This window comes from Salvia hispanica, chromosome 6 (genome assembly GCF_023119035.1).
Source record: "Salvia hispanica cultivar TCC Black 2014 chromosome 6, UniMelb_Shisp_WGS_1.0, whole genome shotgun sequence".
In the NCBI taxonomy this organism is placed as follows: domain Eukaryota; kingdom Viridiplantae; phylum Streptophyta; class Magnoliopsida; order Lamiales; family Lamiaceae; genus Salvia; species Salvia hispanica.
The window spans coordinates 4,368,303-4,434,802 of record NC_062970.1 but is presented as its reverse complement, the minus strand read 5'-3'; the positions used below and the strand labels follow the sequence as shown (position 1 = coordinate 4,434,802).

The following is a 66,500-nucleotide window of genomic DNA, read 5'->3' as shown; positions in this document are numbered from 1 at the left end:
CGATATAGTGGCCGTCCTCTAAAATCCTCGTTTGAGAACATATAACTAACTCTAAAAATAACCTAAAATCCTCGTATTACTAATAAACTTTATAAATTATGAGCAACACATTTGCCGATCTACTTAAAAGCCAATTAAGTCTATCTTAATTTTACTAAAATTTAATGTTGAACATTGAAGTAGACCAGGTATTTTGGTAAAAATTGTGACGATGAAAGAGAATGAAGGCCATTATAAATAAATATGCATAATATTATAATTATATAGTCAAAATATGCGGATATAAGGTTATTAAGATATTGTCTTAGTGTTGAAAGAAAAATTATAATTATTTGGCAATCATCTAGAATACTTAATAAAATAATGAAATATCGTAATCGGATTCTTTTTATTCAAAGCGATCGAATTAAAACAACTAGTTTTTGTTACGTACGCTTAATTATTTTATTCAAAGCCTGTATATAGTATTAATCTATATATAGTTGATGTCTCTATTTTGCTCACTTATACCTCTATAGACTATAGTTCATTATTATGTCGCAAATAAAGTTTTTAATCGAGTGAATTGAGGTGCCTTATATAGGAGAGAGTGGGAATTGAATTTTTATAGGAGAATGAAAAATATAGATAAACACTACAATTATATTGACACACGCATTAATATATAAAAAAAAGAACTGAACATATAAATTTAAAAATAAAATTTTTAGTAATCGAATAATGCAAGCATTTGACTAATAGTAATAAACATGCTTTAAATACTTTTTGGATATTAAATTAGATAGCGGTCTACTTATATTATCTTAATTCTTATTTAGATATCTGTTTTTAGTGATAAAAAATGCAACATTAGTTGACAATTTTAACCTTATCTTCACTATAAATAGGAACATAGTTTCTCATATTGAACACACAGCTCAATTAGCTTTCTTCTCATTTTATCTTTTTATCACCATTTAATTTCTTCGAAAGAAAAAAAAAATCATGGGTGTGATTGTTGATGAGCAAGCACTCACATGTTCAATTCCACATGCTAGGATTTTCAAAGCATTCATTGTTGATTCAAACAATCTAATTCCCAAGATTTTGCCAACGGTTTTTAAGAGCATTGAGTATACAAGTGGAAATGGTGAACCTGGATCGATTAAGGTCCTTTCTTATTACGAAGGTACATAATAACTATATTATTATATAATATATTTGTCGAAGTTACTCTCATGACCATATAATATAATATACATATAACAGGAGGTGAAGTGAAAACCATGACGCATAGAGTAGACGAATTGGACGAGGAAAATCTTGTGTACAAGTTCAGTATACTCGAAGGTGGTAATATGGGTATAGATTTTGAGTCTGTCTCGGTCGTGAACAAGGTTGAAGCTGGTCCTGATGGAGGTTCCATTTTTAAATCTGTCAACACATATACCACAAAAGGGGATAACGAGAGTGCGATTCAAGAGAGTATAAAGAAAGGTAAAGAGAGTGTTGCTGGATTCTTCCAAGCTATTGTGGGACACCTACAATCGAACTCCGATGCATACAAGTAAAAACGAAATTTTAAAAATTATGATGGCCTTTTGGTGTATTAAATAAAAGGATCAAGTGTGTGCAATTGTTGCATTTGTGTGTAATTTTCAAATAAATTTGGTGGCCATCTTATTCCTTTTCATGTTCGTGTGATCAATTGTTCATGATTTGCTATGTTGTACTTTTGGATTTGACATTATCAATAAAATGTTTTGCTTGTAGAATTCTCTAATTCATAGATATGACACGATACACACGTAAATAGCATATTTGACAACCATATTAATGTAGAAAAAAAATAAGAAATGTTATCGCAATATTTTGCCTCGAATAAAATACTACCATCTCAACTTTAGCTTGAATTATACTTTCAAGTCTATGGGATATGTGACTAAAATACTACCATCTCAACTCTAGCTTCAATTAAAGTGGTTACTATTAAGTGTTAAATAAATAGATAGTGAAGCAACACGATATAGTCAGACAGGATACATGGCTGAATGTTGGTTCCTTTGTTTGCGATTAGATGTCCATTTTTTTTTATCCATATGCGATTAAGAGTCTGTTTCATTATTAATACCATAAATAATAAAAAGACCCATATTCCATTTACTCATTTATTCACATACTCTTTCCGTCCCATAAATTTTGTTACAGTTTGACGGGACACAGGTTTTATGAAATGTAATGGAAAGTGGATTGAAAAAGTTGGTAGGACGTGGGTCCTACTTTTAAAGTACGGAGTATTAGTTTTATATTAAAATCTGAAGTGAGAATAAGTTAGTGGAACGTGAGATTCACTAACAAAAATAGTAAAATGTGAAATGTGAAAAATTTTATGGGACATACGAAAATGGAAAAATATGATAAAATTTCAGTGATGAAGGGAGTATCATTTAATTAAAACTAACTTTGACCCACATATTATTACTCCACGGGTTGCGTTAGTGTGCTAACTATTTTACAGTAATAACTAATAACTTTCACTATTGTGTTTTAAAATTATCAACATAAAGACATAATTATATCAATACAACATGTAAATTTAAAATGCCAACACAAAGACATAAGTTTATCAACACAAAAAGATTGATAAATTTATGTCTTTGTGTTGATGTTTTTAACATACAAAATTGATATTAGTTATTAGTTATTACCGTAACTTAGTTAGTATTTGATCACACACCATTACTCCTATATATAAATAGTAAAGAGACCAACATTTCACTAGCATTTTTCTATCCACCTTTTTTAAAGTATTTTTTAAACCCACACCGAAAAGAGATAAAGACTCATAAGTCCTAATATTGATGAATCGAGGGAGTATTAAGTCACTTCGTTTCCCGCTCCCATTTTAGCTCCAACTCTTCAAAAGTCATTTAGTTTCGGATATTCCCAATTAATCAAGAGATAATATAAAATATGAAAATCCACAGCTTCTTGAAATATTCTACTGATTGCAACAATAATACTTATGTGGAATAGTCGATGATTTAACAGCTGAACATGATGTACTCTGATGGCTCTGGTTCCTCCTCGAATTTGCACCTGTCAAATTAAAAAACCAATGAAATTAATTAGTTTGAAGAATTTTGGAGAATTTTGGTGAATCGGACCAAACCGTCAATTTTGGCCTAATTAGAAGCGAAATTAATATTTTTATATAAACAAGTAACTTTTACAGGCAAACTTCAAACTAATAAATCAAATTAATTTTGGTTTGCATAGCAATATAGTCTTTAAATTTAATACTAGTATAATATAAAAACCGTGCAATTAATTTTAGTATATAATATACCAGTAATCTAAATATGCGGCCGTGAACGAGATCGTTAGGCACTACTATTAATGACTAACATATTATTTTATGGTCAAAATATGCGGATTTTACTAAGTTTATTATAATATGCGGAAATGGAAAATACTGAGTATTGATCGGATAATTATAAACAAATCTATCGCCTAGCTAAATGATTTATAACCAAAACAATAGAATATTAATATCGTCATCATTAGTAGTACTAGTTTTTGCTCCAAGCGACTGAATTAATTGAAAATATGTTTACAAAATGATTATTTTTTGATTAATATGTAATACTCACAATCCATGAGATCACATCAGTCCAAAATATAAAGCTTGAAACTTCGAAAACCGATATATGATAAAATTAGACCCGTAACAAAATTTCTTGAAAGAAAATTCTTCGATATTCGATTAAAAAACGGTATTTTCCCTTCATCTTGATTAGCCATCTAGAAATTAAGATATCGAATTAAATATGTTAAAGTCCTAGGAAATTTTAATAAAGAATGCCAACCAAAATTGACAGATTTTATCCACATCTTCACTATAAATAGGTTGATTGGTTCTCATATTGAACACACACTACCCGATAATTTCCTACTCTTCATTGATCTTATAAAAAGAAAAAAAGAGAATCATGGGTGTGATTGTTGAGGAGCAAGTACTCACATGTTCAATTCCACCAGCTAGGTTTTTCAAAGCTTTCTTCGTTGACTCCCACAACCTAATGCCCAAGATTTTGCCAACAGTTTTCAAGAGCATCGACTACACAGAAGGCACTGGTGGATCTGGATCCATCAGGGTGCTTTCGTTCCACGAAGGTATATATGTGATTTTATTTTATATTACTCCATATGTTAACTTAGATCAAAGATTCATTTTTGGCTTATGGTGAAATAGGAAATGAGGTGAAGACCATGAAGCATAAGATCGAGGAAGTTGACGAGGCAAACCTTGTGTACAAGTTCAGTATCATCGAAGGTGCTAACATGGGTGTTGATTTTGAGTCCGTCAAATGTGTGAACAAGGTTGAAGCTGGTCCAGATGGAGGTTGCGTTCTTAAATCAACTGTCACATACAACACAAAAGGAGATAACGAGAATGTGATTCAAGAGAGTATCAAGAAAGCCAAAGAGAGTCTTGTTGGATTCTTCCAAGCTGTTGTGGGACATCTACACTCCAACCCTGATGCATACAACTAAAAAACAAGATTTCAAGAATAAAGATGGCCTTTTGGTATATTAAGTGTGTGGAATAAGGAATTTCGTATGTTGTGTGTTTCTAAATTAATTGTGTGATTTTCAAATAAAATGGCCATCTTATTTCCTTTTAGTGTTTGTGTGAACACTTGAGGAGATGTAATATTGTACTTGTACTTTTTCGAAAATGATCAATAAATCATTTTGAGTATCTTATATCAGTATATGACTAACATATATTTCCGGTCAATGTTATGTTGGTTTCTTGTATTTGGCCATTGAATCACCGCGGGATCCAGAACTTGAAAATGAAGGGAGGGGTATATTATAAAAATTTTAAAATTTTAATATTATTTTGATGGGGCGTGTTATATTATTAATTCATCATATAATTAAATGATAGATATTGAATCATTAAATCAAGATATAAGATTGTTTTAGCCATGAGTATCAATACAATGCAAAAAAAATATCAATTAGGGTATTAATACAAATTAAAAATAAATTAGTTCTTTACTAACTTTTAAAAATATCTCAAAACTTTAAAGTCATATAACTATCTCAATTTAAACTATTTTTTTCACATAACATATATCATATTAAAGGTTTTTTCGTAAAGATTCCAACGAGATTCCAATTGCATATGTTCCGATGCCAAAATTTGAAAAAAACTTATGAATTTTTGAATTTTCCGAGTAACAGTTAATATCAACATAACTGTCATAACATGTCAACATACAACGTGTATAATGTCAAGGGGTAACTGCTTTTAAAGTCACCAACTTTCCATGAATTCCAGTTTTTCCCACAAACTTTAAAAAGTTCGTGTAATGTCACGAACTTTATTGTCGGTTGCCATTTTCCCATGTCAGGTTTTTCCAGTCTGATTCAAACTGTTCGTTTCCTATTAAAACAATATCCAAATTCTTTTTTCTTACTATCATTATCTTCCTCTTTGATATAGCTTCGCGTGGGTACCTTGTGCGCCTCAATCGGAACTCGGATGAAGAAGTTATGGCCATTATGATGGTACAAGGTCGCACAAAGGTCGCAGCCTTCATCAAATGGCCATAACTTCTTCATCCGATTTCCGATTGAGGTGTTCAAGGTACCCACGCGAAGCTATTTCAAAGACGAAGATAACGATAGTAAGAAAAAAGAATTTGGACATCGTCTTAATAGGAAACGAACAGTTTGAATCAGACCGGAAAACCTGACATGGGAAAATGGCAACCGACAATAAAGTTCGTGACATTACACGAACTTTTTAAAGTTTGTGGGAAAAACCGGAATTCATGGAAAGTTGGTGACTTTAAAAGCAGTTACCCCTAATGTCAATATTAAAGTGTATTGACATTCTAAAGGCATTGTGTTGATATATTTAATATAGTACTATATTAGAGCATTCGCAGCGGGCTCTTGTCCGTCCGTGCCAGCGGCACGGACCGCCGCTGCGAGCCGTCCGTCCTTGCCAGCGGCAGGGCGGTGCTCTTAAATAAGAGTACGTCCGTGCCGCTGAGCAGGCTGATGTGGCGCACATGATTGACCAACGACAATTTCGTTTTTTTTGTAATTTATTTTAAAATTCGAATTTAATTTAAAAAATCATTTTTAAATAAAAAAAATATTTTCCCACTTCTCAATAAATTATATCCGTTTTCTACACACTTTTAATTTATTTTTCAATTTTTTCCCCAAAATTTACATTTTAATTATGTATTTTTATTTTTTATGATTTTAATTATGTAATTTTTATTTTTTAGGATTTAATTATGTAATTTTTATATTTTAATGTATGTTTATATTGTAGAAATGTTTTTAGTAATTGAAGTATTTAAATTGAATAATAGAATAGTGGGATCTTTGAGCTTGTCCTTGCGGAAGAGCACGGATGTGGGTGTTGTGCTCTTGCCTAAGGACAAGGAGGAAAAGTGGGTCCGAGCCCACCTTCGTGCTCATGCTCTTAACATCCGATCTAAAACATTAAATTTGGTAGTTATTCCTATTTTTTAATATTATAAAATGAAAATAAAAATAAAATTAATAGACCATTAGATCTCTAAAATTATATGATCCTAATTTAGTTATAGTTAGCAACTAAGAGCATCCACAATAGCGGACGAAAGCACGGACTAACGGTTAGGGCGTGGGGACGTCCACTATTGCGTTAGGCTAACGCAATGGATGTCCCGAAGTAGGACGAGCCCTCATCCGGGACCTAACAGTTTAGTCGATCGCTATTCCGCTATTGCACGGACACCGATCGGCTAGCTGATTTTTTTTAAAATTTTTTAAAATTTTTTTTATTTATATTCTATATTTACAACTCATTGTACTTCATTTTTTTAATATTTAATAAACACCAACAATTAAAATGAATTAATCGTATTTGTCAATTTATTTTATTGGCTAGGGCATCGACTAGTCCTAATGCAGCCTATTATTGTGTTGTAGTTAGTCCTGATGATGTGACAGACTGTGGTTAGTCCTAAGTGATGTGACAGAAGGGGTTTATTGTTAGTCCTAGTGCTAGGGTATTGGTAATCCATCCTATTGTGAATGCTATAAGGAGTGAGTTAACAATTGATCACACTCCTTAATTTGATAATATAATAATATATAGGAGTAACAGTACTACTATATCACTCCCTTCGATCCATAGTAGTGAAAATATTTTTTTTCGGCACGAAGATTAAGAAAAATTATGTTAACTGAGTTAAGTAAAGGAAGAATAAAATAGAAAAGGAAAATGGTAGAAAGATGAAGAGAGAATAAAGTATGTTGTTATTTACTAAAAGGATAAATGACTTACTATAAGAGGAGGGAGTAATATCTATGAAGTGTTTTGCTACGAAGACAAGACGTGAAATAATTAAGATCAATTTCAAAAATATGTGGCGCTGAATGAGATTGTTGGGTCAATTGACTTACATATGATCAAAATATGCGGAAACATACAAGAACCGTTAGAGTTATTTTGATCGGATAATGAAAAAAATATTTTGTCTACTGTCTAAACTCTAAAGTATTTAATAATTAACAATATACTAATAAAATTAACAATATACTACTATACATTGAAAATATATTTACAAATTGATTATTTTTTGTACTAATATGTAAAATCCATGAGATAACGTCAGTCCAAAAGATAAATCTTGAAACTTCGAAAACCGATATTTTATAAAATTAGACCCGTAACAAAATTCTTGAAAGAAAATTCTTCGATATTCTATTAGAAAACGGTATTTTTCCTTCATTTTGATTAGCCATCTAGAAATTAAAATACCGAATTAAATATGGTAAGACTTAAAAGTCCTAGGAAATTTCAATAAAGAATGCCAACCAAAATTGACAGATTTTATTCACATCTTCACTATAAATAGAGTGATTGTTTCTCCTATTGAACACACACAACTCGATAATTTCTTACTCTTCATTGATCTTATAACGAGAAAAAAGAGAATCATGGGTGTGATTGTTGATGAGCAAGTACTCACATGTTCAATTCCACCAACTAGGTTTTTCAAAGCTTTCTTTGTTGATTCCCACAACCTAATGCCCAAGATTTTGCCAACAGTTTTCAAGAGTATCGAATACACAGAAGGCACTGGTGGATCTGGATCCATCAGGGTGCTTTCGTTCCACGAAGGTACGTATGCGATTTTATTATTATATATGTTAGCTTAGATATATGTGTGATATAAGATCAAAGCATTCATTTTTGGCTTATGGCGAAATAGGAAATGAGGTGAAGACCATGAAACATAAGATCGAGGAAGTTGACGAGGCAAACCTTGTGTACAAGTTCAGTATCATCGAAGGTGCTAACATGGGTGTTGATTTTGAGTCCGTCAAATGTGTGAACAAGGTTGAAGCTGGTCCGGATGGAGGTTGCGTTCTTAAATCAACCGTCACATACAACACAAAAGGAGATAACGAGAATGTGATTCAAGAGAGTATCAAGAAAGCCAAAGAGGGTCTTGTTGGATTCTTCCAAGCTGTTGTGGGACATCTACACTCCAACCCTGATGCATACAACTAAAAAACAAGATTTCAAGAATAAAGATGGCCTTTTGGTATATTAAGTGTGTGCAATTTCGTATGTTGTGTGTTTCTAAATTAATTGTGTGATTTTCAAATAAAATGGCCATCTTATTTCCTTTTAGTGTTTGTGTGAACTCTTGAGGAGATTTAATATTGTACTTGTACTTTTTTTGGAAAATGATCAATAAATCATTTTGAGTACCTCTTTATATTAGTATATGACTATTATGTACTCCCATTGTCTCATTAAAAATGCAACGTTTTCCTTTTTTGGTTGTCCCATTAAAAATGAAACGTTTCCTTAAATGGAAACAACTCTATCTCTACTATTTTATCTCTTACTTTACTCTCTCTTCATTAACTCACAAAACAACACTACATAAAATCCCGTGCCGATTCTCAAATATTGCATTTTAAGTGGGACGGAGGGAGTATATATTTCCGGTCAATGTTCTCTTGGTTTCTTGTATTGGGCCATTGAATCACTTGGGGGATACAGAACTTGAAAATAAAGAGGGGCATATTTAATAAATTTTTTAAAAATTTAACATAATGCTTTAATATTATTTTGATAATATAATAATAGGAGTAGTAGTACTATTATATTAGGGTGTCTCCGGTGGCGCCCCTCCCACTAGGACCTCCACTAGCCCTTCCCACAAAAACTGCATGTCACGTCAGCACTAGCCCTTCCCACTCCACTGCCACATCACTAGCCCTTCCCACTGCATTAGGACTTCCCACTAGCCCTTCGGGGAACTCGTGCGAACCAGCACTGCTGCTGTACTCACCGGAAGAGTTGATCTTCGTCCGCTTCCAGCCCGATTCGTCACCAGTCGCAAACTTTTGCGAATCCTTCACCATGAGAAAGGCCTCCCACTGGTCAAACTCTTTGATCCTCAACTCTTTGCTGGGGTACTGGGCCAAGGTTTGTCTCCTCACATCATCCTCAGACATGCCGCTGCTTACCATGCGCATGTTGTTTTGGTAGAGGGCGGCAAAACGACTGAGCTTAGGCCTCAACCGAAGTCACTGTTTCCGGCATTGCTCGGGTGTGCGAGGCTTCGCCCCAGCCGGTTTGATGCTGCGGTAGGCGGCACTAATGCGATGCCACATTCGGTCAACATACTGGTTCGCTCCGGTGTAGGGATCATCTACAACACCGATCCATGCCTTCGCAAGCGCGGCATTTTCCCACACGGACCAGATCGTCCTCCTCTTAGTCTCATCCTCACCCTCATCCTCCTCCTCCTCCTCTGTCCCCATGTGCGAGGAAGAGCTCGGGACTTTGCCCTTGCCCCTACCCCCGCTCCTGGTCTTGGCCTTGCCTTTGCTCCTGCCCCTTGCAGCAGGCCCCGCCTCATCGGGAGTCTCACGGATCGGCGATAGCCCCAGATCCTCAAAAGAGAAAGTCTCGATGCCGGCGTACTGAGTCTCCGGAATAGAAGTAGGAGAATCATCGGCCAACAAATCTATATATGACCGATAGACAGATTCCCTGGGCGTCCTCGGGCTCCTGTGCTGCATCGACCCACCCACCGACATATTTGGCGGCGTACCGCCCATCCCCACTGCCCTGGGCATCATCCCTCCCACCCCCACCATATTTGGCGGCATACCGCCCATCCCCACTGCCCGGGCATCATCCCTCCCACCCCCGCCATATTTGGCGGCATACCGCCCATCCCCGCTGCCTCTGGCATAGTCCCATCCATTCTCGACATATTTGTCGGCATACCCGCGGCCCCTGGCATCATCTGACCCATCTGACTCATCCAAGTGTACACATTGTAGAACATTTGGGGAGTCATCGCCGGCATTCCGCCCATCCCCGCCATCTGGGGATTCATCCCCGCAAAATTTCCCTCCGATCCGATGGAATCGAGGGTGTGTTCCCTCCGCTCGTGGTGGGGGAGTTTCTATTGTACTCCATTGTGGTAGAAATGAAATTTGTAGATTTAAGAGAGAGAAACTTGTCAACACAAGTGGTGTGAATGAAATGAAGTTGGGGGAGCCCTATTTATAGAGTTTATTAAAAAAAAGTTATTAGATTTATTTTAGTTACATGAGGTTAACCATGATTAATTATCACGTGATTATCCATCTAAGATTGAGTTTAAAGCCATCCGCAGCGGCAGCTCGATGCTGTCTCGGTCTCGTCTCGGCTAGACGAGACAACATCGACCCAGCGATGTGGCCACTCCGTCTCGTCCCGTATCCCTCTGCCGAGAGCATGTTGGCGAGCTGGCTCGCCATGCGCGTCGGCCACGTGGCGAGCAGCAGTTAGGTTGTGACGCCCACTCGCCGGCTCTGCGAGTGGGCGTCGATTTTCAGCGATTTTTAGTTACTTTTTTTTCCACATTCATCTATAAATAACTCAATTTCCGTGGTTTTTAATGAATTTATGAAATTATTAGTATTAATTTAATATTTCAGTGAAATATTAATTGAATTTGTTGAAAATTAAAATAAAAATGAAATGAGATGAATAGTTAAGGGATGAAATGGTTAAGAGATGGAGGGTTGGAGGTGCTGTCTCTTTGTTAAGATGGGGTAAAAAATTCAGTGGAGCTCATGAATAATTAAGGAATGAGATGATATTGAGACATGAATGTGGATGGCCTAATGATTGAATCTCATGAACCAAACAAACTACATATTATATAATCTTGCAAATCGAACACCCCTTAAGTGTTTAGATACGAAGACAAGAAGTGAAATAATGAGATCAATTTCAAAATATGTGGCGTTGAATGAGATTGTTGGGTCTATTGACTTGTATATATAATGTAGTATGATTAAAAAATGCGGAAATAATAAAACCGTCAGAGTTATTTTGATCGGATAATGAAAAATATACTTGTCGACTATCTAAAGTATTTAATAATTAACAATAAAATAATATAAATCGCGTCATCCAACGACCCGTTTTCACGGTGTAGTTGTTGTTTTTATGTCATGTATTTTTCTTCTTATTTTTGCTAGTATTCAATCATTCGTGTTTTTCTGTTGTTTATGTTTGTGTATTTTACTTTTGTGTATCCAATCAAAACATACACTTTTGAGCATTATTCCAAAATTGCCGACCGGCAGAGTTTGATATATATATATTGGTTTAAATGGTGTTTACCTTTGTGTACTAATAGTTATTCGAGTGTTTTTATTTTATTTATTTATTTATATGTTCTAAATCTCTTGTTTTGATAAATTGACGAGTGCCAATTTTTGCATTTCACCGTTATAAATTAATTATGCGCTTTGTACTTCATTATGAGGGGAGTGATCAATTGTTAACTCAATTATTTAATTGCTAACTACAATTAATTTAAGGTCATAGGATTTTAGAAAACGTGTGGTCTATAATTTGCCACATGTAATTTTCGTTTCTATTAATAAAATAAAAAACGATAAAAAATTCTAAATTAGTGTTTTGGATGAAAATGTCAATATAGTATTTCGAAAATATCAACACAATGCTTTGAGAATGTCAACACAATGCGTTGAGAATGTTAATCCATTGCTTATATTGACATTCTACATGTATTATATTGACATATTTTATATAGTATGTTGACATTTCTGCTGTACGAAAAAATTAAAAAATTTTGATTTTTTTTTCAAATTTTGACGTCGGAACATATGCATGCAGGATATCGTTGGAATCCTTGTAAAATTATCTTTAATTTGATATATGTTATATGAATTTAAAGTTTTAGGATTTCTTTTTAAAGTTAGTTATAACTAAACATGTAGTTAATTGACATTAATACCCCTATTGATATTTTTTGGAATTAATCATATAGCCTTATTGACGTTTTTTGTTTTTTGTTGATCGTATTGACATTTCAGGATTGATGATCTAAGCCATTAATTTGAATATCTAATAGCTATTATTTAGTTGTAATAAACAATTAAGTATTGAGTTAATAATATAACACTCCCTACGTATATAATTCATAGAATAATTAATGAATCAAAGCAATAAGATGTTCTATGCGAATATAACGCCACCAATTTTAAAATTCAATATTATAATTATAAGAGGACTGCAATTAATTTTATTATACTACTATAATATTGATACAGACCATGTAACTAATATTAACATTTGGCGCAGAACGAGATTGTTTCGCACTATTGACTTACATTAGTATTATATTATGATCAAAATATGAAAAATTAGTAGTAGAACAATAAAATATGTAAAAGTCGTAGGAAATTTTGATAAAGAATGCCAACCAAATATGACAAATTCTATCCACATTTCACTACAAATAGGGTCATTGGTTCTCACACTGAATACACACAACTCAATTAGTTCTTACTCTTCATTGATCTTATAGTACTACTTGATTATTTCATTTGAAAGAGAAAAAAAGTAAATCATGGGTGTAATTGTTGATGAGCAAGTACTCACATGCTCAATCTCACCAACTAGGTTTTTCAAAGCTTTCTTTGTTGATGCCAAGAATCTATTGCCCAATATTTTACCTACAGTTTTCAAGAGTGCAGAATACATAGAGGGCAATGGTGGATCCATCTTACTGCTTTCTTTCTATGAAGGTACATATATGTATGTGATTTTGTTATTTTATGTTAGCTTTGCTATATATGTGATATAAAACCAAATCATTCATTTTTGGCTAATATATGGTGAATAGGAAATGAAGTGAAGACCATGAAACATAAGGTCGAGGAAATTGACGAGGCAAATCTTGTGTACAAGTTCAGTATAATCGAAGGTGCTAACATGGGCGTTGATTTTGAGTCTGTCAAGAGTGTTAACAAGGTTGAAGCTGGTCCGGATGGAGGTTGCATTCTTAAATCAGTTGTGACATATAACACAAAAGGAGATAACGAGAATGCGATTCAAGAGAGTATCAAGAAAGCCAAAGAAAGTCTTGTTGGATTCTTCCAAGCTGTTGTGGGACATCTACATTCCAACCCTGATGTATACAACTGAAAACAAGACTTCAAAAGATAGAGATGGGCTATGCGTGCAATTTCGTGTGTTGTGTGTTTTCAAATCAAATGTGTGATTTTCAAATAAGTTTTTGATGGCCATTTTATTCCCATTTAATGTTTGTGTGAACATATAATGTTGAAAAGATGTACCAGTGTACTTGTACCTTTGAAAATTGATCAATAAATCATTTTGCTTTTGTATCTCTTTCTAGTCGTTCTTTTGGTTCTTGCATTGGGTTGCTAGAAGATCCATAACTTGAAAATGAAGGAGCATGATCAAATGTTTAAAAATTAAATACAATACTTCAATATTTTGTTGATAATGTGATAAAACAATCTATTAATATTTAATTATTAGCCTTAGTGCCTGTCAACACGACAACTGATTAATAAATTTCATTATTAGTTAATAGTAATCCTAGTATTCGAATGGGTGAATCATAATAATTTATCCAAATGAATGGAGTTTTCAATATAAAGTTATAGTAAAATGATTGATTGTTGACTTAAAATTCTATTAATGGCTAATAATCATTAGAAAATAAAGAAACCAAAAATTATACTGAATGATCAAATTCTATTTAGAAAAGTCGTCATGTAATATTTCATTCGTCCCACAAGAATATACACTCTTTAATTTTTAGTATGTCCCATAAAAATATGCACTTTTCTATTTTTAAAAATATTTAAAAACTAATTACCCATACTTATCATTTTATTTAAAACTTATATCGCTATAATTCAACCAAACATGTGGATCCTACCCTCTACTAATACTATTTCTACTACCTTTTCTCCTTCCCTTTCAATTTTGCATTAAAATTCATGTTAAACTCAACATTTATATTCTTTTGGGACGGAGTATAACCAACTACTTATTTCCTTTCTCTTAAAATATACTACTACTAATTCACAACTTTGAATTTATATAACTATTTCGATTTAAATTAATTTTTTCACAAAATATTAAATTAAAAATAATTTTATAAATTTTAACGAGATCCTAGTTGCATATGTTTGGAAGAATAATAATTTGATAATTTTTATGTGAATTTTTAATATTTTCGATAATCATGTGAATGTCAACCTACTATATTAACATCATGAAAATTATGAAAATAATCATGTATAAGGAATGGCATTGATACACTTTTATATTAAATTATTATTTACAAATTAACACATGGCTTCATTTGAAACCATTAGATCTTTAAAATCATATGGCCTAAATTTGGCTATATTAGTGCATTTAGGGAAGAATTATCATTTACAACATCCATATGTTATGTTTAGTATAATTGAGTTGGAGGTGTAATTTAATAGTGGGTAAATGTTTAACGATAAAAATAGTGGAAATAATATTTGAGATCTTAAATTGTATATATAGTCATAAATCGGGTAGCCACGGGAAATATTCCATCTTTTGCAGAAATTTCCAGGACTTAGACAGTCATTTTAATTAGAACGCTAGTCAAAATTTAACTAAATCTATAGCTTTTTTCCTATTGTTTCTGAAAAGTATGTAGCATGAATTTACTTTTGTTGCATAGAGTCAATAATTGGAAAATATGTATATGTATCCTCTAGAATAGTAATATTAATACTAAGCCAACAATTTTGACCAATATATAGTATATTGAACGTACACTTTTTTTCAAATGTCATTTTAGCCTTCAAATATTTCGGTTCTCAGTAACTTTTCTAAAGGGGTACTGTTGAATATTATGTTCTTTGAAAAACTAAATTTGTAATATTTTATATTTTCTTGCCATAAAAGCTGATGTTAAACCTTATATGAAACTGTTCATACCCATTCTATAATTTTAAAAATTTACATAAAAAATGAAATAGTCAATGTGGATGAAGAGCTCTAGGGATAAAATTAGAGTCTAACTTTATTTTGCTTTAATTTATTTAACTCTTTTCTGTTTGAAACAAGCTGATTAATTCACCAATCACGATATATGTAATTTTTTCGATTAGATAAAAAATCTCAAACCGCAAGAGTGTGGTAAGATATAATTAATTGCCTTGACCTCTTAATTTCCTTGTGGTCTTTGCATTCAGTTAAGTTAAATGGTTTTCTAATATTGATATTTATATTTTTATACGTGAAGTGTTATATTGCTAACTCATAACTTAATTGCTAATTACAATTAAATAATAGTCATTAGATATTCAAATTAAGGGCTTAGATCATTAGTCCATAAATGTCAATACGATCAACAAAAAACGTCAATAAGGTCATAGGATTAATTTCAAAAAATATCAATAGGGTTATTAATGTCAATTAACTACATGTTTAGTTATAACTAACTTTTAAAAGAAATCCCAAAAGTTTAAATTCATATAACATATATCAAATTAAAGATAATTTCATAAGGATTCCAACGATATCCTACGTGCATATGTTCCGGCGTCAAAATTTGAAAAAAATTTCGAAATTTTTTAATTTTTTCGTATAAAGCAGAAATGTCAACATACTATATAAAATATGTCAATATAATACATGTAGAATGTCAATATAAGCAATGGGTTAACGTTCTTAAAGCATTGTGTTGATATTCTCAAAGCATTGTGTTGATATTTTCGAAACACTATATTGACATTTTCATCCAAAACCTTAATTTGGAGTTTTTTTTATATCTTTTTTTATTTTATTAATAAAAATGAAAATTACATATTGCAAATTGTAGACCACACATTTTCTAAAATCCTATAGCCTTAAATTAGTTGTAGTTAACAATTAAATAATTAATTAGCAATTGATCCCTCCCCTTTCTATACATATATTAAAAAGAGAGTTTTCCATTTGCAATCAATTGAAAATGATTGAGTGGCAATTTCTTTAGAGAAATTGTTGGCCACCGTTTAAGTCAATTTTCCTTACTATTCTGGGTCGGAGAGAGAATTTTGAGATTCATTCATTCATCTACTTATTTTCTTATGTTTTTTTCACCCATTCTTAATAAAGTTTAATTTGTTGAATAATAAGATAATAAATATTTGGAATGTGATCAAATGAAAACTCTAAATATTGTACAAACTCAAAACTATGATCTGGACCATTGAAAAATGTCAACTGATCAAAAAAAAACATCAAAGAAAAATGTCAACAAAATTTCTACGATAGTCAATGATTGATGTTGTGTTGATATTGTGTTGATACTGTGTTGACATTAAAATCTTGAAATTTTACACTGTGTTGATATTGTATTGAAACAATGTTGAAGTTGTTTTGAAGAGTTTTTAGTTTTTACAATATATAAGTTTGAATTTTATCACTATCCATAAATACTTAAATTATACTGAAATTTTGAGCATATAGGTGATCTTGTCTTTTAGCTAGTGTTTTTGATAAATCCAAAATTTCAAGATAACTAGAACGATTAAATAATCATCACAGTCAATGATCGAGCCAGACCACATAAAATAATTTATGTATATACTATATAGCAAAGAAGACTTTCAACCAAATAATCACGTATGAAGAAAATTCGTTATAACAATTAATGACACTAACAAATAATTTTACCATCGCTTATAAATAGCCGTTTTGAGATACAATGCCAAATTTAGTTCTTAATTAGCCGAAAAATCTTGATTTTTCAATATCGATAAAAAAAGAGTTTAATTATGGCGGCGATAGTTGATAAGCAAGAAATAAAGAGTTCGATACCGGCGGGAACGTTATTCAAAGGATTTGTGTTGGATTCCGACAACATCCTACCGGAGATCATGCCCGGAGTTTTCAAGTCTTTGGAAATCATACAAGGAGATCATGATGAAGTTGGAAGAATCAAGATTGTAACTTTTTCCCCAGGTAAATAAATACTACTCCTAGGGATAATGATCAATTGCTAACTTTCTTAAGTTGTTAATTTTGTTAACTTATAATAGGGTGCATTAAAACTGTCAACACGGTGATATTAATATGTCAATTCATAATTTTGCTGACATTTCAATGTATTGTGTTGACAATTGACATTATGTGTTGACATTTTTAATACACTGCGTTGATGGATTAACAGAGTTAGCAACTTAAAAAGTTAGCAATATAACGCACCCCCTACTCCTAATATATATATTTATTGAGTTTTTGTTACTAATACAAAATCAATATTATGTTTATATACATAAATTGTGTTCATTTGTTGTATCTAAATAGAGACTCAAATCAAGCCCGCAAAGCATAGGACTGAAGCAATCGATGAGGCGAACTACAAGTACAAATATAGTCTTATCGAAGGCAGTATATTGGGAGATGATTTTGAGTCCATCACCTACGACATCAACGTTGAACATGGTCAAAACGACGCCGTTTCTGTTATGACCTTTGTCACTACTTATCGCCCCAAAGGGGATAACCACCATAGCATACTAGAGAAGGTCAAGCAAAGCCAAGAGAGGACTGAGGGATTTGTTCGTGCTATTGAAGCCTACATTCTTGCAAACCCTCATAAGTACAATATCTGAGTGGAAATTTGAAAAAAAATATCTTGTTTAGATTGTTGGTTTGTGTTTTTAATTTTCATTAAATAAGTTGAATTGTCATCAACGCGCGTGTAGAGTGGTGTATGTACTTCACAAGGAGTGACAATTATTTTCTACAGAACATATTGTATGGTCCATAAATACCATCAAAATTCTTATTTTTCAATCATATAATCAGTATAGTGTGATCCTACGTAAATAGGGATAAAAATTTTATAGTCGGAATTGTGGAAAGTGTATATTCGGCTTCCACACCCACAAATGAGTCGTTATTTATGTACTAGCATATATATTTTCCAATATAAATTATGTTCAACATGCCTTTTGTAATAGATATAGTGCAGACTATTTTTGTTACAAAAAAACTCAATTAACTAGATCCATGCATGATGCATATGTAGATCGGTTGCCAAATTTATGCTCATAATATTATCAAAATAGGATGATGTGCATGTGCCTAGATTCTATAATATTATTATAACAGAATATATAACGTAAAAGTACAGTCCTATTTTATGTTCGTAGAATCATAGGAAGCTGCTATTTTCAATCTGCAAATTAAATAGACATATTAGTTTTTATACTGAGATTTTTTAGTTTTAATTTAATTTCTAAAATTATCAATTTAGTAACACAAATAAAATACAGTTCTCATTTTCAATTATTTAGTACATACCGAAGTTTAATTTTTCAAGATGAGCACTGAGAACCAGTTATGCATAGGCCGACCAGGACCCTGGTTTTTGGCCCATGCCCGGTGGTAGTTGGTCAACTCAGAATCGACTAATCAGTTGCGTTGGACTGATTTTGATTCAAATAAATTAAATCGTCAGTTACGATTAATCGATAATTCTGAATCACCGGTTTCGCTAGTTAACCAGGAATCTATACATAGATCAAGTGTAAGGATATTTTTTCTGCATAAAACTAGCAGTATATGTAAATTATTATCAACCATGTGCGATGAATCAAGTAATTTCTTCATACTAATTTGAAATGAAAGTTTTTACAATCAATATATTCGCTTTTGCCAAATTTAAATTCAACAAATGATACTATAAATACACATTTCAATATTTTGAGAAGCATAAAAAAAAAGAAATAAGAGTCAAAGTCTTGAACAACTATATATTATCTCATATAAGAAATCAAAATAAACTCAATTTTAAATGTACTACTATTAGTAATTTAAATATGAATATTGTACTAATAAAATTTATTTATGAATATAATCCTTAAATAATTTCAATATTACTACTAGGGAGTTATTAAAAAACTCCGTATAAAATTATGTGCATAAGTTGAAAAATCTTGTGCACAGCAAATTGTGCTGTGATTCTAGAAAAAGTATTTGCGTGACAAAATTATGATCGCAGCCTCCCATTTTGACTAGTTTGGTTTTAAATGTTTTCAATCAAATCAACCCGAGTATTGGTATTCCTAGTCAATATCAATGTTACTAGTCAATAAAATAGACTCAATAAAAGAAATTCCAATATTATTGTAGGGATCCAAAATATATTTGTATCAATTTTCTAGACGTTTTATAAAATGTGTAGATAAATGAAGACGTTTTATAAAAGTACAAATTCGTGGATAAGCTTGTCATAAATTCAAAATAGTTTGACTGGAGATGCGTAAGTTGTCCTCCAGAACAAAGAGGACAAATTCCAAGGAATTGTATAGTTAATTGAAAGTGATATGACTATATTAACCTTGTCTACAACAATATATATAGAGTGCCATTTGTTCCACACCACAAATCAACTCACTCTTTCTCCCTAAGAATTCCAGTTTTACTATAATTTTCTTCAGCTGTTAGTTTGATTTTATCTGGAAATCATGGGCAGTGTGATCGTCGACGTGCTACAAATCAACAGCTCAATCCCTCCGGCAAGGCTGTTCAAATCATTCATTCTCGACTCCGACAACCTCATGCCCAAGGTGTTGCCGGGCTTCTTCAAGAGCTTCGAAACAGTTCATGGCGACGGTGGCGCTGGTACCGTCAAGTTGATCACTTGGGCTGAAGGTACCTACTTGTTTATTTACTTTTAAAGTTTAAATACTACTACATACATTTGTCTAGGGGTAATATGTGTATAATAATATTAGTAATGAAGTGTGTGTTCTAATCTTAAAAATTCATGTATTTTTGTCAAATAGGAGACCAGATCAAAAGCGCAAAGCATAGAACTGATGAGATCGATGAGGCAAATCGTGTGTTTAAGTACACTCTGGTCGAAGGTGGAGCTCTCGAAGATGATTTCAAGCTTGTATCTTATGACATGAAGGTTGAAGACGGTCCAGATGGAGGGTGTGTGTACAAGGTGACTAGCAAATACCACACAAAAGGAGATAATCACAATGTAATTCAGGAGAAGATCAAACAAGGACACGAAGGAGCTAAGGCTTTCTTCCATGCTGTTGAAGCATACCTCCAAGCAAACCCCAACGAATACAACTAAATTGGAAAAATTATAACTAGCGTCCGTTAATTTTATTAGTTTTAAATAAATTATGGCTTGTTTTGTTGAGTTTTGAGTTGTCACTTTTTCAATAAAATGGTGTGGTCTCGTGGAAGAATGTATTGATTAAAGTATATTAAATTTAGTGTGTCTTATTATATATATACTCGTATGTAATGTTTAATGTTCCACTGTCTTTAAATCTTACTAAAACAACTTTAATTCATATTTGTGGAGATAATGAATTAATGGGAAAAATAGAACAGTTGTATACAAATTACGTGCACTTGTCAAAGAGTGCAATATATTGCTATCAATTTTCCTAAATAGTAGTACAACCCATTTCCTCTCTAAGCTAAGTCGAATTTTTTTAGGTTGTCTAAGTGTAGCTGAATATTTTTTTGGAAACCAAATGTATTTCTTCTTTCTTTCTTTACTTATATGTTACTTTATTTTTTCTTTATTTTTCTCATTTTGTTCTTTTCTATTTTAATTTATTTTTCCTTCACTTAACTTATTTTTAATACAATTTCTTAAACTATGTGGTGAAAAGAAACGATTAGACTACACAAGGATAGGTACACTTATATCAAATAGTTAAGTTAATAATTAGGTCAGATACATTAGCTATTATGTGCAATAGTATCTTGTCGGCTTTCAATATTCTTTCTATCCTAATTAAAATGAAATGTTACTTCATTATACTATATTTTAACATAATTTTATGCGATGTTATTATGTGAATTAAGTGAAAAGATAAAAATGGAGTGATGATTTTTACTTTACATTGAATTTTTTTTTAAAAATGTCTTAAGTGTTTAAATAATGTATTCACTACAAAATAAAAGCTCTTTATCGAGCACATGTTACCGCGCTAGCACTTTTTGTGCTTGGAAATTTCCGATCATTTTGCAACTGTTGGACGTAGATCATTCTTTATGCTATAAGTTATAACCGCTTCAAAATTTTTTGTATTTGCAAAATTGTTTCAGTAACATTATTTTATGTCTCTGTCCGCCATTAATTATCACATTTTGACTTGACACGAATTTTTTAAGAAATGTAATTAAAAAGTGAATTGAAAAAATGAATTGATTGTGAGTCTCTACTTTTATATATTAGTATTAGCTAGTTTTGTAATCAAACGTGAGTGATATTAAATTAGTAGAATATGAAGTTCATTACTAAAAGTAGTAAAAAGTAATTGTGAAAAGTATCGGTAGACGATCTAAAAAGAAACTACTAACATGAAAGATGAAAAGACTATATTATTTGTAGAAGTGACACTTAGTTTTTGGGGTTTTGTTTAATAGAATATGTGCTTTTGTAGTTAAAGCGGAATATGAAAGATAAAGAATAAATTTATTTCCAATTACACTCGTTGAAAGGACGTAGGAACACATGAAATTTTAAGAATCTCTGCCCCTTATTCATGAGTAAAATATACTCCTTATTTATTTAATATCAAGTTTTATTTTATTTTAAATTTCAGTTATTTTTTAAAATATAAATAAAATAATAAAATAGAAATTGCAAATATAAAATACAAAAAATAAAATAAATTGCAAGCAGTTTGAGAATGATAATATATTCATTAATTTACAAAGAAATTAGTTGCAAACACCCATGTGCTCGAAAAACTTAGTTGCAAGCACGCTTGTGTTCGATTTTTTTTTGCGACGGGCCACATATAGCGAGCACTCTCTTTAGTTTGTATTTTAAAGTATTTCTACCTTTATTGCAAGTACATTAATGTTACGCAAATTAAAGAGCTTTATTTTTGTAATGACTATTTGATTTTAAGAAAGATGTATATATTTGATAAAGATCAGAAGAATACATATAACGGTTTTCGATACTGGCATTCGATATACGAGAAATCCTCTAGAAAGAAAAAAAAATTGCCTGACAATTATTAACGCAGCCTCCCTTATTGACCAATTTGGTAGGAGTAGTAAATTAGTAGTAATTGGTTCTCAAAATCATTTTTACTAGTCTATAAAACAGACTTACTCAACAGAAATTCATATTTTGGAATGATGAAAACATAACATTTTTTTTATCAATTTTCTAGACGTTCGACAAAATATTGCCAGTCTTATCAGCTCAAGATGTATCAGTAATTTACGAAAGTTAATTAATTATGATAAATAATTACATTTATTAGATAAGACATGTCCATAACTAATGATTTAGAAAATTGTGTCTTTGTGAGATAGGATCTTGTGATAAAGTTAAAGGGTGTGACATGAGGAATGAAAAAAAAAAACCTCTATTCTTGAAGAGTTTAGGTGGATTGATAGCACCATGATAAAACACTAGCTCTAAAATAGAAATGACGACCATTTAGAAAAGTGTAAATTAGTGGATAAAGTTTGTCATAAATTCAAATTAGCTTGACTGGAAATGAGTACTTTGTCTAGAAGAGAAGAATTCAAATGCAAACCAAAGAGGTCAAGAATTAAATATAATAAATATAATTGTATAAAGGAGAGTGATATGTCAGTTTTAACCTTGCCTGCACCACTATATATAGAGGGCCATTTGTTCCACCACAATCAATCCAATCTTGCTCTCTAAAAATTCCAGCTTTATAATATTCTTGAGTTGTTAATTTGATTTCATTTGGAAATCATGGGCAGTGTGATCGTCGATGTTCTACAAATCAGCAGCTCGATCCCTCCGGCAAGACTATTCAAATCATTCATTCTCGACTCCGACAACCTCATGCCCAAGGTGTTACCGGGCTTCTTCAAGAGCTTCGAAACAATTCATGGCGACGGCGGCGCTGGTACCGTCAAGTTGATCACTTGGGCTGAAGGTACCTACTTGTGTATTTACTTTGAAAGTTCAAATATAACATATATTTATCGAGGGTAATATGGGTATAATAATATATATTGAGAAACAATCTAATCGATCTTTATATTTCAAATAGTTTATACTCCTATATAAAAAAGAAGAAAATAACTTTAATTTTTTGTGTTTCTATTAAATAGGAGACCAAATCAAGAGCGCAAAACATAGAACCGATGAGCTCGATGAAGCAAATCGTGTATTCAAGTACACTTTGATCGAAGGTGGAGCCCTCGAAAATGATTTCGAGCTTGTCTCGTATGACATGAAAGTTGAAGACGGTCCAGATGGAGGTTGTGTGTACAAGGTGACTAGCAAATACCACACTAAAGGAGATAACAAAAATGTGATTCAAGAGAAGATCAAACAAGGACATGAAGGAGCTAAGGCTTTCTTCCATGCTGTTGAAGCTTACCTCCAAGCAAACCCCAATGAATACAACTAAATTGGAAAAATTATATCTAGCCCTCTGTTAATTTTACCAGTTTTAATTAAATAATGGCTTGTTTTGTTGAGCTTTGAGTTGTCACTGTTTCAATAAAATGTTGTGGAAGAATGTATTGCTTGAAGTTTATTAAACTTGATTTGTCTTATTATATACTATGAATACATAATGTATAACTCTTGTAGTTGAATTTCTTTGTTATATTTAATGTTCCAATATCTTAAAATCTTATTTTACAATAATAACTTTATTGTAAAAATAATATATTAATGTGCAACATAGACAGTTGTATTACGTACAATTTTCAAATAGATATACGCTACGTACATTGCTTTAAAATGTCTATAAATATGGAGTAGTTATTATCACTTAAATCGAATCATGAAATTATTTTGTGAAGTAATAAGTGCAAAATAGAATAACTTACGTATAAATTACTTTCTATTCCAAATTAATGCTGTATCCAAGTTTTAGATAGAGAGGCTATCTTATATGCTAAATTTCAGAAAATAAATTTAAATTATACTATTTTATAATTTCGACTTTTTAAAGTACTCCCTCCGTTTCGCCATAGTTGAGTCATTTAACCATTTCTGAAAATTGTTTTATAGTTGAGTCATTTCCATATTTAGTAACTTTTTTATCTTTCTTACTTTACTCTTTTGCTTTATTCTCTCTATTTTATTTACTTTATACTTTATTCTCTCTACCTTTTCATCTCTATTACTTTTTTATCTAATTATTTAACACCCAACATTCATTTCTAAAACTCCGTGCCCAAAAGTTCCGCCTCAACTATGGCGGAAACAGAGGGAAGAGGGAGTATGTTGTTAGGAAAATTAATGATGCATGAATATGATAATATGTCAATAGTTCATCGATCGGAATTTAGGCGTAGGACCAATTTGTGTGTCAAATTTATGAATAGTGATCGTAACATAATTTTGGCCTACACCATAAATGGCCCTAGCTTCGAATTAATTTTTGTTTCATGCTACCTAAAACGCCTATACATAAATATAACATAGTACTATTTAAATCGAAGCTAAGTTTCATTTTTTCTGAAAGTTTTACAAAAAGTGCCTATGTGCCAAATTTGGTGAAATCTTTTTTTCTTCTCCTTCTCCTTTTTTTTTTAAATAGTAATAAAAATAAGCTTAAAACCTTATTTTAGGGCGCAATATAGTGAATTTCAAAACCCAAATTGCATCAAAATTGGATTTTATTATGGTGGGTGATGTAATGTGGATATTTTTGGAGGTGGATTTTTTCACTTTTTGTAATTGATAAATAAATTAGATAAATAATAAGAATGCTAACAAATAATAATAACATAAGATATATACTATTATATCATTTTTCTATGTGGATTGCTATATATAATTATGGCAAATGGAATTTACAGAATAATCTATTTTCAGATTTCATAATTATTCAAAATTTATTGCCGCGAGATAAGCAATTATCTGATGTGGCAACATGTTATTGGGAGAATGACCGTGCAGAGACGTGGCTCTAGAATGCCTATTTATTGATTTTCATTTTCCTTTAGTTTCTTATTTCTACAGCGTTAAAAAGAGGAAACTATTTTTTTTTCTGAGTGAAATTCACACATACTGGAGGTGTCCCGATCTAAGCGTTCATATTTTGCAGGTGTGTGACAATTTATCTACTCAATTTGATCCTAATTATGTAATCTGTGTTTATACATGTGTATATGCTGTCTTCTTACCTTTCTTGATGATAATTGTTATTTGTTTAAAATTTTCTGTTTGCGAATTCTTAATCAGCAACATCATCTTCCAATGTACAAAAGAACTACGTTCATTTCTTTACAGTTGCAAATCACATAAACATTTGTAACCGTAATTATATAAATACACCATAAAACATGTAATAGTGGTTTATAATTTGTGTGTAAAAAATTGTAGCTCACATGAATTTTAGTCGACTAAATTTACATATTTGAACGCTGTTATCTGCATAAATATAAATTAGGAGTATATCTATATTTTTTTAATCTAATTAATGACATTAAAATTTAAAAACAATTAGTTTCATGAATTACTATAGTACTCAATAAAAGTTGAAATGCAATAAATGAATAATAAAAACACAATAAATAAAAATATTTCCATTTCTCTCCTCTCTCACCCTCTCACCGCGGCCGCCTCAGCCTGTTTTCTTCCTTATTCTCGGCGGACCGACCGCCGCGGCAGTTCCCCCGCCGTGGAATTGTTCTCGCCGTCTTCTTCTCAGGTCAATTTTTCTTCGCCGATGTTGCATCGTCTTCTCCATCGGCGCTGCTTCTTCTTCCTTTCTCAGTACACTCTTTGTTGGATTTTGTAGTGAGATCTAAGATTTCGAATTGATAGATCTTAAAATATGAATGAGAAGATTTGTGAGATATCGAATTGAATGTTAAATTGTTTGAATTTTGCATTGACTAATGGATGTTATGTATTTGGTGGAAGTTTAGTGATGTACTGTGATCTGTGATGTGTAATTCACACCTCGAGTTTTCCCTCTATCAAAGGCTTCTTAATCGACTAATCGAGAAACACAATTTTCTTGTCATTCCTCAAAAGCACTGTGTTATTGAGAATACTCGGCTCGTTTATAATCTAGTTTTGGTGATGATCATACAATGCACAAACAAGTAATTTTGTCAGCTCTCAAGATTCATGTGCCTACTATATCTTTAACACCTAAGACAACGTGTTGGTAGGGTTTAGGGTTTAGGTATTCATGCATATGCTTGTAAAAGAAAGAAAGTGGTGAGTAGAAAATGAGTGATGATTAAACATGAACTTATATGGTGTGATGGTTTCTTGGAGCTCAAATCTTATGTTCCAGTGCTTTATTTCATGTGTATTAATTCCTCATCTTGCATATTACACAACAGACACACTGTGACTCTATAGATTGAGGGACGATTCAAGTTTTCTGAAGTAATTAGAATGAAGAACCATGAGCGTCTTGCTAATTTGGCTCTGGCAGGTATGTCATTTTCTGTTTCATTGAGTTTATATGGTCTCAGGAAAGTGAAACCTGCTGCCTGTCTTTAATTTCTGTGCCACCAAATGAAAGTTATGAACTTAATTTGAGTTGAAGTGAATGTGAAGATGAATAGTTTGCCTTAACCTCATTACTGGATGAGTGTTTTGTGGAAACTTGGTTGACATTCCTCAACTTTTATATGTACTCGGGCATATTTTTCACTTAATTAGGCCCATCATATTTTGTACCCCAACTTGATACAGTGGCTAGTCCTAAAATCATCAAGGATCATATTATAAGCTATTTCTTCCTCTGGATTTGGGAACAACTTGGTCAGAGAGTGTTGTATATGTATTCATAGGCACTAATGTTTCTTTGAAGTTCCATATTCATTTTGGCGAAAATGTATATTTATAAACTGTGTAGTGTGAATAAGTTTACATCATGGTATCTTCTTTTGGTACATTCTGACCTCATGCTTTATTGTTACAGCTTTGACCCTTGCCCCACTTGTTGTAAAGGTAGACCCAAATTTGAATGTCATTTTGACAGCTTGTTTAACTGTCTGCGTTGGATGTTATCGCTCTGTTAAGCCTACTCCACCATCAGTAAGTTGGATTCTATTACATTTCCATTTGATAAAACATGTGGCTTGAGCCTTGAGGAATATATTATCAACTTTCCTTGGTCACACAATTAAATATTTCAGGAAACGATGTCCAACGAACATGCCATGCGGTTTCCATTGGTTGGGAGTGCAATGTTGCTGTCACTATTTTTACTTTTCAAATTTCTATCAAAAGACTTGGTTAATGCTGTTTTGACGTGCTATTTTTTTGTACTTGGGATTGCTGCACTAGCGTAAGCCATTCATATGGATTATGTCTCATTTAGCTTAGTCATCTTTATTGGTTTATCTGGCTTTATATTATGATGTTATATTAATATTACTTACTTTGTGTAAACTTTGTAGGGCAACACTGCTACCTGAAATTCAAGGATTCCTACCCAAACCATGGAATGATAATGTTATTACATTACGTTTCCCATATTTCAAGTGTATGAACTTGCCAATAACTTTGTATTATTTTTTTCTATCATCTAATAGCAAATTTATGGTTATCTTGTCACAATTTTCTCTTGAGAATCCCCAGTTTTGCTGCTCATTTCATTTCGGGTATTCAACCAAAGATAATACCCATATATCTAAGTTGACTTGGATTATAGTTTAGGGTTATATCTTGGCTGTTTAGTGTTTAGTACCAGAATAGCTTTCTAAATTAAAACATTCATTTTAGAATGCGAGTTCTATTTTTTTATACCCAAAAAGGTTATGGGAGCAACAAATTGTAAACACTGGAATACTGTTTAATCTTCTCAACATTTTGTTACTTGTAATATGCTGGCATTCTTATTTATATATTTGTTCGCAGCTTTGGAGTTTGAGTTTACAAAATCACAGATAATTGCTGCCATTCCTGGAACCTTCTTTTGCGCTTGGTATGCTAAGCAGAAGCATTGGCTAGCTAACAATATCTTGGGGCTCGCCTTCTCCATTCAGGTTATAATACATTACAATAACTGATATTTTATCTCTGTGCATCCAACGTACCATATGACGTACCATATGACTCTTGTGGATTAAGCTGGTGCACATTGAAACTTAGAGATCTTGAATCATTATAGTAACATTTATCTGTAGGAGTAGCTTTTTTTGACCATTTTCATTTCTTCTACATAATAATTTCAGGGAATTGAAATGCTTTCACTTGGCTCGTTCAAGACTGGAGCCATTCTACTGGTAAGTATATATTTTTATAAAACGAATGGCTATCACATAACTACCTAGCTTCTCAACTCCATTTCTCTATGAGCCGAGCGTGAGATTTTGGATTTCTTTTTCTGACAACTATTGTTTTCTCCATTCTCTTCTTTTCTTAATGCATATATTCTGCCAATAACAGGCTGGGCTTTTTGTGTATGACATATTCTGGGTCTTCTTCACCCCAGTTATGGTTAGCGTTGCGAAATCTTTTGATGCCCCAATAAAGGTGCATACTTGAACTGTATAACCTGTCTACTTAGCTTGGCCGTTCCTAGTTAAGACTCAGAATTTTGAAAACCTAATACTTCACTTGTTGCAGCTTTTGTTCCCTACATCAAATTCTGCTCGCCCATTTTCAATGTTAGGACTTGGTGATATAGTGATTCCTGGTATGAACTTTTCAGTTTCAGCTATTGATTAATGATTTGGAGTACCTTATTGTTTGTTATCTACTTGCACAGCGGATTTCAATAATGTGCACATGAGTATAGCATCACACCATGTCTTCTTTTCATTTACTAGCAAAATGGTATTTGGTGTGATTCATGTAAAAGTTATGGATTTGAATAAAATAGTTTTATATGCATATATATGTATTATGTATATAGATATCAACTGTAGACAAGTGTTATTACAATTTTGATTAATTTAGATATCACAGTAATAAATAAGAGATACTTCTACTATTAGTTCTGTTGCTTCTTTTTCATGTTTCATCTATATAGGTGGCTTGGAGTGGGTATATGACTATTCTTCCTTTGTTCATTTCATAGGCATTCTTTGTGTATGAGTAGGACTGAATTACCTTCTAGCTCAATCAGTAGTTTAATTTGGCTTGTACTTTTCAGGGATTTTTGTAGCGTTAGCTCTTAGATTTGATGCCTCAAGAGGGAAGGACAGCCAATATTTTAAGAGTGCTTTCCTAGGATATACAGCTGGTCTGGTCGCCACAATCATCGTAATGAACTGGTTTCAAGCTGCACAAGTGCGTAATCTTCTTGAAAAGACTGGATTTGGCCCAAAAAGATCATCTTCATTTATACTATATTTTTGTCTTAATCTTAATCTTTGTGTTTTTCAATTCTAATTAATTATCCAGCCTGCTCTGCTCTATATCGTGCCTGGTGTCATTGGATTTTTGGCTGCTCACTGCATATGGAATGGTGAAGTTAAACCCGTAAGTCAATTATTATTTTGATTTTTATTTTTGTACAATATTAAAACACCCTCCATTATGGTGTATTTCATGTTAGTGTCGTTTCTTTATTTTCCGAGGAAGGTAAATTTGCATAGAAGCTGGTCAATTTAGAAACTTGTGACACTATATCCAATGTGGACTTTCTGATACAGAGAGATAGGTTGGTGGACCGTGAATTCTAGAAAATATGTCTGGCATAAGTAGCATTAATGAACCGACATCAGAATAACTTGGCTAAAAAAAATAGGACGAAATTAAGGGAAAGCCCTTTTTCCTACAAGGAAAGCCTCTGCCACTGCCGTTCAACTACAATGGTGGACAAATTGATAATATCTCCAACTTCTAGTCTTATTCATGAAAATAATAAAGATAGTGATAATGGTTGCATTAAAACAACTCTCTACTTTCACAGAACTGTCATTTATTAATCATAATGATAATGGCTGAATTGAAGACTCACCACCCCCCACCCATCCACTTGCCTCTTCAATACACACCAAATTTGGGTGTGTATCACTTTCCTTGATGTTAAAATAAGTATTTAGAAATGGATGATATGAGTTCCACCTAAAGAGGTGGAATATGATTATTATTTGGGATATGGTTTTATTTATTTTAACCGTATCCAACTTTATATCTACCGAACTATCTGTCCTTCAAACCGTACACCCTCATACTTGCTTTAAGAGTTGTCATTTCTATTTCTAGATTCTGGAGTTTTACATTGAAAATTCTTGGCCTAGCATTTTTGTTTTCTCAAGATCTTCTGAGAAAACATATGAGTTCACTAATTTATGAGTTCACTAATTTATGCAGTTGTTGGCATTTGATGAATCGAAATCAAAAACTGAAGAGACTGATGAAGACTCTAACAAGAAAGCAGACTGAGGCTTGGTTGGTAGACGAGATGCAACTTACAGACATGGCTGAAGGCTTTCATAGTCGACTAACTTGAAACAGATTGTTATACCTGATCTTTGTTATTAGCTAAAAACGTATTAGCCCCTCGTACCCTGCCCAGGCCGATATAAGAATTTTGATGTGAATCTATAACCAGATTATGTTGAGGCCTTTTAGATATGATCCATATTTGGTTTGGGAATACTACAAAGAAAAGAAATAGAAAAAACATACATATACATCTATTGTGTGAATGGGTGCAGATGGCAAAGAAATAATGTAAACTTAGGGCATATTTGAGACTTTTACAGAAATGGCCTAATAGACGAGATGAGATAAACAATATGGGCCAAAACAAAAGAAGAATACTACTCCATGATAGTGATTTCTAATTTGAAGCTATGAAATGTACTGTAAATAATTAATATAGTAAAAATGAATAATATTATAAAATAATAGTTGTACAATTTGCGTTCGGATAAATATGAATGTTATGTTATGGATCTGTTATTCAGAAAATGAATGTTTCGGACTAAACTTGGATTTTAGTCATATGTTTAGAACCAAAATTGACCTTTACTTTATATAATAACACAAAAGTTAAAAAACATTTTGATAAAAAACGAAAATGGACAGAAGAGAGGTTGATCCCCATTCTAATAGCTGAAATAGATGCATTTTGCCACAAAAACATTTAAGCTTTTATATAAAAAGATCAAAATATATAACACCATTAAATAATAAATTTGGATATAAAGTTATAGAGCTGTGATCAATGTCGAACCATTCTTAAAGACCGAACTAGAGACCGAATTTGGGCCATTTATTTTCTTAATCTTATGGTTTTGATTAATTTACAATTAATTTAATATTTTATTAAATAAAAACATTTTTTATTTATTTTTTTGTACTTTTTTAATGTTTTTAAATTTTTTAAATTTTTTTAAATTTTTTATTTTTTTTATTCGATAAAAACTTGCTGGAGTAAATAATGAACAATATTCATTACATAATCAATATATCCAGTCAGCCATCACTTTCCCGCCAAAAATGGCAAAACTGACATTAAATTTTTTTTCTAAAAACTCTCCCTTTATATATTGATAGATTTGACTATTTTTCGTGATTTATTTTTCACTATTCAATTTTAAAGCTAAACTCCAAATTGCCCAAATTGCACGGTAAAGTAAGACATACAAATATATTACAAATCGAATGGTTTGGAACATTATTCAAAAAAACTATTGAATGATTAACATTTCACCCTGAATCAAAATTGATAAGTTTTTAATGAGATTTCATAAAATGCTATTTAATGCTATATACAAATTAGTGCATTGCGTGCGAGCCATTCACTATGTAGATTTTATTTGACTATATAGTTGTAATAAATTAGCGAATGGGGCATAATCTACTTATTATTTATTGCCAAAAAATTATATGTGATTGACTTATTATTATAATGATATATAATAGAGTTGTAATAAACTAGCGAATTTATATTTATTATTTATTGCCTAAAAATATGTGATTGACTGATGTTATAATGATACTAATATAGTTTTGAATAAACTAGCAAATATAATTTATTATTTACTACCAAAAAATATTTGTGATTGAAACGATAGTAAATAAAACGAAAATCAAGCAAATAGAATCCACATAATGAACGCAAATATTGTAACTATTAGTTTGACTCAAATTAATTCGATAACAGATCTACGTGAAACCAAGGTCTGAGTTGATCGATTCTTAAAAGCCAACAAATTCCACTAAATTTGAGTTTTTAGTTCATGCTACTTGTCACTCGTATATCATTCATTGCTAATAATGGTCATCGCATTGTCTTTATCTTTCGATGCTGCCCGTTGACCCTTTTCATCCCATTAGTCATGTTTTCAGGACCAGTAGCCTTAGACTTCCACCTTCCATTGAATGTATAGACAACATAGTCAGTCTAGTTTTTTATTTATATAATGATTCATAAAGTACTAGATATTATTATAAATTATTATAAATTATTTTTAATTAATTTAAGTAATAGGTTGACTTAGGCATGCCTCTTGTATCGTCACTTGATCGAGTATATATAATTTTTTCAATGTAAATCATCAATCTCTAACCAAGTAGCAGAGCTATGGATGTATGTGTTAGTTGCAATTCAGTAAGGTCGGCCTAATTTTGTTAATCTCGAAATGTTTTTTTAATTAATTGTTGTGTTAATTGTTTTTAAATTAAGTTTTTGGCCATGATTGTCTTTCTGTGGAGAATTAACTTGCATTGCGAATGTTCTACTTATTTAGAGAAGTTACATTATTTTTGAAGTAGCTATATTCTGTAGATAGATTCTGTAATTTTATGTAGGATAGTAATAAACTTTTTCGATGCAGAATGGGAAGTGAAGAGCAGTGCAGGGAGACTCCAAGGAGAAAATCAGTGCTATATATTCAGATTTCATGATGAAGTAATTGTATTTTTGGTCATCATTTGGGTGTGAATCTCAACAATCAGTTAATCACCCTTTTTTTATGCTAGGATTGTACATTTTGAGGGACTAAGGTCTCCGGCTAGCTCTGTTCTTGTCTGCTTCCAGAAAGCACTTGGTGAGTGAATCTGCTTGAGTTGGTTGAGATTTTCATAACTCGTTCTGTTCCTAGTTATCTGCAGCGATTCGAGAGTTTAGCAACTTGATTCCAATCTTAGTAATTGGTGAATGATGTTAGATGATAAGCAAAACAGTTAATATTGATATACCTGAGCTGGGTTCTTAGGGCGGCCTCCAATCGATAAGACGTCTACATTGGTGGAGCGCAATGTTAATGCTCGTGGATCGAGAAAGGTGATGTCTTATTTTGAAGCTGGATGTACCAACAATCATGACAGGGTACAAAATGTGGGTAACTTTCATCTGATATATACAACCAATTACCAAATAGTAGTTTATTAAATTTATGAGTGAACTATTTTTGTATAATTATGTTTAGGTGAGTTATATCTAGCCATTTGGTCTCACAAGTAAACAACTTTTCTCACACCATACTGACTTTATGTTTAATTCCATGATCTTAGATGTATGTATCTTTTATGTCATGTTCGTGTATGATTCGTAATCATATTTTTTATCATCTAAAAATCAACATAACAGCGTTCACAATTCAATCTTAAACTAAATATGCCAGGTTAGAAGTCTCAGAAGTAAACAACTTTTCTCACACCATACTGACTTTGATTCTTGTTGTATTGTAATTGCCGTTGGGTTGCTTGGTTTTTGGTATTGCAACTCAATCTTGATGTTTCTCTTGATAATTTTCGATATTGTGCAGAAGTGCGTACATGCCATCTTGGACTTGAATACTACATAAATAGAGGTAGTTCTTTCTCAGATTTTTTTATTGCTCAGGATCTCTTCCAAGAAGAGCTGTTATAAGATCTCAAAGCTGCGCAATTTCTTATCTTTACGACATTTTGTATTTGCAAGGTCATTTCTCTTGAAAGTCAATAATTCATGGTTATCCTCTTAGCCGTGTTAGATAAAAGTTCGTGTGACTTTTACTTATATCAGTACTACGAAAATAAAAATATATACTTTTGCCACATCTATCTCAACATTCTTGAATAATACTAGTGTTAGGTTTTGGGTTAAGCACGTTATTCATGTAGTAAGCAATTTGCATTAAGATTATATTCCTTTCATTTGTTCTACACTGCAGTAGCTATATTTTGGGCCTCTTCTTTTGGTGAAGGTGAAAATCCTATTCTTGTGTTTTTCCTTTGTTCCTCATTTCTAGTTTGGATTTGCATATCAATTTATTGGATTTTAAATAGTACTGTAGTAGTTTTTTTTAATGAATTTATGACCTTCCAAATATCTTGAATTATTTCATTGCAATCAATACAATACATTATTAATTTATTATCAAACCAATTACATTCAAATTGCGAAAGGACAAAAGCGCCCTAGCCAACAAAAACATAGTATACAAAATAGAAATAATCACACACCTTTTACATATTCAAACAAATACAAATTCAAACTCATTTATTCCACTCAATTTGATATTCCATATATTTTTGGCATTGATTTAGTTGTATTCATGGGGGTTGGCATTTAGGTGAGCTTCCACAGCATGGAAAACACCCTTTGCCTTCTCTTTCCCTTCCTTGATCTTCTCCTCGGTGATGCTGTGGTTGTCGGTCTTGGTGTGGTACGAGCTGCTCGTTTTCACAACAGAGCCACCATCAGCACCGGGTGTGACCTTCACGACGTACGAGATCGATTCAAGCTCATCGCCCAAAGCATCGCCTTCGATCACACTGTACTTGTAAACAAAGTTGGCCTCATCGACTTCGTCCACGCGGTGCTTGGCAAACTTGAAAGGACTGCCTGCGCACGTGTATAGGATGACATCATTAAAATAAATACAATGGAATTTAATTTAATAGAATAGGATTCATAATTAATCTGACTACGAGAGAAACTAATTTGATAGTCAGATTAGTTTCTCTCATAGTCAGGTTAAAACTAGTACATACTGTCGCCGAAAGTGATCAACTTGATGGTGCCAGCTCCGCCGTCGCCTTGAAGGGTTTCAAAGCTCTTGAAGGCGCCGGGGATGACCTTAGGGATAAGATTGTCGCCGTCGAGGAGGAATCCCTTGAACAACCTGTGTGGTGGGATTGTGGTGACAACCTCATAATCGAAATTCACTACACCCATGATATTAATTATATCTTTGATTTAAGAAAATAAGTTTGGAATTTGTAGCAAAGAATGAAGCAAATGGAGTTGTGTGTTTAAGATTTGTAACAAGAGGCCTTATTTATAGGTGAATGAATAGATGGCATCTTTATCAATATTTCCACTATATTTTTGTCCATACTTTAAAGTCTTCTTTGCAGTGCCAAGAATGTAGTTTCACTAGGTGCATGTGAAAGTGAAGTGTTCCATTTTCAATTTTTTTATTTTCTCTTAAGTTTCTATGAAACTACCTTTCTTTTGATTCTAGAAAAGTTAATTTTGCCTGTCATATCATGGTTATTTCAGTATTCTTATTCAAACGAATTTATGCAATGATAAAATTTCGAGGAGTGACACTGACTTACTATTTTTTCGGATAAAATACTAGTCACTTTATGATGATCAAACCATTTAAGAAAAAGTATTGATGATTAGCAAATTAATATTAGTATTTTTTTCATTAACGAACTTAACTTTCAAAATACGTACCTCCACCTTATCCAAAAGCAAAAAGCAAACACTTTGTAAAAATCTATTTGATAATTTTACTGAAGTGGAGTAGGTAGAAATAGCTAAAATAAAATAAAAAGTAAAAAAAATCAGGCAATCCTAATTTTTTGTATATTAGTTTCGTGGGACATGGAATCAAGTTTAACAAATGCGAATCAAATTAAAGCCGCCTCAATTATTTATTCCCCTATTGCATGTGTGAACAATACAGAAACATAAATTTAATGTTTACCAATAACTAATTCTGTCCTCACCATAATGATAAAAGTAATGGTAATGAAAATATGTCACTTAACCATGAGATATATAGCATGATGATTGATGAAGAATTATTGAATGTTAACAAATAGCTCGGACACATCATTAGTGTCCTTGTCCGGCTCCTTATATTAATTAAATTAATACTAACAATTTAATTGTATATAGCCTCAAATGTGTCTATGTACATGAGGATATGAATCTGAAGGTTAAAATAGGCTCAAGAAATCAGATCAGCATAAACCAAAATATATCAACCAAAATTATATCAATTTATGATATACCTCAAGGAGGCTTTACCTGGAATGAAAGAACAAAAATGGATTCATGAAGGTTTAATTACTGAATCACTTCCCAATGGCATGTTCCGGGTTCGGTTAGATAATGAGGATCTGATTCTAGGTTATGTTTCGGGAAAGATACGGCGTAGTTTTATCCGGATACTACCCGGAGATAAAGTCAAAATTGAAGTAGGATTCGAACCTACGACCAATCGGTTAACAATTGAGTCAGGAACTGATACTAAATCATAAACAGATATGTCACTATAAAAAATTTACTTATATTTTAAAAACACAAAAATTAAGACACTAGTACTAATATTTTAAAATGTTTAAAATAACAACAATTTAAAACACAAAAGAAAGTGTCCCTAAATTAATGAGAAATTATCTTAATCTTTTGTTTTTTCAAAATACTTCTATTTGTATCCACTAATTTTAATTGAGACACCAATAATAAGAACAATTTGTAAAATGTTGGTAGTATAATTAGACATAAATTAGCATCCTTAATATATCTGTGATTTTATGTTCTACGATACTTTTAAAAAGCAGTCCTAATGAACTATTTCCTATAAATATAAATAATAAGTCAAGATTTTAAGCACATAAATTTTGACCAACGTTCCTTAGCGAAAAATCCATGTGTAATTATGAAGGCACAATTTTTTTTTGACAAGTTGTATTTTTTATGTGAATTCAAGAAATTTAGAAGAATTTAATTTGATTTGATGTGGGAATAGGAGTTTTCGCATAGAATGACTAATGATTTAATAATTTCATAAAAATCCATAAAATCCAACGTGGTCAGGATCACATGCATACATCTAACTAATTGAAAAGCAAATTTATACATTACTTATTAACAACTTGGTTTAGTCAGTTGAATTGAACGCGTCAATGTATAGATTAGTAACTTGATTTGTGCTTAATTACTGCATTAATCAATGACCTGATCACCTGATTTCAAGGTTAAGTAAAATTTAAATATATATAAGCCATATATAGCGTTGCACTAAATCAACAACATGCTTACTTAATTTTCACTCCTATTTATGAGTAAAACATGTCTTGGTGCCTCAATTTCGGGGAACTATTACCAATTTAATTAGGTTTATCTAAACTTTTTTTTAAAGTATTATCTAAACTTTTTTTTAAAGCGGAATATAATACTTAGTCATTAATTTGTATTTTTATGGAAAATAAGTCACCGACTACCTACAGATGGTCCCATTATATTCTATTTGACTTGGCATTCAATCTTATCGATATGATATTATTAGTATATTTTTCCCGTCCATCAAAATTGAAATTATATGCGGACCTTAATTATTTGAATAAATATCTAATAGACATATGACATAATTTTCTAAAACATGAAACTAAATAACTGAGGCGGCTTCTGTTTAGGTGTATTTTTTATTAATTCTTTTAATTAAATTAATTTTAAATCTGTTAAATCTGGGTGTCAACTTTATTAACTAGCTTTTCAAATTCTACCTGCCACTTCACTAAAGCTCAAAGTTCTATTGCAGTTGTTTTCTTTCTACTATGGATTTGTTGAAGTGTTGAAAGTTACATTCATACTGACTATATACAAACGATTTGACGGACGTAATACAAAGTCAAAACAAAACATGAAAGCACGGCGTGAGGGACTGCGACAACGCGCTTATAAGCTTCACGGTCCGTTACTTGTGCACTTAATTATTATATGCTTTTATCGTATAAATATTTAATTAATAAAGACTCACCGTCAATATGAGATTAATGAATAGTAGAATATTATTTGATCTAATAACTTCTTGATTTAATTCACTATTACTAACTTACCGAAAATCGGTTTAGAGAAATTGAATAAACTATAATCATTTGTTTGAAACGCGGATCAAATTTGTACTGTTTAATTTTGTAAAATAAACCATTGTCTCATAAGACTCGATCAAACTGCGTTAACTATATACGATATACAGTAAAATTTTTAATTAAATATTGAATTCGTTTTTTTTTTCCGAGGGGAAAATCATTTAATTTTATTCTGAATACAACCGAACAAACATCTTGGAGCCAAGTTCGACTTGCATATCATTACACCTTGAGACAAAAGAAATAACAATAATTGGCCAACTAATGAGAAATCATATTCTCATTTGGTTCATAATATTTTTGGGTATTGCAATTTGCATCTATATGATCCACTTTAAATATTTACGTCGAAAATCATCATATATATGTGTGAAATACTTTCAATCTTACATTCTAAGCTGATAGCACGTGAGATTGTAAATGTAATCCAACCTGCAGAACTTCTAGAAGAAAAGAAAATTCATGGATACATACTTATTAATCAATTTTAATCAACGTGTAAAATACTACATATCACATGCATAGAGAAATTCTTAAGTATCTTTCTAATTCTTATCAAATTATACATGTATGTACTCTGATCTGTAGTAGTTGGTACACCATTTATAAAATATTACTAATATGTATATAAAAATATAGACTACTATCCCGACATAGACAAAAGTAGTAGCATAAGTAATTAATAAAGATGAGATTATTTTCTTGTATGCCAATATTAACCCTAAGTTCACCTATAAATAGTGCATTTGTTTCCAACCTTAAACTCACAACTCAACCTTACAACACATTAAAACTCTTCTTCTCTTCCATTTGTTCCAACATTTTTAAAATCAAGGACATTATCATCATGGGTATCGTGACCTACGAATACGAAGTCGTCTCCACCATCTCACCATCTAGGTTGTTCAAGTCGTTCATTCTCGATTCTGACAACCTCATCCCCAAGGTCGTCCCCGGGGCTTTCAAGAGCTTCGAAATTCTTGAGGGCGATGGCGGAGTTGGTACCATCAAGTTGATCACTTTTGGTGAAGGTAAATACCGCTATCTCTGCTCTCTGCTTTCCTTTTCTGGTTGTCACATTTAACTTAGCATGTTTTACTTTCAGTAATCACTATACATGCTATATATGTGAGTCACACACCTTTACAATACAATCTTGCTTTGGAAATGTTTGATGAACTTTTAAATCTAATGTTATTTAGATTTTTAAGTATAATCTAAGGGCAATATTGTCTTTTAAGTCATTTAATTCCAATTGATTTTGAAATACTACTATAATGTAGTCATTGTCTTGCTTTCTTACGTAGAAATTAAATATCCAAATGTGCATGGCAGGTAAAATAGAAGACTATCACTTACCAAATAGAAAAATAAATAGAAACATGTGTACCTTCTAACAACTTGTATATAATCATATAGGTAGCCAATTCAAATTTGCAAAACACAAGGTGGAAGAAATCGATGAGGCCAATCACACATACAAATATAGTGTGATCGAAGGTGATGCTTTGGGAGACGAGATCGATTCGATCTCGTATGTCGTGAAGGTCGACGCTGGCCCAGATGGTGGCTCCGTGGTGAAAACGAAGAGCTCATACCACACCAAAACGGAGCACCACAGCATCACGGAGGAGAAGATCAAGGAAGGGAAAGAGAAGGCAAAGGCTATCTTCCATGCAATTGAGGCTCACCTCCATGCACATCCACATGAATACTAGTTGTAATTAATAAATTAAAGGGAACTATCAATATTTTCAAATTTCCAAATAAATTATATAAGGTGGTGGTTTGAAGTTGTATTGTTTGTGTTTATGTACAAGGTGTGTATTTTTATGGGTGCTATAGCATCCTTTATTTGCTTGAAATGTAATTGGTTGCATTTTGGTTATATATGGTTTGAATAAATAATTATATATGTTTTTTGTGGAATATTTATTTGGTTATTAATTATATTGACAATTTTGGATGTTAAAGGTAATACAATTAATAATGAATTCTATATAGAATTGAAGAGTTATTAGTTTAAACTTAACTTTAAATGGCTAATCAACATTAACTTTACTTCATCATAATTTAAAGTGGGACATTCTAAATTTCCTAACAACAACCATACTATTCGGCTGGTATTCAATATGCTCATAAACTCATTTATGTTGATATCTACTTATCTTTAGTGGTACCTTACAATTCATGCCATCAAAAGATTTAATGGCTGCAAAAATTTGTTGAAACATAATCTATCATATCAAATTGCATATATAAATTCCCATGTCTCAACACAAACTCATTGCATAATCAATTGATCTTCAAGTACATTTCATTAGTAAAAGTGATCAAAAAAATTTCACAATATGTCGACTGTGACATTCACGGAGGAGTTCACAAGCACCGTGGCCGCGCCGCGGCTGTTCAAGGCATTGATCGTTGACGGCGATAACCTAATTCCCAAAATTGCCCCTCAAGCCCTAAAAAATATTGAGATTCTTGAAGGAAATGGAGGCCCCGGAACCATCAAGAAAATCAACTTTGCAGAAGGTCTAATTTCTTGCTTTTCTTTATTATATAATTAGTACATTTTTAGTTTGATCAAGAAATATAAATTAAACTAAGTTTTTGACCAAAAAAGTTTGTCCTTTTATATTAAATTCTATTTCAAATTTTGTCCAAGGCCTATACATTTGAATTTCGCTACAAATTGTTTAACCAGTTCGTTACAATACGTATCAGGTCCTTATTTAACCCAAAAAAACTAAGTTCGGTTTATGTTACACGCACAGGTAGTGAATTTAAGTACATGAAGCACAAAATTGATGTTCTAGACGAGGCAACGATGACCTATTCTTACACATTGATCGAAGGCGATCCATTGATGGACAAGCTCGAAAAGGTTACTTATGAAACGAAGATGGAAGCTAGCGAAGATGGTGGTACCAAGGGCAAAAATGGTAGTACATATTATACGAAACCGGGTGTCGAGATCAAAGAGGAAGAGATCAAGGCTGGAAAAGAGAAAGCAGCTGGTTTGCTTAAGGCTGTGGAGGCCTATCTCTTGGCCAACCCAGAGATTTATGCATGAATTTATGAAGATGAATTTTCAACAAATTAAACTTGGCTATGTATTGTGTTTTGAGTTTGTTTTGCCCAACCTATGTATGTGAATTGGGTGGAAAATAAGATGTTTCGTGGTGATGAAATGGATATGTTTTATTTCGTTTTATATGGTTATTCAAGTACAAGGACCAAGTATCTTATGATAATCTATTTCGATTGAGTACATTAATTTGGAGACTTTTTTAGATAACAATGGTTTCTTTATCTTAAATCAATTAAATAAAAGATGATATTGTTTATAGGATTGAGTTATTATACAACATATATTTATCATATACAATACATTCAGATGAAATACTATGAATTTGGTGTGATTTAAATTGAATTCAAAACATGAAAATTTGGTTACCGGTTGGATATCAACGGTGGTCCACGAATTCATATACTAGTAAAGTGACAAATTCATTGTAAATCTTCATGATTTAAGGGCACCTCCACTGAGATTTATATAGTGTATGATTAACATAAAGATAAAGACATTTGGAAAGGCACGAAGATTAATGTATTAAACCGAATTGAAATTTTAATTAACAAAAATAGTTTCATACCAAGTACGCTATAAAATCGAAACCGACACAATTTAGAAATCAGTTATCAAAATAACCAGTCCTAAGCTAGCTGTTTTCCAGTTAATTACCCCAATTTAACCAAACTAAAATTTAAAACTAACTATATTGGTGTTAGAAGGCCCATGGGCCTTTTGGATAACTCATTAGGCAATATGGTCTGCCAGAAAAAGTAGGTTGTAGTATATGGTTCTATCACTCTTTCTCCCATGTTTTGTTCATAATCGATGTGGGATAAATTCATGTCTCTCTTTTCTGTCAAAATGTACACACAAAGAAAACATTAGAGTGCTTTTGATACTACCCCAACTTTTTGAAAGCCTTGAAAGTCAGTGTGCTGAGAAATAAAATATACTCCCTCCGTTCCGGATAATTCGGGTCACTTTGACCGGGCACGAGTTTTAAGAATTGTAATGAAAAATGAGTTGAAAAAGTTAGTGGAATGTGGGTCCTACCTTTATATATTAGTTTTATAATAAAATGTGAGTAGGAATGAGTTAGTGGAATATGAGGTCCACTACCAAAAATGGTAAAAGTGAAATGAGACAAATTATGTGGGACGTACCGAAATGAAAAACTGGGACGAATTATCCGGGACGGATGGAGTATTGCTTTATTGTTATAAGATTGAACGCATCAAAATGAAAAAGTTTGATTATCGATTAACCAACATTATTCGGTTAACTAGTCAATCGATAACCTACTAACCGAATACTCATCCCTAAAATATTCATGATAAGGGTGTACTTCTCGTAATTAATCTTAAACCCAGATAGCTATTGCCAAAACATTGAAATAATTTGTTGTAAATATCCAACATTGTCACCGGGGGCAAATAACTCTATCTAATAAGTTAGTTAGGTGCATCAAGTGATTGGATATCATGCCATCATGTTCATGCCGACACTTTCCTAATGTAATGGTGGGGGCCTGGGAGGTGCAATTAATTTCATTATTATAAACTCATTTCTAAAAATCTTTCCAACATTTATTATATTTTATTGTACAGGGATCTCACATTTTTATCAATATATTATTTATTTAATATTATTGCTCAAATAATTAGTATGCAAAGAATCCGGAAACTTAATCCCATCACCTCGAGATTTTCCAAGAACATCTTCACATGGTTTCAACATGTTGGCCACCTAGTTTCTTAATCACTTGTTAAGCCACTAACTAAAACTAATATTCTCCAAATCACATTTAAGCAAAAATAAGTGATTTAACTCAAAAAAGGACTTCTACTTCACATGGGAAGGTTCCCTTTGCGCGTTGAATGGGTCAAAAATTGGTTCCCCACTATGAAAGACTACTTATTTTCTTTAAGTCAACTAGAGTCATTTTCATCTTCTTCCTATTCTCTCAAACCCTCACCCATTTGAATCATATTCCCATCTCAATTTTTGTGTGAAAAAACACAGGAGAAGAAAAGAAAAAAATGGGGGTGATCAAAGTGTCACAAACCTTTAGAACAAAAGTGACCCCAAATAGGATGTTCAAGGCCTTGATCCTTGATTCTCACAATCTTGCTCCCCAACTCATGTTTTCATCAATCAAGAACGTTGAAATCCTCGAAGGCACCGGCGGACCGGGAACCATCAAACAAATCAATTTCACAGAAGGTGTGTTTTTCAATATATTACTACTAGAATTATTTCACTTTTTTTATTTCGATTTCGTAACTAAGGAAAGTTTTATGATATTTTCAACTTAATATATTAATAAAAAAAAATTCTGGCTTCACCACTGCGACTGCTGGCTTATTTTGTATTTTTTTTTTGCAGCGAGTCCGTTGAACTACGTGAAGCATAGGATCGATGAGCTCGACGAAGAAAACTTTAGGTGCAAGTACACATTTATTGAAGTGGATGGATTGATGGCTAAGCTTGATCGCATCACACATGAGGTGAAGTTTGAGGCATATGGATTTGGAGGGTGTCGGTGCATGATTACAAGTGAATATTATACAAAGGATAATATGGAGATTAAAGAAGAAGATATTGAGCAAGGCAAAGATAGGGCTGTTGGAATGTATGAAGTTGTGGAAGCTTATCTTTTGGCACACCCTCATGCCTATAATTAATTCTAACATTTTTTTGGAGTATTGTAATTTGTATGTATTTGTTAGTTTACTGTTCACTTTTAACGACGTGTATGGTTATTTTTATCTTTTATGGTTATTTAAATTTTGTGGATTTTTTCTTGATTCAAGCAAAAACACATATATATTGAAATCACTATTGTTTTTTGCCAAGTGATGAATTTCATATGGCATACCAAACGAAAAGGAAATGGGCCGTTTCGTTTTTGGGTTGATTGCACATCTTAATCTAAAATAAATTTGGAAACCATACATACGTCATTTCTAAGCAATGTTCGAACTCCACTTAAAAAAATTGAATCAAAATAAAAAAATAAAAATAAAAACAATAAAATCAACGTATAGTGAAAAAATAAACGCTAATGTTCAAACTTCATTGCTCTATTTTACCATGTCAAATAAAATAAAATACTAATAAATTAATTAATTTGAAAAATAAAACAAAGAAAAGTTGGCTTTTGCAGATTCCGAAATATGATTATTATTTTTGTGATTAATGCAACAAATTTCGTTAATCAAACATATACGCACCCACAATTTTGTGCGTGTAAATATCTCAATCTAAAGCTGTCTAATTAAACCAAAAGAAGAGTCTATCGTTTTACATCTAAAAGATCAAAAATTGAAAAAGGGATTAAATAAAGGAAACCCAACAACCAAGAAAAAAACTCATAACAATCAAGTGGTTCAATTCCCTCTTTTGATTTTAGGTTCACAAGTAAGAATCAAGGGCTCACATATATACTAGTATATCAAAATCATTCAAACTTAAGAAAGTCAAAATTTGGCGTCAACTTAAGTTATCTTAATTCCACGTATATATTCCAAATATTTAGCAGCCGGTGTAGACAAAATGTGACATAAACATCATTATGAATTTTATTTTATTTTTGAAAATTCAAAGGTGTGTAAACAAAGAATTTCCAATCCCCACAACTTTGAAGTCTTTGTATAACTCATGTTCAATATTGATCAAGTGCATTGTTAACAAACTTCACACACCTATAAATATACAACTTATTTCCATATAATTATCACTAATTTTTTCAATATCATATCACATATAGTCATATTATTCCCTCTCGTACTATTCTTGAAATCGCTACTATGAGTGTCACCAAAATTAGTCAAGAATTCGCTAGCCCGGTTGCCCCGGCACGTGCATTTAGGGCATTGATCCTTGAATCCAACACCCTATTGCCAAAACTCCTACCACAATTCATCAAGAGTGTCGAATTATTGCAAGGAGATGGAGGAGTTGGAAGCATCGAGCAAGTAAATTTCACCGAGGGTAAGCATTTTATAAACTTATGTCTCATTGAATTATTAATTGTTTCATGATTTTCATCTTTTTTTTTAATGTGAATATTTTGAAAGTTCAAAAATAAAAATTTTAATTGTTAACTCATGCAGCTAGTCACTTTAAGTACATGAAGAACCGTATCGATGAACTAGACAAGGAAAACTTCGTGTGCAAATACACGATGGTTGAGGGCGATGCATTGGCCGACAAGATCGAATCGATCGCTTACGAGATTAAGTTCGAGAACTCCAATGACGGCGGCTGCATTTGCAAGATGACGAGCGAGTATCAGGCGTTTGGAGGGTACGAGGTGCAGGAGGAAGAGGTGAAGGCCGGGAAAGAGAGTGCCATGGCTATATACAAAGTTATTGAAGCCTATCTCTTGGAAAACCCCAATGCTTTTGCCTAGTTTATTTGTCTAGTATTCAATAATTTGATTGATTATTGTGTGTTTTCACTATATTGATTGATATTGTTTTCAATTTTAATTGTGATTGATAATAAGATTTTTTTTTTAATTTGTGGGTTAAGTTTGAATGCCTAAACCGGTTTTTTGCATTTGTAACGACAATGATTATGAAGATTCTGGGATTGATTTCAATAGTTGGTGATCCATGATGAGGAAATGGATTATAAACTGATATCTCTATAGACTAAAAATCTAATTATAAGAACAAAATGCTGTTATCGCAGAAGTGTTGTCAATAATGATTAAAACAAAACTGTTTAATACTATGAATTGCATAACTGCATAATACAATGGTGACAAAATTAGGGGTTAATCGCTTACCCTTCTCTATTACAAACATGTCTAATCATCACTCTCACTGTCTGTCTCAGAATCATCATCAACTCCATAAACAACTTCATCAACATCTTCATCTTCGCTCTCATCCTCATGCTCATCATCATCACGTTCTGAGACGGGAGTCTTGTTGTCTACAGCCTTGTTAATCTGGTTACAATGCAAAGCTCATTAGCACAGAAACAAGCAGAGGGAAACTCAGTTTACATGAAATCAAAAGATTAACCTGAGCAGACACGAGTTGCAAACGACCGGATAACTGGAGTAAAGAGTTCATTGCTGGTGCTTTGGCGTTGGCAAGCTGAAGATGGAGTATGCATAAAGTGAGTCATAAGCCAAAAAAGGACAATATTAAGTAATTCTAACGTATTGACGATAATGTTCTTGGATATTTTGAGTAATATTCATCAGTTTACCTTGTATAAGGAATCAAGAAATTTTGGTTCCTTAGATTTGATGAAACCACTGTGACACGCCAAAATACAAGATATCCAAGGGAGAACATACTTGCTACTGTGTGATCTGGCAAAAGAATAACTATATTAAGGAGGAGACGAAATATGGATTGAGAAACATATTTTATTCTGCGAAATTTGGGTAATAGTTTGCAAGTGCAGGAGCTAAATTGAATACTATTATCGTAGCAAAGAACATCACATTCGAGTTCCCAGATATTCAGAGATCAGACCTGGATTGCCAAACATCCACCAATCCTTTTAAAAGGTCGAATGCATCACTAGGTTCCAGGGACAAAACAGTAGTCTTCACCTATAGAGTTAGGGACAAATTTATCATCCTATATCCAAATATCTGGAACAGACACAAAGCTTAAAACTTCATCATAAAGAATACCTTTTTCTGTGGTGTACTTGCATCAAGATTGATGCCCTTCAGGTATTTAGAGACCAATGTCGAGCTTAATGCATCATCCGTACTGCTGAGTATCCCTAAAGATCTCAGCTGATCCTCCATGCACAGTGTAACAGTGTCTAATTCATCTTTTTCTGGATTGTACATAGCATGAGTCAGATAATCATTGCGCATCCGCTCCTCTCAATCAATTTACGAAGAGACAAGCATCATGCAGTGTCACTGACTATATTCCAAGATCACAACAGTTGAAGCAAGAAAAGCAGTATGTTGGTCTTTAAAACTTCATAATCACTATGTAATCCTTGTGACAAAATGCCTCAATGACACAAGGCCTACTTGTAAAAAGCAACTTTAATCTTTATTGCTTCATTTGCATGATTCTATTACAGTAATTTGCAATGCAAGATTTGCTCTTTCAGTAGAGAGCACAGAAAACTTATAATTTGCTATGGAAGATTTGCTCTTTGAGTAGAGACTAGGGAGCAAACAGATCTTTTCAAACCATTGACGTGGTTCTTATGAAGAAACAAACAAAGAAAATGAAGCATAAAATAAATAAAAGAAGGGGGGTGAATTTCTCCATGCATACCTTTGACTCCAACAGGTTTGGCTTCACTCTTTCCAGTAACCAAATCAAGCATCTGAGGCACAGGGCCTAATGCGCCCTCTATGTTTGAGCGATCGAGAGCAGTAACTGTTCAACATATATGTATACGTACATAAAAGTTAATACCACATTAAGGATAAGATAGCTACAATAATTAACATCACCATGTTTGATAATAACAAGCAAGCAGATGCACATTTGAATCAAGCTAATGGTAATGGTGATGCCATATAGAGTTTCATAACAACCAAGGATGCATCTTATTGTGTAGAGGGAGCATCTGACTTGCCTTCGTTACGGATGTGCGAAGTTTTTCTAGATTTTTGGGGTTTGCTGGTTGGTAACAGGATACCATTGTGTGAAAAACTTAATTGTAAGTCTGTTCCAGGCTGAACCATAACTTTTTCAAATGTCGGTTTTATAAGCAAACCGTATGCGAGGAATACGTGACCAGATGCAGGCATAGAAATATTCTGTAGCTTTCCAGCAAATACATTGGGAATTCCCCCCCTGTGTTTCTGTAGAACTTCATCATCAGAAGGTACGAATATCTTTGTTGGTTTAGAATTGCGCAATTCATCAATAGTCTTCCCATGCCAAAAATAGCAGACACCAATTTCCGATATAGCCAAAACACATAGACTGGCATCATCTGCATCGCCTGTGTTGACAAACTTGCTGTCCAAGAATACAGCAGGATGTTCCATTGCAAGGACAACAGAACCAGATTTCTTTTTGTTACCATCAATTTCCCAAACTGCAATATATCGTTCTCCTACTGCTGAAGAAAGCACATATTTGCCATCTTCAGAGAAAATCATGCATCTCACAGCTCCCTATTATAAATGGAGAAATATGAATGATCTATGCAACAAGGCTCGAAAAAGTGAAAGAAATTAGCAGCAATTCATATAGAAAAAATTAATTAATAAAGTTAGTTATTGTAGGAACTAAAGAAAGGAAACTATGAGCTCACGGGATGGCCAGAAAATTTCTGCAGCTTTTTGTGGTTTGTAGAATTGAAAATCTTTAACTGAGATGCTGCAGTTGCTATCATTCTCCCATCTGATTAGTGCAGTAGCCAACCAGTAATCAATGAGTAAGGAAAATAACAAATTCTAGCAAAAACTTATACGAAGACTGCAACAGCCATAAAGGAAGGAAAACTGTACACCAGTTTACAGGCTTTGAAATGCAACAACTTATCAGTCGTTTATGTTGACACTTATAAACCAGCTTACGAAAATTGAAACTTTTCTGAAAAAAAGGATGTGGGAAGTACCTGGGGAGATAGCTAACGAAGATATGGCCCTTGAAGCAGCACTGAACTTATTTAACAAGTTCCCTGACATTGCTTCTATCTCACAAACCATTCCATCTGCACCCACCGTGTAAATGTGTGAGCCATGTGCAGGAAATGAAATAGCACTGACACCCCTGCCAATTTTAACAGAGAAGAGCAAATAACTGATTAGCACAAAAACACATGTATTTATGCTTAAATTTCATGGATGTTGAAGATGAAAGCATGACAGAAAGGTCCCCGTAAGGATGTAATTTCAATCATTGCAACCATTACTTCATTTTCCTATGCTAACCCTTATTGATATATAAACATAAAAACAGTCATGTTGTACTAAAGCTAAAAGTACACAAAATTTTAGGGCCAAGTCAGCTTTAATTAAATAATAATAAAAAAAAGAAGAAGATGCAAGTCATCAAGCTAGTGTCAATGTTTGAACAAAATAACAAAGGGCGAACCATCCAATTTCATATCACACTTATCCAGATTTAGTATCCTGCGAAACTCAAATACATCAAAGAATAAAGAAATAGCATTTTGATACTCACCCTGGATGGCAATTGTTAACCCTCCATTTCAACTGACCGGCAGCCACATCCAACGCGAGAACATCCCCACCTCCAGTCCCCAACAACAGCAGGGAACTCCCGAGCTTCCTTTTCTTCTGAACACAGAAGTTCAACATCATTCAATAATCAGTATCATATATAAGCTAGTATGCATTGATAGAAAAGAACTATACAACAAATTATTTTAACAATATATGCTCAAAAACCAAACCTTTTTCTCCAGAGAAAACCACTTCATACATGTATAATCCATGGAAAGGTGCCCTCCCTCCTGATTCCCAAAGACACTCTTCGTCTCTGTCGAATCAAGATCAGCAAATTCAGTCTGCACCTGACTCTTCCCGGTGTCCCATATCTACGAGTTTGACAAACTAAATTATTATCCACATCCAAATCTCCTATCGTACGAATTACTATCCCAGCAAATGAATGCATGTATGAACTATGTAATTGCATCATATTTCATTGTTTTTATTAAAAGTGTAATTCAGTCAAATACTCTCGTGCTCAGGCTTCATTTATTTAGTATAAATCCAAGCCTCGAGCTTTATTTTACAAATAGTTCGAGACTGTGAGCTTATTCGATCCCACTGAGCATTCTAAATTTAGATAGATGTTTCAGCTATTAGGTTCTTTTATCCATTTAATCAGTAAACGAGCTTAAACTGAGTCAAGCTCTGAATAGCTTAGGAGTAAGTTACATCCCTAATTTTGATACAAAGATGAATAAAAAATCTAACAACTCAACAACAAGAGCGCATTGCTACACTGCCTAAAAATCGTTTTTAATAACTAAGCTAATTGCATAGCACAACCTAAATCAAATTAAGGAACACTACAAACAAACAGTAAAAATCATCACATTTTTCAACAATTTATAGCAATTAAAGCATGAAAGAAACGCACCTTCACCCGACCATCACCGAGAGTGATGGCAAACAAGTCCAAATTCGGACTAAATGAAGTTAAAACGTCTCTTATATTTGACGACACCATTTTCTCTTTTTCGAGCTGTTCCTTAGAAAGTAGAATGAAGAAAATCAATCAATGCTGCAACACACCACCGCGAGCCCGGAGAAGCAGAGGGACGGAGAGGCAGGCGGGGAGGTGTCGCGGCGGCGCGGCACGCAGGGCAAGTTTCGCCGGTGCGAGGGAGAGAGAATGGTTTTGGAGGCGCGCTTTCAGTAAGGGTTTTGAGGATTTAATTATTTTAGGCTTTTATATGTCAGTCAATTTATGTTATGTTTTAAAAATTGAGTTCTTTTTCATTTAAGTAAATATTTTTTAACTATATACTCCTATTATATTCAATCTTTTTGACTTTCTATTAATCTTTAATATTCCGTATATTGAAATTATTTGAGGTTTGTATTTATAAATGAATTTATTTATTCATATTTGATATTTAAGTTGTACTAGTCTAATTTCAAAATATATTTATATTTAAATTACTAAAAGTTGTAAACATAGTTAGAATTAAATTGATTTTAATTTCTTCTCGGAAATGACATGGAGTATTACCGTTCAATTCTTACTCTTTCTGTCTCATAAATATAGAGATATTTGAGACGGTACTGGAATTAATGGATATAATGGCAAAATAAGAGAAATATGTAAATGGTGGTTTAAATTATACTATTAGTGTTTAATGATATGGTATAAGTTGTAAATCAATTGATGTATATGGATAATGAGTTGATGAGAACTTTCAATAAATGAAAATGGGCTATTTTATGGGACGAACGGAAAAAAAAAAGTCCTTATTTTGATGGGACGGAGGAAGTATTTCTCTTTTGATGCTTCTCAAAAAATTGAAATATGCATATACATTGTCATGTATTGAATTTAAATTTGGCAAGAGCGAATATATTCATTGTGAAAACTTATATTTTGGTATTCGCTTGATAATCTCAAATTAGTGCAAAAAATCAGTTTAAGTCTTGCATTGCACATGGTTAAACACTAGTATGCTGCAAAATGTAGAGATGATGATGGCATGTAATCGGGAGAAAAAGACAATTAGAAGCGATATCAAACAGAGATATTCTCTTTTCAAATATATATGGAAGAGGCAACGGAGACTCCCTTAAACTTCATTAGTTTCATCCACTACAAAAATCTCGCGATTTCATTTCCGCTATTAAATGACTTAATTCCACTGCTAAATCAGATTAAGAGTGGATAGGGGAGCGGTTATATTGCTAACTCAATACCTAATTGCTAACTACAACTAAATAATACTCCCTTCGTCCCATATTTGGAGTCACCTATTGTTATGACTCGGGTTTTAAGAAAGAGTTGAAGTGTGTAATAAATGAAGTGAGATGATGGAGTGTGTAATAAATGAAGTGAGATGATAGAGTTGGTTGAAGGTGGGTCCCTTTTGACTTTTGATTTTTGTTTTGGTTTATTTTAATGTAGATAATGACATTTTGATGTAATTTTGATGAAGAATGAGGTAAAATTGTATGACCAAATATGAAAAATTCTAAAAGTGACTCTTAAACTGGGACAGACTTTTATGGCAAAAAGTGACTCTTAATCTGGGACGGAGGGAGTAGTCATTAGATATTCAAATTAAGGGCCTAGATCATCAACCACGAAATGTCAATACGATCAACAAAAAACGTCAATAAAACCATAGGATTAATTCCATAAAATATCAATAGGGGTATTAATGTCGATTAACTACATGTTTAGTTATAACTAACTTTTAAAAGAAATCACAAAACGTTAAATTCATATAACATATATTAAATTAAAGATAATTTTATAAGGATTCCAACGATATCATACATGCATATGTTCCGACGTCAAAATTTGAAAAAAAAAATTCAAAATTTTTTCAATTTTTTCGTAAAGCAGAAATGTCAACATACTATATAAAATATGTCAATATAATACATGTAGAATGTCAATATAAGCAATGGGTTAACATTCTTAAAGCATTGTGTTGACATTTTCAAAGCATTGTATTGATATTTCCGAAATACTATATTGACATTTTCATCTAAAACCCTAATTTGACGTTTTTTTTATCTTTTTTGATTTTATTAATAAAAACGAAAATTACACGTGGCAAATTGTAGACCACACGTTTTCTAAAATCCTATGGCCTTAAATTAGTTGTAGTTAGCAATTAAGTGATGAGTTAGCAATTGATCACTCCTCAGAGCGGATAATAGCGGACTAAATAGTTAAAGTAGAGAAATAGTAAAGTAAGAAAGATAATATTATAGATAAGACTTCTTTACATTATTCTCTTTCTTACTTTATTGACTTTACTACTGTGGAATGATGAAGTACTATTAATTTTAGTATGAGTACTACATCTTTGATATATAAATTAATTATTATCTGTCCCTTAAAAATAAACCATATTTCCTATTTTAGGATATCCTTTGAAAACAAGTCAATTCTATTAAAGGAATCTTTTTCAATTTTCATGAGTCTCATTCTCCACTAACAAAACTTCAATCACTTTTTCATTTTATCTCTCTTATTTTACCAAATTTGCAATAAACCTCAGCAGTTTCAAATATTGTCTATATTGTAGAGATGGGGGAGAGTATATCATACTATTAATTTGTGTGGGAGTAGTGCCATTAGAATTGGAAATGAACAGAATCTTTAAATTTAGTGGGAATAAAATGGAGTAAAATCTTGTGGTGAAAATGTTCAATACTTGTGTATAGAATTGTGTATAGAAGGGAGTAAAATCTTGATAAAAGTAGTCAGTTACTTTCATCTCTTGAACCTCTTATACTAACAAAATGTCTGGCTATTGGAAGGATGTCAAGGTCTCACTAAAAGTAATAATGATCATTATACAATAGAGTGAAAGGTAAAGTACTCTTTGTTGAAGTAACAGCCATTTTAGGGACATTTTGTTAAACTTCTAAATTTTCCCGTTGGGAAGAATCATGAAAATACTCCACGAGAACTATAGAGACGAGACACCCATCATTGAAAGCTTAAATAGTTTATTATCATCGCGAGAATTTAAGTATGTGGACAATACTGATCACTATATATGTTGTTAATTCTTGAGAAGTATCAACTCGTGTCTTATTTACTTGTGCAGATGATGTGGTGGGAATCGATAAGGCTTACAAGGCAATGCCATCTTTTTAGCGCGTATTTATGATAGCCCTTGGATGTGATCACATCCAACTCTCAAGCCACGGATGAACAGGACAACGAGGAAGAGCAGCAGCCCAAGAAGAAGGGCGTCTAGAAGCCGAGACAGAAGGAGGTGGAAGTGAAAGAGGCGGGAAGACCGAATTGAAGAGAGCCTCAAAAAGACCTGCCAAATTCAAAGATTATTCCCCTAAGTGGGAGATATCTTTGAATCAATCAATTCTTTATTCATGCATACCTTTGGTATTTCATATTTTTTGTTATTTTATTTTGATCCTCGGGTTTTCTTCCTTGATTCTTTCCCAAATTGACTTTTAGGTCGAATCAAGCAGGGTTGGATCTTATAAATACTAGGATCCTTTAGAGGGGAGTGGATCCCCTGCTGTGGTGGGAACACAGCAGGGGCTGCTGTGCCGTGAAACGCTGCCGTTTTCGTCTCAACTTTTACAGACTTTGGCGTTTTGATTTAGTTACATCATTTATTTACTATTTTTAATTGAGCTTACACTTGGTGATGTTGTGTAGTATATTCAATCAATATTTTATTTGATCATTGCTTTAAGTTAAAATTTGACTACTATTTCCACCGTCCATAGTGATTTTATTTATATAAGTAAGAGTAATGTTTTGTTGAATATTAACTTTTAGTAATTAAAAGTTAATAATTGAAATTATGTTAACTAGTATTAATGTAATATCAATAGATTATTACTAAAAAAACATAATTAGAGCTATTGATTGCAATTTGCAATAGGGAGTTATTAATTTCATGTTTAATTTGTTTTTGAATAAAAATGATCAAAATTTGAACACATTTTGTTTTCAAATTTTGTATTTATTAATTATTTTTCATTGAATTTTGGCCATTTCCATAACTTTTGAAAGTAGAATACTCCCTCCGTCTATAAAAATAGATCACTCTCAGTTGCTACCGATAAGCTATAAGTTTCTAACTATAATTTCAAATAATAATTTACTTATATTACGTTAATTTATTATAATATTAATAGTTTAATAAAATTTAATTGAACATGATGCAAATGAAATTCTGAAATTTATCGTAAGCTCCTACTTAATTTCCATATAAATAAACTCATGATTAATGATTACAGTGAATCAGTATGTGTATTAATTAGTGCGGCTATTAAAGGCTATATGGATTAGAGTAAAGTCCGTAAAAGTTGAGATGAAAACGGCAGCGTTTCACGGTACAGCAGCCCCTGCTGTGTTCCCACCACAGCAGGGGATCCACTCCCCCTTTAGAGAGTCGCATAACTTGACAATTAAGAAATAAAGTATTCTTCTTCTCAAAACCGGAGTTCTTGGAACCCTAATCTCTCATTAACTAGGATTTATCTGCCAGTTTTCATATTTTCGTGTGCTCTATATTTGATAAGGGGTCAGCCCTTATCAATTTAAGTTGCTTCGTGCTGAGGAAGTATACATATGATTGTATGAGGGGTGTTGTAAGAGTAGCATAGTATAGAGTTGTTTATTCATAGGAAATGTCTGATTGCAAACAGTATTGTGTTGTCGAATTTGGATGGAGTACTTTTAGGTTATCTACGTTTGTTTTCTGTTTTGGCAGAGTAAAGAAAGTTCATGATAATTGCCTTGTGTATTCATGAATGGAAAATCCACTTGTAACACATACTATAAACAAAGAAGTGCACTTTGTTGAGTTGATTGTGAAAGTATAACTTACTATTTTAATAGGTGTTTTTTGACATTATCCGTGAGTGTTTATTTATAATTGCACGCGTAAAGTACATAAATTATGGTTGACCTATCAAATTAATTAGTAGTATTTCTTAAATATGGTGGACCATTTACAAATTATGATTTAATGAAATTATGGTGTCCATTTATTTTGGTACATCGCAAAGCCATGGTCCCACTTCTAATACATGCATTAAATTTATTTTTACTATTTATTTTGACTAGTAATTTAACACAAATTCACTTTTCATAAAGACGATATGCATTTTTGGCCACTAATTTGACATTATTTTAATTTGGGATCGTAATAGTCAAATTTCCTTAACAAAATACCACAAAAAGGTATAAATTATCTTATTGGTCAAATTTCCTTAACAAAATACAGATTAATTTCGTAAAGTAATCAAATGACACAGAATTCACCCGCACCGTCAAACACAGGATAACTCCTCCACCACATCCCGCTAAGCGTACGCATATTGCCTTCCTATATCCAACGCAATGCGCACTTAACCTCAAATGACAATACTACCCCCAATAAATTATCCCATCCGTCAAAAATCAAAATTATTTCATGATTTATTAGTTGGAACGTGATGAAACGAAAACCCTAAATATTTTATAAACTCAAAACTATGATCTGAAGTCTGGACCATTGAAAAATGTCAACAGATCACAAAAAAGTATCAACAGGAAAATGTCAACAGAATTTCAATGATAGTCAATGATTGATGTTGTGTTAATATTGTGTTGATACTATGTTGACATTAAAATCTTGAAATTTTATACTGTGTTTGATATTGTATTGAAGCAGTGTTGCAACTGTATCGTGGAATTTTTTTTTGAGTTTATACCTCAGGTGAGTTTGCATTTTATCAATTATCTTTATTACTTATTCACATAGTAAAAGAAATGATACTCATTCAACCCTGCAATTGAATGCAATTAGTAGATTATCAGGCTTAATTACGCGGATCAAATCACAAAGCAACACCAAAAATAATCGGTGTTTAATGGAAGGCTAATTACGTCATTATGCATTTGCGTTAAAGCTTCAGTGATCGACTGTAGATTGTTGAACCCCCTTTCCCCAATTCTTCTCCCTCTTGCAAAATTCAATTAATCGATCAACAGATTATGCGACGAATTATAGCATAATCTCCGAATCTATGTGATTTACATGTTTTGCATAAAGCGCGCAGTGATCAAGGGTGAACAATTACTATTTGGTTGCTGATTTGGTCGGACGGGAGCTCCGATGGCAGCCACGACAATGGCGACGGCGGTGGGGGCGGTGGTGCTGCTGTACTACGTGGTGAGCCGGCGGATTTCGGCGGCAGCTGAAGGGGAGGATTCAGCCGGTGGCGATTGCTCGAAATCGAAGAGCAGATCGGTGAAGAAACGGCTGTCGCGGAGGCCTGCTCAAGCGCCGGCGACTTGGCTGGAGACGATTTATACGATGTCGGAGACGTTGAGGTTTACGTACGCCGAGACGTTGGGGAAATGGCCGATCGCTGACTTGGCTTTCGGGATTAATTATCTCATTCGGAGGCAGGTGAGAGCTGTGAATCTATTTTGGTTGGAAATTGAAGGTTTTCAGCTCGATTATTGATGTTGAGTTGCTGTAAACTGGTGTATTCTAGATAATATGCTGAATTGTGTCTGATATAGATGTTGCGGAATGCTGTGCATAATCAATTTAGTTTTGAGCATTTTTTAGAAATGGTATTGTTTTTGCAGCAATGACCTAGAAAGATGTTTGATCTTAATGTAGTTTTTATGTATTGATCTCAATGTTGCAAATTCAGTGATTTTTGGTGATTGGTACTTTCTCTTGAGACATGTGTTATTGATTTTATAGTGTGTAAAGGCAAATTAGTCAAGCTTTACTTGGAGGAAATTTTGAGTATCTTTCATTGTTGAGAATTGCTTTTGGGAGTTATTGATATATTGGGTGATCTGGCAGGGTAATTTGCAGGTTGCAAGTGTGTATGCGGGCGAAAAGGCTGTGCGGCTGAAGGGGGTTGATATCATTGATCAGTTGTATTATTACTTAAGATTGCTAACCCTTTGTATGTTTTTCTCGAAGAAGCCATTTCCGGTGTTTTTAGAAACTGCTGGATTCACTGAAGCGAATGTCCTTCTTCAGAAGCCCAAAGCAGGGGTATGTGATATTGTTTCTGTGTAGTGTGTATCGGTTGCGGTGTCTGTATCTCAAACATGTTCAAACCTTTGAAGTATATTTTTCTTGTTGCAGATTCTGAAACCGGCCTTCACAATTTTACGTGATGAAAACTCAAAGTGCTTCCTTCTCTTGATCCGTGGCACTCACAGCATTAAAGATACATTGACTGCAGCAACAGGTGCAGTGGTCCCTTTTCACCATTCAGTTTTGGATGATGGTGGTGTCAGTAATCTGGTTTTGGGATATGCACATTGTGGAATGGTTGCTGCTGCTCGATGGATAGCAAAGCTGAGTACTCCTACTTTACTCAAGGCTGTTGAACAAAATCCTGACTATGAGATCAAGGTAGGACTGTAGGAGACATTTTTTCTTCACTCTGTCTTGTGCAATAGTCTTTGTTCAAGTGTGCAATTTCTTTGTGTTCTACGAAGTTTATATTTGATTTCAGATTGTTGGTCATTCACTTGGTGGTGGTACAGCTGCTTTGTTAACGTACATTCTCCGGGAACAAAAAGAATTTTCAGCAGCTACTTGTTTTACTTTTGCCCCAGGCATGTTCTAGTTTAGTTCTCAAATTTGCTCGACAGTGATTGCTAGTAGATTGATCGTGCTATATGATTTATTATTTGTGCATTATCTTTCTTTCAGCTGCCTGCATGACGTGGGAGCTAGCAGAGTCAGGAAAACACTTTATTACCACAATAGTAAATGGTTCTGATCTGGTGCCCACATTTTCAGCCGCGTCTGTTGATGATCTTCGTTCAGAGGTACTGCTGATTATCATATTCTCCGGAAGATATTTGAACATACCATTGTCGTGTTTTACTTCTATTACGTTTGGTTCTTTGCTTTAAGAACTCCCCACCCTTTCTATTTCAGGTGACTGCTTCGTCTTGGATAAATGATCTTCGAGATCAAGTTGAGCGCAACAGAGTTCTGAATGTCATCTATCGGTCTGCCACTGCTCTTGGGTCTCGACTACCTTCAATGTCGAATGCCAGAGCAAGAGTTGTTGGTGCTGGTGCTCTTCTACGACCAGTCTCAAGTGGCACTAAGGTCTGCTGCAAAATCTTGAACCCTTGTCTCATTCATAAAATGACTTCATTTGTGAGAATTTTTTTTGCTAAGAAATCTGCCATTTGACTCATTACCATAGGTTGTGATGAAGCGTGCACAAGTAGTAGCCGAAGCAGTTGTTAAGACCCGTTCTTCAATATCACTATGGGCGTGTATGGGACCCAGGCGACGTGCTGTCTCTTCTCACTCAGATGCTAAAGCGGATGATCTTCCTGAGGCTCCTCTTATAACTGAGACGACATCCGAAACAGTTATAACTGAAGTAATAATAAGCAGCACTGACACGAACAAGGTGGAATACTGTTCCTCTAGTGACAATGGGACCACTGGGCACGATGAGACCGATGAAGAGGAGGAGAAAGTTGTTGATGCATCTACAATTGAGGAGATCTCGGAAGGTGAATTGTGGTATGAGCTGGAGAGAGAGCTTCAGAGGAAGGAGAGCGAGGTACATGCCGAGATACAGGAAGAGGAAGAAGAGGAGGAGGCTGTGGCAGAGGAGATAACCGAAGAGGAGAAGGCATTCTCCAATGAAGTCGAAAGCCATGCAGCCATTTCACCTTCTGATGTCTCTGACAACATCCATTTCTACCCTCCCGGGCGGGTCATGCACATCATCTGTACGCCCTCCACGGGGCCGAGCAGTGAAGAGCATGACGTTGAGGCTGAGGAGAAAGTCGGGTTGTACGAGACGCAGAGAGAATTGTACAGTAAGCTCCGATTGTCGAAGACTATGATAAATGATCATTATATGCCTATGTACAAGAAAATGATGGAACTGTTGATTAAACAGCTAGAAGAGGAGTTAGATTATGATCATGTTTCATGAATAGTTGAAAAATGGAGTAAGGTTATATTGATTAATTGGGTATATAAAATGTCATACATTCCAATTTTCCAGCTTATATTCCCCAGATGAGAGTGAACATGTAGCCCTTATTCAACATTGAAAATCAATAGGAGTATTCAATATTTTTCTGTATGATATATTTTACTATTTAAAAAAAAAATTATACTCCATGTTTGAGCTGTTGAGAAAGATCTCATCTTGGCATGTTACGTTTGAAACCAATGAATAATTTCGAATATGTATTAATTATAATCTCATAAGAAAACATGTGTACTTGAATTGAGAGAAAAACACACTCTCATCATCTGTCACATGTGGTTTGATAAGGGAAAAAAGTCCAAATATTATTTGGAAGATGGAGTGAACTTTTCCCAAAAATGGAATTTTTTAGGCGAACTAAGTTCTAATACTAGTAGAAATAACTAAACCAAAAATAACTTTTTTTTTTGTTGCAACTCTTTCTTTAAGAAATTTATGGATATGACCTTAATAAAACAGAAAGATCAAAATAACTCTTCATAAGCTAGATCAATGAGTGTCCTTGATCTAAAAACATGTATTTACAAATAATTGAGAGAAATCTGCAACCACTGCACGACTATCTAATAGATGCGCCCGTGGCTCCCATTCACGGGGTCGTCTCTTGACCGGAAGAAGCTGAATGATGAAAGAAGAGACAGACGGCAGAAATGTCATCCATCACAGCACATCTTCCCCTGCGTTTCCATGCACAAGCTGCATACTCAACCAGCCTCTTTGCAGATTCATCCCTTTTTGAAGAAGCAACAATCTCCACTGCTTCTTCATTGGAAATCACATCCCACACCTAACAAAATCATTGTTATAATCAAGAAAAATCAATTCTTGATCTCTATAACATAGTTCAAGGATTGTGTCCATATTTAATATTTCAACTTGACATATGATAGAACCTATCAATCCATTTATTTTAAGAACATCGGTCTTTGCCAGTTTAGGCGTCTAAATTTCACGTCTCAAACACACAAAATATCATAGATTTGAAGCATGGAATGATTACTAGTAGCATCTATACATACCCCATCTGTTGCCAAAATAGCAAACTGATCCATGCTGCTAATGCACCTTTGTGTTATCTGTGGCTCAGAGATTAGGCCAAAGTCTTTAATATAGTAGTCACCAAATGCCCTCGATACAGCCAAGCCCGGGCCTCTGACCCCCTGCCCGTTTGGCAGCCAGACCCTATGCACCCCTGGCTCATCCGGGCAGGAGTAAACCATCCCTCCAGACTTCTCTATGCGTTTGCGCTCATCTGTGGCAATGAACACACACATCAAGATCTTGAAACTGCATTATTGTTGAGGAAAGAGGTAGAGATTGAGGGCTAACATGGTAAATTTGGTTTGTGGTCGGTTGTAAGCTGAGTCGCGACCAAATTCCCTTCGTCTGTAGTAGTTGCTAGCACAGCCCGCGAATCGCCCACATTTGCAACTATCATGAGATCACCCTATGGAAAAGAAGGTCAACAGCAATAGCCTTAGATCACATTTTCTTTATGTTTGGAGAAACATACTATTTAGCACTTATTTTCAAGAATCATCTATGTCATCCAATAACTAAATATCCACTCATTTACAACCATGAAAAACCAAGAATTTTTCATGATAATCTTGTAGTAAGAAATGCATAAACACAACAAACTCACTAATATTGGCATTTGTTTTTCTAGAAAATCTAAATGTGACAAAGATCAATATCAATTAATAAGCTAACAATGAAGCCAAGTTTGTAACTTTCATGATAATGACTATGAAATAGGCCTATGAATAACAAATAATGCGCCAATCTCTCCCTGTTGATGGCTAAACATAAAGAGGAAATCGCGGTTTACCTGTCTAACAAGCGCCAAGGAAGTGCAGCCACTGTGGAAAGAGTCGATTGCAGAATGTCGCTCGAGTTCTTGATCAACTGCAGCACAAGCCTTATAGAAAGACTGCTCCCACACGTCAAACTGGATCTGCTTCTTCTCCGACTCCAAGATGCAATCCAAGTCGCCTGCATTGAGCTCAACAGCCTCTTTCCAACTACCGAGAAGCAACGAAGGCAGCATCTCTCTAACAGTTTTCGACACAAAATGGCCCCATGCTCCATGTCCATCAAAGACTCCACAGAAATCCATGTCTTCTTGGCCACCAAACTCCTAAAAACACACAATAGTACTAATCAGAAAGCCAAATCAAATCCATTTCAAGAAAATTTGGGAAAACTTTCAACAGTAGAGTACTAAATTCTATCAATATGCAGACTGATCATTTTCCTACCTCCCACACAATGAAGCAATCTTGATTGATTCCCTTTTTGCCTCGTTTTGAGTAGCTAGAAGCGAAGGTTTCGCTCTTCCTGCCATTTATGGAACCAGAAGAGGTCAGCAGCCGTTCATTCCTCTTTGCTTCCTTTAACAGAACAGCCGCAGCCTCCCTTCCAGTGCTAAGCCTGCTCTTCTTTTCAGTTCTATTTGATATGTTTTTCGATAGTGTGTTGAATATGTTGGATAGCTGCACCATCTTGTAATTAGAAGCAGAAATCAAGCTTCAGTCTGCAAATTCCATTATTTGAAATATGAGTAAAACACATAAAAATTGAATCTTTAATAAAAAGAAAGCTTCAGGGATCGAAATAAGGCATTCCAAGGCGATGAATACTCAAAATTATTGAATCCCAGAAAAATCTTGGTACTAAATTATTTGTCATAACAAACATTTTTGAGCAAAATCTGATCTTTTTTATCTGACAGATTAAAAATACAAGTTTTCATTCACAAATAGATTTAAAAGAAGAAGAAAAAAGCAAAATTAGAGTTACCTTTGTATATATAAGTTGTTGAGATTTAGGAAACTCCACTCTCCGGCAAGGCTCCGGTGAAGGGCCGGCGGTTTGAGCTGAAATATGGAAGAAGAGATGATAATTCAGAAGGGTTAAACTCCATTAAGTAATGTGTGTGTACTAATCATATATATAGTGTATATATATACATTACATATACATGGTTATATGCATGCACACGTTAATTAAACCCCACAAATCTAAGCTTTGTGTAAACTAATAAATTTCATTATCGAAACATAAAAAGTAGGAGTATAATATTTGAGATTATTTCTTTGTATATATATTTGATTTTTCTTGTCTTGTATCACAGGCATAAAAGTTGAATCTTTTACGTCTCTATTTAGCTAAGCCAAAAGAAATAAATCATTTCTAATTGATCGTTTATAAATTTAACAAGTTATGTATTACTTTATAATTAATTTATCGAATATATTTTTAGAGAGATAAATATGCATTCAATATGTTTGAATGATATTAGGTCATAAATTAAAATATAGTTAGACCGCCAACAAAATTAATAACACCAAAAACAAAATTCCGGTCATATCTATGAATTTTCTCAATAATGCTACACCGATAGAATTGAGAAAACTATTCAATGACTCATAAAGTAATGCATTTATTTGTACTATTAGCTAAGGTCGACGTAGAAATTTACTATTAAATTCGCACTGTTGATAATTGACTAATAAGTTAATCAATTAATTATTGTGATTAAAATAATGCAAACCGCAGTAGATCAACAGGGGAATAGATTAAGATATCAAGTTAATTATGGCCAACCATTTGTCCCTACGTATCATTGGAGACTAATTATAAATTAATTATTAAATGATAGATAGCACTGTATGAAATATTATATAACGGCGGTAATAAAATAAATGAAATTGGTGGCTCACAATTAAAAGTCGGTAATAAATTATGCATTCTGCAGTTGTTAATCTTATCACAAGAAAAAAATTAATTTAGTATGTGAAAAGTTTGTCTTAACAACATAGAAGCAAACAAACAATAAAGAAATATGGTTAAGACTTTTCTTTTTCTTAGTATATAGAATTAGTTGGGTTGTTAATACTTAATCGTGATCAATCACACTAATAAATGGACATTAATTATGATTATGTAGGGTTAGCACATCTAATCTAGTGAATTGTGACATCATACTACCTAATCTATACACAAAGCATAGATTTAAAGGTGTCTTATATCCTTAGTGATGGACCATAGAATTTAAGTAAAGTGTTCATTTTGTGTTAGATTTTCTTAGTGAGTAATGGTGGATTAATTAATCTTAACATTGTAAGTGGGTCTAAAAGAGAAAAGTATTTTAGAGTTGAATTAATTTAACCATATCATTTTGCAAGTGGGGAGTTTTTATGTATATCTCTTGAGGTTTTATAGTAAGAAAAACAAAGCTTTATGTGCAAATTCACAATTTTTATCGCTTCCACACAAGTGTTCAATTTATTTATGTTAAATTGTTCATTGATTATACTTTTGAACCATATGGTGAACTATGTCAAAATTAAACTCAAAATACTTTAGCCAAAGTGTATCATGAGTCATGATCACATAATAAACAATAAAGTATATTGGTATATTGATTCATTAACATTGAACTCCTAAGTTCTAACCACGAGCATAGATCAAGGACAGTGGAATTTGATCCATCAAATCTTGCTTCATGGCAGTTACAATCCGACATTAAGATGTTCGAATGCCTGCTTGCTCGGCTTGAAAATGTCTTACGAGCTGCATTGTCTGATGGTAGAGGTTAATGTCCAGTCCATCAACATTTCTTCCAACCCGAGCCTTCAAAATTCCCTGAGAAAAAGAAATCATCCATACGATCAAGCAACAGGCGTAGTGCTGTCTTCACATCCACCACCAACGTATAAATCCAAATTCCATAGCTGAACACCAACTAGTACAACGAACAAGTGGATGATCATAGACTTGGAGGCTAAGAAAGTTTCCGTGTAAGTGGAAATGAGCCGCCTTACCTCAGTATTTGGCTCAATCTGCAGTTCCCCGATGAACTGGTAGAGAGAACCTGGGCGCAGATTAAGGGTCAGGTACTGTGTGTCGACCTTTAAGCTAGCATCTCCATCAACGATTATAGCCACTGCCGTCTCCAGATCATATTCTTGTAACCTAGAAATGCAAAGAATGATGTCTTTCTTCCCCAATTTTGTTTGACACGGTTGTGAAATATGCGTAAATAGAGACAAAAATTCATGATCGGATCAAAGACCTCTTCACTCATGATCGGATCATACAAAAATTCAATTCTAATTTTCACAAGATAAAAGCTAGCTAGACTTAAGCGCTACTATCTCCATCAACAGTCGCATATACTACCGTCTAGTCACACTCTCGTATCCTGGAATAACAAAGAAAGATTCGATCTTCACAATTGTTTTTCACATGATTGAGAAATATGCACAAACAAAGATATATAAGGCTATTGGCTAAACGAACTGCAAAAGACGTACCAACGAAGCGCTCTTCATTCACGGTTGAATCATGAAAATACCAACAGAGTATTATTAACTTACACAAGATAGGAAGTTAGCTATACTTACTTGAAGTTCTTGATACAGACTGCATTTTATACACACAAATAAGGCAAAAAAAAATCTCCAAACAGTTCCAATTAGCTATCGTATAGGAGAACATATCACTCTTCAAATCTTGAATACTAACACAGCAACTAGTTTCTCACATGTAGGGGAGGTGTTCGATAAAATGCTCAATCATACTATTGAAAAATGCAGCAGAAATGAATCTCATAAATCTCTAATATCATCAATCAAGAATGCATCTTTACTTGGAAGACATTTTAGAATTCCAAAGTTAGAAGCCATACATAAACAATTACTATCAAAATAAGCAGAGATTTCGAAAAGATAATCAAACCACAGCCAATAACAGAAAGTAAGCTTGATCGAATTCATACTTTCCAATAACCCTAAATGAGGCTCCTTGCTTGAAATTTGGGGAAGACGGGTTCAATTCTTGTAAACGAACCAATGCACCAGCGCTAATTGTAGATGCATCCATTTCAATCGGGTGATAAGGTTTGGCCTTTGGGCTTTCTCCCGTCAAATACTAAGAATTTATAAAACTAGTATATCCCTAGCGCGTTGCACGGCCGACGAAATTCATAATAAATCCTATAATTCGTGCAACATATGAGTAAATGAAATTACTTAACACATTCCACGCCAATAAGTTTTGTACCAATTTAATTGGGACAAAGGGAGTACAATATTTAAGAATAGGTATTTTCTTATAAATTTATAAGAAAAACATACTCTCTCTAGTTAAAACTAAGAGATTATTTTAAGATTTCATACCGAAAAATTATGTACCAACTAAGTTTGTACAAACAGAGTACAATACTTATGAATAAATATTCACCTACAAATCTATAAAAGCAATAACTGCTACAATTACACAAAATCAATTACATTTTCCAGACTTTCTCTTTGTCAACGGATGATTAAATCAACAAAAGATGTATACTTAGATGCTGATATGCAAAAATTCTTCAGAAAAATTGGTATGCATTTATTAATCATAAACATATGATAAAAAAATTTCTTTCGAAATATATTATCACAATTTGTTTAGCATATTAATATTTTTGCAGACTTCATATTATGACATTAACATTCACTGCAACACAAAACTACTACGATAACGCATCAATGATACAACTTTATTAATCCCTTCCCATTTTTCCGTTTTTTTTATTTTCTTAATGACACACTTTCACCATGGGCGGATCTAGCCTAGTTGCGGGTGGGGCAAATGCCCCTCCTCACTCCTTCCCCTTTATACATTTATTGCAAATTTTTGAATATATATATAAAATTATACCAATTGCCCCTTTTAAAATATATAAAATTTTTCTATATATAATTTTGCCCCTCCTACAATAAAATCCTGGATCTGCCCCTGACTTCCACAATATTTCTTCCAAATTTAGAGTAGTACTATTGTTTAAATATAAATGATATCTCTTCACAATAAGTTT

General features: G+C 33.2%; 17 protein-coding genes across 18 annotated transcripts; 13 read left to right on the top strand and 4 right to left on the bottom strand.

Annotated features, from left to right (window-relative positions):
• The first annotated feature begins 922 nt into the window (after positions 1–922).
• On the top strand, positions 923–1,754 carry LOC125197067 (major allergen Pru ar 1-like). The gene is made up of 2 exons (XM_048095765.1): positions 923–1,168; positions 1,249–1,754. The coding sequence occupies exons 1-2, from the start codon at positions 985–987 to the stop codon at positions 1,548–1,550; spliced, it is 486 nt and encodes a 161-aa protein (XP_047951722.1). The 5' UTR covers positions 923–984; the 3' UTR covers positions 1,551–1,754.
• A 2,153-nt stretch (positions 1,755–3,907) lies between these two features.
• On the top strand, positions 3,908–4,750 carry LOC125197527 (major allergen Pru ar 1-like). Its single transcript, XM_048096285.1, has 2 exons — positions 3,908–4,155; positions 4,235–4,750. Exons 1-2 carry the CDS (start codon positions 3,972–3,974, stop codon positions 4,534–4,536), a joined length of 486 nt encoding a protein of 161 aa, XP_047952242.1. The 5' UTR covers positions 3,908–3,971; the 3' UTR covers positions 4,537–4,750.
• A 3,188-nt stretch (positions 4,751–7,938) lies between these two features.
• Positions 7,939–8,750, top strand: LOC125197528 (major allergen Pru ar 1-like). Its single transcript, XM_048096286.1, has 2 exons — positions 7,939–8,185; positions 8,277–8,750. The coding sequence occupies exons 1-2, from the start codon at positions 8,002–8,004 to the stop codon at positions 8,576–8,578; spliced, it is 486 nt and encodes a 161-aa protein (XP_047952243.1). The 5' UTR covers positions 7,939–8,001; the 3' UTR covers positions 8,579–8,750.
• Positions 8,751–12,895: 4,145 nt separating this feature from the next.
• On the top strand, positions 12,896–13,746 carry LOC125197475 (major allergen Pru ar 1-like). Its single transcript, XM_048096224.1, has 2 exons — positions 12,896–13,143; positions 13,242–13,746. The coding sequence occupies exons 1-2, from the start codon at positions 12,966–12,968 to the stop codon at positions 13,541–13,543; spliced, it is 480 nt and encodes a 159-aa protein (XP_047952181.1). The 5' UTR covers positions 12,896–12,965; the 3' UTR covers positions 13,544–13,746.
• A 3,366-nt stretch (positions 13,747–17,112) lies between these two features.
• On the top strand, positions 17,113–18,216 carry LOC125197273 (major allergen Pru ar 1-like). Its single transcript, XM_048095998.1, has 2 exons — positions 17,113–17,368; positions 17,714–18,216. Exons 1-2 carry the CDS (start codon positions 17,182–17,184, stop codon positions 18,019–18,021), a joined length of 495 nt encoding a protein of 164 aa, XP_047951955.1. The 5' UTR covers positions 17,113–17,181; the 3' UTR covers positions 18,022–18,216.
• A 1,577-nt stretch (positions 18,217–19,793) lies between these two features.
• On the top strand, positions 19,794–20,666 carry LOC125196663 (major allergen Pru ar 1-like). The gene is made up of 2 exons (XM_048095268.1): positions 19,794–20,068; positions 20,203–20,666. The coding sequence occupies exons 1-2, from the start codon at positions 19,882–19,884 to the stop codon at positions 20,502–20,504; spliced, it is 489 nt and encodes a 162-aa protein (XP_047951225.1). The 5' UTR covers positions 19,794–19,881; the 3' UTR covers positions 20,505–20,666.
• A 2,389-nt stretch (positions 20,667–23,055) lies between these two features.
• On the top strand, positions 23,056–23,929 carry LOC125196664 (major allergen Pru ar 1-like). The gene is made up of 2 exons (XM_048095269.1): positions 23,056–23,325; positions 23,504–23,929. Exons 1-2 carry the CDS (start codon positions 23,139–23,141, stop codon positions 23,803–23,805), a joined length of 489 nt encoding a protein of 162 aa, XP_047951226.1. The 5' UTR covers positions 23,056–23,138; the 3' UTR covers positions 23,806–23,929.
• Positions 23,930–25,430: 1,501 nt separating this feature from the next.
• On the top strand, positions 25,431–30,932 carry LOC125192348 (signal peptide peptidase-like). 2 transcript variants are annotated; one of them, XM_048089890.1, is made up of 12 exons: positions 25,431–25,458; positions 26,711–26,805; positions 27,298–27,413; positions 27,515–27,666; positions 27,779–27,864; positions 28,239–28,366; positions 28,556–28,606; positions 28,770–28,856; positions 28,950–29,019; positions 29,479–29,615; positions 29,730–29,807; positions 30,645–30,932. In XM_048089890.1, exons 2-12 carry the CDS (start codon positions 26,766–26,768, stop codon positions 30,714–30,716), a joined length of 1,017 nt encoding a protein of 338 aa, XP_047945847.1. In that variant the 5' UTR covers positions 25,431–25,458; positions 26,711–26,765; the 3' UTR covers positions 30,717–30,932. The 2 variants fall into 2 exon arrangements, with proteins under 2 accessions (XP_047945847.1, XP_047945846.1); XM_048089889.1 differs by lacking the exon at positions 25,431–25,458 and adding an exon at positions 25,929–26,064.
• A 3,679-nt stretch (positions 30,933–34,611) lies between these two features.
• On the bottom strand, positions 34,612–35,526 carry LOC125192809 (major allergen Pru ar 1-like). Its single transcript, XM_048090469.1, has 2 exons — positions 35,262–35,526; positions 34,612–35,112 (listed from the first exon to the last, which is right to left on the bottom strand). Exons 1-2 carry the CDS (start codon positions 35,443–35,445, stop codon positions 34,811–34,813), a joined length of 486 nt encoding a protein of 161 aa, XP_047946426.1. The 5' UTR covers positions 35,446–35,526; the 3' UTR covers positions 34,612–34,810.
• Positions 35,527–39,156: 3,630 nt separating this feature from the next.
• LOC125197449 (major allergen Pru ar 1-like) lies at positions 39,157–40,310 on the top strand. The gene is made up of 2 exons (XM_048096189.1): positions 39,157–39,412; positions 39,801–40,310. Exons 1-2 carry the CDS (start codon positions 39,229–39,231, stop codon positions 40,097–40,099), a joined length of 483 nt encoding a protein of 160 aa, XP_047952146.1. The 5' UTR covers positions 39,157–39,228; the 3' UTR covers positions 40,100–40,310.
• A 354-nt stretch (positions 40,311–40,664) lies between these two features.
• Positions 40,665–41,598, top strand: LOC125197448 (major allergen Pru av 1-like). The gene is made up of 2 exons (XM_048096188.1): positions 40,665–40,916; positions 41,159–41,598. The coding sequence occupies exons 1-2, from the start codon at positions 40,733–40,735 to the stop codon at positions 41,455–41,457; spliced, it is 483 nt and encodes a 160-aa protein (XP_047952145.1). The 5' UTR covers positions 40,665–40,732; the 3' UTR covers positions 41,458–41,598.
• A 1,808-nt stretch (positions 41,599–43,406) lies between these two features.
• Positions 43,407–44,258, top strand: LOC125193211 (major allergen Pru av 1-like). Its single transcript, XM_048090971.1, has 2 exons — positions 43,407–43,683; positions 43,846–44,258. Exons 1-2 carry the CDS (start codon positions 43,500–43,502, stop codon positions 44,142–44,144), a joined length of 483 nt encoding a protein of 160 aa, XP_047946928.1. The 5' UTR covers positions 43,407–43,499; the 3' UTR covers positions 44,145–44,258.
• Positions 44,259–45,192: 934 nt separating this feature from the next.
• On the top strand, positions 45,193–45,983 carry LOC125196209 (major strawberry allergen Fra a 1-2-like). Its single transcript, XM_048094632.1, has 2 exons — positions 45,193–45,453; positions 45,576–45,983. The coding sequence occupies exons 1-2, from the start codon at positions 45,270–45,272 to the stop codon at positions 45,872–45,874; spliced, it is 483 nt and encodes a 160-aa protein (XP_047950589.1). The 5' UTR covers positions 45,193–45,269; the 3' UTR covers positions 45,875–45,983.
• Positions 45,984–46,149: 166 nt separating this feature from the next.
• Positions 46,150–50,804, bottom strand: LOC125196208 (WD repeat-containing protein 43). The gene is made up of 12 exons (XM_048094631.1): positions 50,529–50,804; positions 49,834–49,977; positions 49,602–49,717; positions 49,033–49,187; positions 48,727–48,815; positions 48,040–48,586; positions 47,733–47,837; positions 47,123–47,274; positions 46,959–47,038; positions 46,687–46,792; positions 46,497–46,571; positions 46,150–46,420 (listed from the first exon to the last, which is right to left on the bottom strand). The coding sequence occupies exons 1-12, from the start codon at positions 50,616–50,618 to the stop codon at positions 46,277–46,279; spliced, it is 1,803 nt and encodes a 600-aa protein (XP_047950588.1). The 5' UTR covers positions 50,619–50,804; the 3' UTR covers positions 46,150–46,276.
• Positions 50,805–56,536: 5,732 nt separating this feature from the next.
• Positions 56,537–59,725, top strand: LOC125194157. The gene is made up of 7 exons (XM_048092223.1): positions 56,537–57,036; positions 57,448–57,645; positions 57,739–58,011; positions 58,115–58,217; positions 58,315–58,433; positions 58,546–58,722; positions 58,823–59,725. The coding sequence occupies exons 1-7, from the start codon at positions 56,740–56,742 to the stop codon at positions 59,570–59,572; spliced, it is 1,917 nt and encodes a 638-aa protein (XP_047948180.1). The 5' UTR covers positions 56,537–56,739; the 3' UTR covers positions 59,573–59,725.
• A 369-nt stretch (positions 59,726–60,094) lies between these two features.
• LOC125194159 (probable protein phosphatase 2C 34) lies at positions 60,095–62,634 on the bottom strand. Its single transcript, XM_048092224.1, has 6 exons — positions 62,435–62,634; positions 61,894–62,168; positions 61,464–61,772; positions 60,962–61,079; positions 60,652–60,884; positions 60,095–60,419 (listed from the first exon to the last, which is right to left on the bottom strand). Exons 2-6 carry the CDS (start codon positions 62,134–62,136, stop codon positions 60,222–60,224), a joined length of 1,101 nt encoding a protein of 366 aa, XP_047948181.1. The 5' UTR covers positions 62,137–62,168; positions 62,435–62,634; the 3' UTR covers positions 60,095–60,221.
• Positions 62,635–63,963: 1,329 nt separating this feature from the next.
• On the bottom strand, positions 63,964–65,601 carry LOC125196448 (CST complex subunit TEN1). Its single transcript, XM_048094963.1, has 3 exons — positions 65,418–65,601; positions 64,462–64,612; positions 63,964–64,282 (listed from the first exon to the last, which is right to left on the bottom strand). The coding sequence occupies exons 1-3, from the start codon at positions 65,519–65,521 to the stop codon at positions 64,163–64,165; spliced, it is 375 nt and encodes a 124-aa protein (XP_047950920.1). The 5' UTR covers positions 65,522–65,601; the 3' UTR covers positions 63,964–64,162.
• Positions 65,602–66,500: the final 899 nt, after the last annotated feature.

What these genes read in the sequence shown, in the direction of transcription:
- LOC125197527 (XM_048096285.1), top strand. Translation starts at nt 3,972, where the DNA reads ATGGGTGTGATTGTTGAGGAGCAAGTACTCACATGTTCAATTCCACCA. An exon ending in GGTGCTTTCGTTCCACGAAG is followed by an intron (nt 4,156 to 4,234) that starts GTATATATGTGA and finishes ATGGTGAAATAG; the next exon opens with GAAATGAGGTGAAGACCATG.
- LOC125196448 (XM_048094963.1), bottom strand. Translation starts at nt 65,521, where the DNA reads ATGGATGCATCTACAATTAGCGCTGGTGCATTGGTTCGTTTACAAGAA. An exon ending in TCATTTAGGGTTATTGGAAA is followed by an intron (nt 64,613 to 65,417) that starts GTATGAATTCGA and finishes TTGCATTTCTAG; the next exon opens with GTTACAAGAATATGATCTGG. An exon ending in AGATTGAGCCAAATACTGAG is followed by an intron (nt 64,283 to 64,461) that starts GTAAGGCGGCTC and finishes TCTTTTTCTCAG; the next exon opens with GGAATTTTGAAGGCTCGGGT.
- LOC125196209 (XM_048094632.1), top strand. Translation starts at nt 45,270, where the DNA reads ATGAGTGTCACCAAAATTAGTCAAGAATTCGCTAGCCCGGTTGCCCCG. An exon ending in GCAAGTAAATTTCACCGAGG is followed by an intron (nt 45,454 to 45,575) that starts GTAAGCATTTTA and finishes TAACTCATGCAG; the next exon opens with CTAGTCACTTTAAGTACATG.
- LOC125197067 (XM_048095765.1), top strand. Translation starts at nt 985, where the DNA reads ATGGGTGTGATTGTTGATGAGCAAGCACTCACATGTTCAATTCCACAT. An exon ending in GGTCCTTTCTTATTACGAAG is followed by an intron (nt 1,169 to 1,248) that starts GTACATAATAAC and finishes TACATATAACAG; the next exon opens with GAGGTGAAGTGAAAACCATG.
- LOC125196208 (XM_048094631.1), bottom strand. Translation starts at nt 50,618, where the DNA reads ATGGTGTCGTCAAATATAAGAGACGTTTTAACTTCATTTAGTCCGAAT. An exon ending in CAAACCTGTTGGAGTCAAAG is followed by an intron (nt 47,275 to 47,732) that starts GTATGCATGGAG and finishes TGTACAATCCAG; the next exon opens with AAAAAGATGAATTAGACACT. An exon ending in TTCTTGATTCCTTATACAAG is followed by an intron (nt 46,572 to 46,686) that starts GTAAACTGATGA and finishes CTCCATCTTCAG; the next exon opens with CTTGCCAACGCCAAAGCACC.
- LOC125197448 (XM_048096188.1), top strand. Translation starts at nt 40,733, where the DNA reads ATGTCGACTGTGACATTCACGGAGGAGTTCACAAGCACCGTGGCCGCG. An exon ending in GAAAATCAACTTTGCAGAAG is followed by an intron (nt 40,917 to 41,158) that starts GTCTAATTTCTT and finishes TTACACGCACAG; the next exon opens with GTAGTGAATTTAAGTACATG.
- LOC125192809 (XM_048090469.1), bottom strand. Translation starts at nt 35,445, where the DNA reads ATGGGTGTAGTGAATTTCGATTATGAGGTTGTCACCACAATCCCACCA. An exon ending in GTTGATCACTTTCGGCGACA is followed by an intron (nt 35,113 to 35,261) that starts GTATGTACTAGT and finishes ACACGTGCGCAG; the next exon opens with GCAGTCCTTTCAAGTTTGCC.
- LOC125196663 (XM_048095268.1), top strand. Translation starts at nt 19,882, where the DNA reads ATGGGCAGTGTGATCGTCGACGTGCTACAAATCAACAGCTCAATCCCT. An exon ending in GTTGATCACTTGGGCTGAAG is followed by an intron (nt 20,069 to 20,202) that starts GTACCTACTTGT and finishes TTTGTCAAATAG; the next exon opens with GAGACCAGATCAAAAGCGCA.
- LOC125193211 (XM_048090971.1), top strand. Translation starts at nt 43,500, where the DNA reads ATGGGGGTGATCAAAGTGTCACAAACCTTTAGAACAAAAGTGACCCCA. An exon ending in ACAAATCAATTTCACAGAAG is followed by an intron (nt 43,684 to 43,845) that starts GTGTGTTTTTCA and finishes TTTTTTTTGCAG; the next exon opens with CGAGTCCGTTGAACTACGTG.
- LOC125196664 (XM_048095269.1), top strand. Translation starts at nt 23,139, where the DNA reads ATGGGCAGTGTGATCGTCGATGTTCTACAAATCAGCAGCTCGATCCCT. An exon ending in GTTGATCACTTGGGCTGAAG is followed by an intron (nt 23,326 to 23,503) that starts GTACCTACTTGT and finishes TCTATTAAATAG; the next exon opens with GAGACCAAATCAAGAGCGCA.
- LOC125192348 (XM_048089890.1), top strand. Translation starts at nt 26,766, where the DNA reads ATGAAGAACCATGAGCGTCTTGCTAATTTGGCTCTGGCAG. An exon ending in CTTGGGATTGCTGCACTAGC is followed by an intron (nt 27,667 to 27,778) that starts GTAAGCCATTCA and finishes TAAACTTTGTAG; the next exon opens with GGCAACACTGCTACCTGAAA. An exon ending in AGACTGGAGCCATTCTACTG is followed by an intron (nt 28,607 to 28,769) that starts GTAAGTATATAT and finishes TGCCAATAACAG; the next exon opens with GCTGGGCTTTTTGTGTATGA.
- LOC125197475 (XM_048096224.1), top strand. Translation starts at nt 12,966, where the DNA reads ATGGGTGTAATTGTTGATGAGCAAGTACTCACATGCTCAATCTCACCA. An exon ending in ACTGCTTTCTTTCTATGAAG is followed by an intron (nt 13,144 to 13,241) that starts GTACATATATGT and finishes TATGGTGAATAG; the next exon opens with GAAATGAAGTGAAGACCATG.
- LOC125194157 (XM_048092223.1), top strand. Translation starts at nt 56,740, where the DNA reads ATGGCAGCCACGACAATGGCGACGGCGGTGGGGGCGGTGGTGCTGCTG. An exon ending in ATTATCTCATTCGGAGGCAG is followed by an intron (nt 57,037 to 57,447) that starts GTGAGAGCTGTG and finishes GTGATCTGGCAG; the next exon opens with GGTAATTTGCAGGTTGCAAG. An exon ending in CAGTCTCAAGTGGCACTAAG is followed by an intron (nt 58,723 to 58,822) that starts GTCTGCTGCAAA and finishes TCATTACCATAG; the next exon opens with GTTGTGATGAAGCGTGCACA.
- LOC125197273 (XM_048095998.1), top strand. Translation starts at nt 17,182, where the DNA reads ATGGCGGCGATAGTTGATAAGCAAGAAATAAAGAGTTCGATACCGGCG. An exon ending in GATTGTAACTTTTTCCCCAG is followed by an intron (nt 17,369 to 17,713) that starts GTAAATAAATAC and finishes GTATCTAAATAG; the next exon opens with AGACTCAAATCAAGCCCGCA.
- LOC125194159 (XM_048092224.1), bottom strand. Translation starts at nt 62,136, where the DNA reads ATGGTGCAGCTATCCAACATATTCAACACACTATCGAAAAACATATCA. An exon ending in CCTTGGCGCTTGTTAGACAG is followed by an intron (nt 61,080 to 61,463) that starts GTAAACCGCGAT and finishes TCTTTTCCATAG; the next exon opens with GGTGATCTCATGATAGTTGC. An exon ending in CTATTTTGGCAACAGATGGG is followed by an intron (nt 60,420 to 60,651) that starts GTATGTATAGAT and finishes TGATTTTGTTAG; the next exon opens with GTGTGGGATGTGATTTCCAA.
- LOC125197528 (XM_048096286.1), top strand. Translation starts at nt 8,002, where the DNA reads ATGGGTGTGATTGTTGATGAGCAAGTACTCACATGTTCAATTCCACCA. An exon ending in GGTGCTTTCGTTCCACGAAG is followed by an intron (nt 8,186 to 8,276) that starts GTACGTATGCGA and finishes ATGGCGAAATAG; the next exon opens with GAAATGAGGTGAAGACCATG.
- LOC125197449 (XM_048096189.1), top strand. Translation starts at nt 39,229, where the DNA reads ATGGGTATCGTGACCTACGAATACGAAGTCGTCTCCACCATCTCACCA. An exon ending in GTTGATCACTTTTGGTGAAG is followed by an intron (nt 39,413 to 39,800) that starts GTAAATACCGCT and finishes ATAATCATATAG; the next exon opens with GTAGCCAATTCAAATTTGCA.